The following is a 68,846-nucleotide window of genomic DNA, read 5'->3' as shown; positions in this document are numbered from 1 at the left end:
TTATACTCCCTTACCTCTCCTTGACTCACAATACGCACACACACACTCCTTGGTTACATCCCAACCGAAGGACTTTTTTAATAACATGTACCTATTAGATTATTATATACTGAGAATAGGTTTAGTGGTCAGGGTAGTCGTTTGTCATTCATGTTACGTGTTGGAATGTTTAAGCATAGCGTGTGTATGTTGCTCAACTTGTATTTTTATTAGAACGAGGCCCTCGAGTTCCATCTTCCTTAAACAACCAACATACTTTATATTATCACCGTAATAAAAATGAAAAATAGGGATTTGATTGCTCTACATTGACGATTTATAAAAAAATATAAATAATTTTTAGAGAATTAATGTAATAAAATAATTATAGGAGACATAAAAACAAGGTAGAAGGATTTTTCTCAGAATGCAAAAACTTTGTCCATGTATATTTACAAAGTATTATTATTAGCACTTTGAGTGTGCTGCAAATGACACTCAAAGTAGCCAAAGTGATTGTCACACACGACGTTACCTTTATTGTATCACGCAATCTTTTCTCCAAAAAGAAACATAAGAAAGCCTCGAAATCATCTCGACGTTTGCCAAATAAGTCAATCATACCAACTCCCATTTATGTCGTATACGATCTCAGATTATCACTCTCATATTTATTTTTGTGTCAGCAAGGTAACGCCATGTACAATAAAAAATTAAGAAATTGACAGATTATGAATGTTTCTGATTCAATGGAAGACTCTGCATTGCCAGCACTTATATAGATTAAGAAATTAAATCTACCTGGAAATTGGATGCTTAGGATTATCTCATCAATTTTCCCAATAGCTGATGGAAGAAAATTCAAAGGTAAATTTTAAATAGCCACAGGAATTAGGGGTTTCACCACTCCGTGTGAAAATTGTGGTAATTATTATAGAATATTAGAGAAGTTTTTTTTTTTGGGGGGGATGTCCTCAGTTACAAATTCTCAGTGTTCATTTACTACTTTAAGCCTGAGGGGTCTATAGAACGATAATGTTCGGCGTGTCATCAAAAAATAAAGATCATATTCCTCAGACTGAGATTGTTTTATTAAATGTTAAGGGTTGCCTAGCAAAGAATATAACTATATGAGTTCCGAAGGATGTTCGTGAAAGTTTAATTTCGGCTGTTGCAAGATACGGGGCTTTGGAATGGAAGATTCCTATGACAATCGAAGGTGCTTGAGACTAAAAGTTTGATACTAAATATTATATATTATCAATGAAACGCATCTAAACATTTTTGGGCGTTGATATGTCGTAATTTTATATTTTTGGTAGAAATTGATGTTTCTTTTGAATTTTTAAATCTAAATATGCAATATTTATTACCATAAAATTAATTAAATGTGTGTTTTCTTTTTTCTAGGATGAGTAATCCATCATATCTTATGATAATTACTAATGGAAAAGTGATTAGCCATTCTTCGTATAGAATTGTTGCAGTGTTTTTTACTTTTGTTTTCCTTATTTGATTAATTTTATAACTTACTTTATCCCTGGTTCAAATTCATTACACAGGGAGTGTTTATTGGCGTATGCATTAGAATTTTGAGGCATCATTTCCCAAACAGAAAACAACCATTTAATGCATTTTATAGTAATAGCATATTTTGATTAAAAAAATCATTGGGAACATCAATTTGAACCAAAATTAACAAACCATGACCTATAAACAAGGTTGTGCCCGGTTCAGGTTCAGTGGTTCTATCGGTCCCGGTTCTTTCATTTTAAAGGCTTCATTTTTTTATGCAGGCTAAGTTTGGCAAAAAGGATTTCAAAGAAGGTGCGCTCGCTAGAAAATTCGGATCTAGGAAATGATATTAGATACAAACAAGGCTGCAGCTACCTTATACGCAGAGTGAGTTGTATTCCAAGTTCCAGCAGGGGCATTGAAAATTAAGGTTGCTTAAGACAATAGTTTTCAAAAAGGGGGCCGTAAGGGGAGGGGGGGCTGAATTCATTTTCAAAATTGAGAAGAAATAATACGACAATAATAGTCAAGTCGTACTTAAGTATGGTTGACTTATTTGGCTAACTACCAGATGTTTTTTGTTTTTTTTGGAGGAAAGGTTGCGTTGACGTGTTTCATTTACATAAAATTATGTAGATGGACTATTAAAAGGATATAAATATTCCAAAATTTACAACAAACGAAAATAAGCTCAAGAACCGAGACAGATAAACAATATATTCCAGTCTCGGTTCGACTTTGACAGTTCCTGTTCCAGTGGTTCTAGAAACGGAAACGCTAGACCCATAAGGGCACACCATTGACTATGAATCTCATTTATTTATATATTAAGTCGAAATAGTGTTGAGGCAAAATAGTTTAAGACAAAATTACCTTCTGCTATTTTATACATATTTTGTTGTTGAGATGCAAATGTTTTTAAAATGGATTTATTAATATTTATATATGTAAGCCTTAATCTGGTGAAGGAATTTTAAACTATCATGTATAATTATATTTCTTTAATTACATCTTCACCAGAAAATTTTGGATAATTCTTTTATATTATATCCTATCCATTTTAATTATTATTTTTCACCAATCTGGGTGTGTTGCATATGTCAACTAAAATACCCAGAGTCACAATAAAAGTATAAGAAATTAATAGGTTCTATTTAAAAAATGAGCCATATCGGGGCTATTATAAGTTTCTTAAATTAAATAAAGGTATCAAACTATAGTTAAGACCTTGGCTATCCTAACTCATCCCAGTAATTGGAATAATGAGCTTATAACTGACTCAAATATGTCTATAAATATTGGGCTGTATTTAATCGTATATACGAAGTGGAAAAAAAAATTGATTTTTGTTCAAAATTGTTTTTATGTTGATGCACAACATATCTATACTTTGACGTATTATCCTCAATATCTATCAACAAGTTAAACTTATTAATCCTTTGTATATGGCTTAAATTGCACTTTTTCTTTTCTTCATTATAAACAAATCGGCATAGTTTTATTTTTAAATTATAAAAAAATACCAGGGACGTCCGCAGGATTATATATATGAGGATTGGCTTTTGGAATTTTTTTGAAAAAAATCCAATAAGTAAAATTTTTTGGGAAAAAAAATTAAAGTTTAAGGTTGTTTAGTTGTTTTCCTTCTGTTGAATTCCAATAGTTCACAATTTTCCTAAATATAAATGAAGAAAAAAGGTTTAATTATTATAAAATAGTTCATTATGACCCGCAAATCTTGTGTGGCTGATATGATGTCCTTTTTTTTTTTTTTTTTTTTGATCAATAGCACCACAAGATTTGAGGGTCATAATTAACCATATGGGATAAATACGAGGCTTGTCCGGTAATTAGTGGTAATTTTCTAAGTAATACATTTAAAAGACTATTTGCATCTCACATCACATAACAAAAGGAAACGATGATCCTAACTTAAGGTGTTTCTGGTAAATGGAAGAATGCGGAGTGAAGTCAAAGGATATACAAACCATTAATGAAAAAATAGCTGAAGCTATTTTTGAGAAAAGAGTTAGAAGGCTTGTTGATGGAAGAATAAAGGCTTCCTTACTTCTGAAAGAAAACATTGGTTTATTTGCGATTCAAGACGCAAGGCAATAAGAAGATATAATTTGTTTATGTATAGATTTAGAAAAAAATAAAAGATTGAGTGAAAAATATCATATGTTATCAAAAGTCAAAGGATCTTGGTTGCGTGGAGAAGGTTCCTTATGATGAATTAATGAATAAAAATTATATTTTTTACCTCCCACATCCTGCTGCAATGAAGGGGTCATCTGCAACGACTAAACTTAGAATAGTTTGTGACGGTTCAATTAAATCTGATTCAGAACTTTCACTGAAGGGCTGCTTATTAGTAGGTCCAAAAAGGTAATTAGATCTAGGTCTTTTCATAAAATTGCTCTAGTGTCAGAGATTACAAAATTGTTTAGCCAGGTATCAATTAGCAAAGGAGATTGTGATTTAAATTATAATAGGCCAATAAAATAATTTAGACATACATGTTATGCGCTGCCAATTTTGAAATTTCGGAAGTTAAGGGGAATGTAATTAAATATAAAACAGAATTTAAGGATGCTTCTAAGATAATTTTAGAGAATATGTATGTTGATGACGCTTTAACCGGAGCAAATAATATTAAAGAAGCCCAGAAGTTGGTTGCTGATCTCATGGAATTGAATCAAAGCGGTAAGTCTCTACTTAGAAAATGGCAGAGTAACTCGAAAGATGGTTTGAGTTTTCTGAGATTAAAAGTTAAGCGTTAATTAAGACCGCGGTGTTTGATGGATATTTCTAAAACATTAGGATATGTTTGGGATTTGAAAGGAAATACATATTTTTATAGCCCAGTATTATTTTTGGCAAAGGTTATACTTCAAGATCTATGGAAAGCGAATGCCAATGTTCATATGTACTTTATTGTTAGTCGTACAAGACTAAGGCCTGTCAAGGAAGTTACTATTCCTTGGCTCAAACTCGAAGTGGCATTTTTATCTGCAAAAATATTGATTACTTTTTACCATTAATTACATATAAGGTTGATAAAGTTAATGCTTGGACTGACTCTACTATTGTCTGCCTTTAATCGAAGTCGAATTTGTGATACATAGTAGACCTATTTCAGCACTATCTGTCTGTGTATATATATATCAGCACTGGGTTGGTATTGGAGGAACATTAAAAAGTATTATCTTCACTCCTCTTGCATTTGCAAATATATTTATCAATGTGCAACTTGATTCCCTTGTGCAAAACAATGGAATAAATAAATAGTTAAAGAAAATATTACAGTCCACATATTATTAACTAATCAACGTTCCGCCCAAACGATAAAGCAGTCAAAGGTACTCATAGCACTTTTTTAACAAAAAGCCTGAGATATTTTGTTCATTTTATACAGTGCTCCTTGTATATTATACTCCTTTTTTTCCCTCTATACTGTGTTGCTATATAAATCAGGGAGCACTATATAGAATGCACCCAGTGACGTTTTTCATACATTTATAACTTATTTTTTACTCTCTAAATGGCTCTTAAGTTGAATCAATGTTTATTTTTTACGAAAAATTAAAAATATTTTTTGCAAAAAAACCCCGTAATTTTACGAGGAAGGTCTAAAAACTTTCCATCCTCAACATGAAGATGGCATTGCTCGTAAATAAAACTAGTCATATCTATCTAATCTAACAACTGTTGTCACTTACTCACCAAAGTTTAAGCTAGTTTGGTATTAATGTGAGTGTTTTTGTGAAAAAAAATCTATTTTTTTTATTTTCAAAATAGTTTCCTTGTAATTCTACAAACTTCTCCTCGCGATGCTCCCATCTCTGAAACCCGTTCCGCCTGTAACTTCACTGGGAAAAGTGTTAAGTGTTAATTGGTGACTTTGATGAAGAGAAAAAATCCTTTTTTTTTTAAAAAGAAGAATCACATCAACTCACTCAACTGACTGTAACATAATAACTGCACCTCCAAAATGGCTGAAACTTTGGTAAGTAACTCTCAGCAGATGCTGAATTGATGCCACTAGCTTTTATTTACGAGTGCTGCCATAGGTCGGAAACATAGAGAGGTCGGAAACTTTTCAAACTACCATCGTAAATACCCGGGAGTATATTTTTATATAATTAATAGAGAAATAAAAATTTTTATACTTTCTAAATATCCTCTGTTGCTCTTAAAACATTTTTTACTATTTATATTCTATTAGTGTCATGTTCCATTGTTTCACTTGTGGTCCAGCAAATGTATGTTTGTATGTAAGTACGTACCAATGGCTTCAACACCTCAGGTGTTTTTTATCTTATGATTGCAAGACCACTTGACTTATATTTCTAATAGAAAGTTCTATAAAATCAAAAATACATTTTGACATCCTTATAATAGCTGTGGAATACATAAATGAAGAAAAAGGTCAATTAACATGATTCTCAGAGAAAAAATCTATCATGCATCAAATGTCATTATTACTTTTAAAACAAAAAAAAATGTTTATTTTAGTGATGGAATGATTAATCGGAATCTTAAAATCGTGATGGTGCATTGGGAAAATAAATGTTTGATTTGCGATTGCAAATAAAACATTTATTACTGGTATTTAAGTATTAATTACTTTTGTAAGTTATGAAAAATAATAAATATATAAATATATATATATATCGCCACCTCCCCCCACACACACAAAAAAAATTAAGGAGTTTTTACTTTTACTAAAAATTTAATATTTGAAATTTCATTTAATTTTTCAATTTTTTTATCAAAAAATGTAATTTTCTATGAATAATTTGATATTTTTGAAAAATTTAATATTTGATTTTTTTTTTTTTTCCAACAAATTCTATAATAGAAATTTCATTTTCGATTTTTTTCGAGAATAACTGGAGATTGTGTAATTTTGTTGAAAATAGCACTTGGTTTTTGAAATTTTTGATAAATATTTAATTCTTATGAATAGTTGGGGATTAAAAAAAAATTAATATCAAATTGTATATTTGATATTTTTTTTCAAAAATTTTAAAAACCAAGCCCCCACCGAAAATATAATCTTCTTGACGCCCCTGATAACAAAATTGTATTTTCGAACAATTATTTAAAATATTACAGAATGTGAATTTAGAAGTAAGAATTTTTACAAAAATATCAAAGGAATGGACATCCGGTTTTTTTTTTGTGTAATTGTCCCATCACTAGTAGGATGATGCAGTCAGTTTCAGCATACCTAATTTTGAAACTGCAACTAGGTAAGTAGAGCATAAATACACAATTTTAGCAAATTTGTTTAAGGTTTACCTCCAGTACAATTGCAATTCCTAACCTGTATGAAGCAAAACTTTTTATTATGGGTTTTATAAAAAAAACATGTTGATAAGTAACACATTTCTATAATAAGATATGGATGATCTTATTTGCGATTTTTTTTTGTCACTTAACTTTTTCCTAAATTGTATCAAGCAATAAGTGACCGTTTATTAAATAAAGAAGACATTATTAAGCTATAATCAAAAAAAGAAGGAAATAAATCATAATTGTTTTTCTTTTTTAGATATTTGCTTCCTTACTAATTATTATCTTTAAATAATAATTAGTAAGTTTTATAGATCTTCATTTGAGAAGCTATTCCTTTAATACAATTCAATTGAAGGTATTTAAAAATATCAACTTTTGTAAAATACAATAATATTTTCTGTTGTTCATGAAAATTTCATTCAATTCTCTTGATGTTTAAGAAAGTTGTGCTGTTCTAATGAAATTTCATATTTTATTAGATCACAAATTTCGGTATAGGTTATAATCTAAGCACTACGAAAAAAAGGTGTCAAATTTTGATGATAAATTAGTCATAACTTCCTTAGTATTGAAGCTAGAGACATGATTTTATTATCAAAATGTTTTTTTTTAACATTATCTATTAGATAAAACAGATTTTGAAATTTTACTGTAATATACCTTTAAGCTTCTCTCCTCCTAAACATTTTTCATATTGTCAGAATTAAGATGTTGACCCTAAAACGACGGTGGTATTGGTGCCCTCACGGACTGTTGATATATAAAAAGGATCCCACCTGTTTTGAAGCAATGTAAATTAGTAAAATTTGCCTATAACATCATTTTGAAATTTAAAAAAGAAGATTTTATGAATATTCTTAATTTCTTTTGAACAAATAAAAGTAAAATATTCAGGAGAACGACGATGCCCAATCATTTTCCAGTGTCAAATCATACTGGTACGTATATCAAAAATGATCCCATTTTTTTTTTCAATCATGATTAATTCTGTTTTCCATAAGAATAAGTTTGGAAGAAAGTAATTTCGTATTTCTAAATTTATTTCATTGCTTTATAAGAAGTATTCAAATCATCCAATTTAAGTATGCCTTGATCTGTTTGTCAACGAGAATCCAACATCATGATGCCCTTTTTGTAGAAGCCCATGCCCCTATTGGCAAAAAACTTGGAATAACTATTTTTTTAGGCCTCTATGAATGCCAAACTTGTACCCCCAAGTGCTTTGGTCATAGAAAAGAACAGGTGGTAGTCAATTGATGCCAGGTAAGGACTGTAGGGGTCTGCAGTGGTAGGTTAGAGGGGGTGTAGCCCCCCCCCCAAATTAGGGAGTTTTTGCTTTTTTACAATGAAATTCTATATTTGAAGTAAAGAAAATAAAATGAAAATATTTAAATTTGAACACCTGCAGATCTTTGAAATTTTTTTCCCAAAAATTTGATCTTTGAAATATAATTTTTGGAAATTGTTTTCGTATACGTCCCTCGTATGCATGTAAAGAGTTTGAACAAATTATAAATAATTAATTATAAGTCCTGCTCATTAACTTTGTACATGGACTGTATAATGTACGTACATCCATTTTTAATTTTATCATTATCATCTGCTGCTGTTAAACGATTAAATCCTTTTCTCATATCCTCCTGCTGATGCTTATTCTGAGTTAATTAGACGTCATATTTTACTGGTAACTACACATATACATACATGAGTCCTTCAACATAAATATATAATATAATATTAAACAAAGCAAGTAACGATACTTACTTACTGCCTACTCCAAACTACTTAAATGTATTTCGACATAATCCATCATGGAAAGATCAATTATGAAGAGAGAGAGAGAAAAAATAACAATAATAATAAATTTCAGTGATTTCAAAACCTCTCTCCTTTTTACGCCTTGAAAAAGGCATCATCTAATCATATGAAGCCTACCATTGATTGTAGTAGGGGAGACAGGGAAATGTTGACACATAGAAAAGTTGAATACTTGTTTCAATACCTCATTTTTTCATTAACCAAAAGTCCTTCTTATTGAAATGATTTGTGTTGTGTTTGATTGAATGACTTTTAATAAAAAATAATGGTTTTTTATTTATTGACTTTTTTGGTAAAAAAGTCATAATTTGGAGGGACTACAGTGCCCCCAGCCCACCCCTGAGTTTGTAGATTTTTGTATAATATTCTTTCAAAATCACAACTACCCCTTTACCTGAAACTATGTTGAAATTTAGTTGAATTACTTTTAAAAAAATATTTTTCTCCAATTACGATAATGTATGGTAGGGTTTCTCAAAAAACAAGAGAGCTACATTTTTTTTTATCAAATGACGATTTTTTTCATTTGAACTTTTTGGATATCCTTTCCTAGGCGTTGTCGAAATTAAATTGAATGAAGTTTATTTATGTTTCAATTTGATATTCTTCCAACTTTGAAATTCAATGGGGGAGGGGGTGTCAGAATACCTCCCCCTTTGTGACACAGTCCTTTAACTGTTTTTTTAACTAATTTTTATTATAATTAGGAACTTTGGGAAAAATTGTTTTCAAAATAGTCCTATGACCAATAATGAAAATTCAGTATAAAATGGGTATGTTAAAAAAAGAATCCAAAAATCAATATAGGTAACCCTGGAAATTTCATTTGCTAGAACCAGCTGTGACAAGCGAGGAGGAGGAAATAAACAAGAACATTGGAAAGAATTATTCCGAAGTCGATACTCAACCCTACTCTGAGTTCAACAAAGATATGGATTTATAAATTTTTTCTAAGAAATTTAATATTTATATTTGTGATTATTATTAAAAAATTTATCAATTGAAATTTTTTGTTTCACTATATGATTGTTTTGTTACCAGCTGTAGATTTTGAATTTTTCGTTTTTTGAGACTAAATAAGCATTTTTATAATTTTTTAAAGAAAAGCTATGGATTTATGAAGTTTTTTTCTAAAAGATTTTTTTTTTTTGGATAATAATTGTAGATTTTTGCATTTTTTATTTGGAAAAATTTAAAATTTTGAATTATTTTTTCCAAAAATTTCATTTTTCAAGTTTTTTTCCCACAAAATTAAATATTTTGATTAAAAAAAAATATCCCCCCCCCTTAGAAGCCCTGTTACTGAACCTAAAAATTATTTGTGCTGATAAGGGTGTATTTGGAATAAATAAATATGTTACAAATGGTACATCACTACAAAAAGGTTGAGAACCACTGATTTACATCATGTAACTGTTGTAGTTTTGAGAAGTCCTGATTGGAAGAAGTTTTTTTCAGCATCGCTGGCAACAATTGGGGCATCACCATGCACAGAAGTTTTGTTCGGACTACCTTCTCTAATGACTTCACTGTAATCTCGAAGGATTCAGGAGAATTCTTGGATTTTTTCAAAGCCAGGACTATTTTCCCAAAAAATATTGAGTTTTTTTTCGCATCAAAATCCTAGTCATAAACGTAATTCAACCATTATATAATCAATACGTCAATCTTTTACTATAGGATATGATTGTCGCGTGTCTGAATGTAGGCTTGTGAACAAGAACCAAAATTGAACGGCGTTCCATGTAGCGTGTGTTCAATGAATGAAATACAATAAAAATTTGAACATTGAACACTAAAAATGAGATTTTAGCGTTACGTTCCAATAGTTCCTTGAAAATATTCAAGAAATCAAAGTTTTATATATTTTTTTACTTTTTACAAATATAATTTGATAGGGCAAAAACGAACGATTGTGAGCCCTATTTTGTGGCAGTGGGGCAGGGGGTCTTTAGCAAGTCGGTTCTTGGATGGGAGACGGCATATGCCCTACTTTTGACATAGTCCCAGATACCATAGTCTAGAGGATTCATGTCAGTTGAGGAAGGATGCCACAAATCGGAAACATTCTCCTCGAGCCATTGCTGCATGGAGTCCTCCTCGAACATATATTTTCTCTCTGGGTGGTTGGACTTCGCCAAGGGCAAGACTACCTCCTTGAGGACGTCCTGGAACTCCTTGATGCTGATCTTCAGGCCTTTTGGGAATCAATATGGGGCTATCCTCTTCCCGTCTGACCGTGTAAGCGAGACAGCGGTCGTTCCTGGAGTTTCTCAATTAGTCCACGGTCCAGTTTATCTTGTGCTGTTTCTGTGCTGGGTGCAAATATAATTGGCTAAACTATAAATGAACGAACTAATTTCAATCAATTGTAGCTCATTTGAATGCTAATATTAACTGATTTATCGTGTTAAAAAAATATTGAAACCTTCTTCTCAAATGAGACCTATCCAATACTATCAAATTATGAGTTGCAATTTGCTGTCGTACAGTGTATATGGTACTACCTTAGGATTGGAACACGGACCAGAACGGAAATAGTGGCGAAATCTTGAACGAAAAAAATAAAATAATAATAGGCACAGGATGCATTGTATATCGTACTCCATGATGTATGAGATATGTGTACAAATATAGTATAAAGAAAAAAAGAGATTATAATGTTCAAAAAGCACTTTATAATATAATTAAATCTTGCATTCTATGTTTCAATACATATCAAATATATAAAAAAGTAAAACAAAGGAAGTACTTTATATACAATATAAAAAAGGAAGTATACTTTAAATAATGTTGAGCAACGAGCTAAAATACTCCCTCGCTCATCAAATCTGATTATTTTCCCCAAGGTGTTGTTTATTTATACTTGAGGAGAGAACGAGTAGCTACTTGTAAGCGTGTTCATGAAAAAAAGAGGAAAACAGCAAGGATTTGTTTGGGAAAGATCTTTTATGTTATGAAAGCAAAATTTTTATGTTCGTTGATCTCTTATATCTTGGGACAATCCGGGCCCTTTAGTAAGTATTTATAAGTATTTTCAGTAGATGTATCAAAATTCTTAACTGGGTCAGATTAAGCAGATTTATTATTCCTGTGGACATAAAACATTTTAGACAACCAAATAAAGAAGTGTTTTAAAAACGTTGACATGTGGACAAAAATTAATATAATTCTATATTGCAGGGACTTCCACAGGGAGTGGGCTGGAGGTGATTTAGTGTTGAGTTTTCATAGAGTATACCCTTTAAATAGATTCAAACAATAGTAAATAAATGTATGTATGTTGTGTTAAAATTTAACGAGTCTGGGTCAAACAAGCTTAGATTATTTGTTGCATAAACTCAAAGGGATGAAACTCTCACCGGGCATCCTTACGTACTACAAAATATATTCGTCAAAATAATATGTTGTTATATATTTATATAACAAGAAATAAGTGAATAAAAATTCATCAAAATATAAATACATAAAGGTCCCAAATATGGGGAAGGACTTCAATTACAAAAAAAAAATATCGTAATTGATGAAAACTCGTCAAGTAAATTGACAACAGCCGGAAGATGACCTTTTACATATTTTGTGTTTTTTTCTGTTTCAATTTTGTCATTGTTATCATAATAAAATGTCAATTAAAAAAGTAGTTAGTGTTCCTCAGAAGGAGGAAGAGTACACTGCAAAGAACATTGCCTTAAAAAAAAGAAAAATAATCAAGGACCAAAACAAGGGTTGTATTTTGTTGGTGAATCTAATCACTTGTTACATAATACGAATTTATCATGTCTTGATGATAAATGAAATGAATAATACTGTATATAGGTGTATTAAAAATGTAGAGGGCGCCACGGCAAAAAAATTCCGGGTAGGATTGCTTATAATTTTCGATTTCCGAGTCTCTCTGGTTGATTTGAGAAATATTTGAATATATTTGAGGTTAAATATAGTCTTTTATTTATTATGTGGCCAATATCATACTATACGGGGTCGTCCGCACGATTATCTTCACTTTTAAGAGGATATCTTGTTTTTTTTTTATTTAAAGAAAAAAAAAATCCAAATAATAAAAATTTTTGGGGATAAATTTCAAAAATTAAATATTCTGTAAAAAAGAAACTACAAAATTCACAGTTATTCACAAAAAAATTAAATTTTTTTGGAAAAAAAAGTTCAAAAATTACATTTCAATTATTTAGTTTTTTGAAAAAAATTCCACAGCTATTCACATAAAATCAAATTTTTAGGAACAAAATTTCAAGAATTCACTGCTATTCACAAAAAATAAAAAATTTAGGAAAAAAATTTATTCACTAAAATTTTTTTAATTTAAAAAAAAAATATTAATTTAAAAAAAAAAACATTCCTTAATTTGTGGAAGGTTACAGCTCCTTTATCCCACCCCTGCTATACTTAATTGTAAAAGATATTATGTCCACTGCAAGATCAGTTTTCACATTCTTGTCTGGATATGCTATATTTTTTCCGACTTCCGAGTCTCTCCGGTTGATCTGAGGAAGATTTGAATATATCTGAGGTAAACTGTAATCTTTTTATCAATTAAGTTGCAAAATTTTGTAATGCTGATATGTTATTTACTATTGATAAGTAAGAGTTTTGATATTCGATGCGCCTTCTAGTGGTCAAAAAGACTAAACAAACTTCTACTTATAGAAATTGTAATGATTGTGGGTGATAAAAGGTTTTTATTTTTTGCCAAGAAAAATTGCAATTACTCAGTCTATATCCTACCAGTAAAGGTAATTTTGCATCATTGCATTTTTCAGGTAAAATTTGATAATTGTTATGAAATAATAAAGAATAGATAATTATGATATTTTGATTTTTTGTTAACATACCTACTGTATACAACGTTTTACGAACGTCATAAATTGCATCATAATTAAATGAGACGTCATCTTAAGGCACACCGTTGATATTCATACTGGATAAAATAAAAACATTTCCAATAATCTACATGATAATTCATTAATTGACTTTAAAAAATTAAAAAAAAATAAGTGCAGGGAATACTCCTTAAAGCCAATAATAAACGCTCATATTTGAATGATATCAAAGAAATATACAGGTAGGTCAGCAAAACGTGGACTCGAGAGATGGATTTAGACATGAATTAATAATTTTATATTTCCAATAATAGGCAAAAACAAAAAAAAAATATTAAACAAATATTTGAAAAGTTGCTTGCAAAACTTGTTTCACACAATATAGTCACCTTCATTGTCAATCGCAGCCTTTACACGTCGCCTGAAGGGCATACATGATTTTATGACAAACTCCTCTGACATGTTGTCCCATGCAGCCACTAAAGGTCACATGAGTGAGTGCACATTTGGGTATGAGGTCCTGTTGGTTTCCCTCTCCAAAGTGCCGATATAGAAAAGTCATGTGGGTTCAAATCTCTCTGTATCAGAATCGAGCCATAATATCTGCACTGAACTTTTGGTACTTGGCTGACGTGTGAGGGGGAAACCCGTCTTGAATTCACACATAGTTACCCTCCGGAGAGTTGACGTCAGTCATAAAGTGATTGTGTACGGAAGCACCTTATATTAGGCCTCATAGCTGATTTTCTGTCCAGCCTTTTCAAAGAATGGAGGTATCTTCTTTCCATCAGAGCCCACAATGCTGAGGACCATTGTTTCGGTCGGATATTTGGTGTGGTAACCCCCTAGCACGAATATTTTGCCCAAAATATTCCAAAACCCAATCCTGCCTTAAATATAATCCTATGGACCCCTCTTGTTACCAGGAGTAGCTATATGTGGCCTTCCTTAACTGTTACTGTTAGAGTACTGCTGTTATACTTTATGACGTCATATATGTCTGACTTGCCCACTAACCTGTACTGAACACCAAATTGAAAATTCCGGTATGTGCGATAAAATGATGGGATAACTTTGTATTTCTATTAACCCTTATTCACACTTTATTTTGAGTAAAATAATTCTAGCTTGCTTTTGTGTTGACGGGCTACATTTTTATTTATACAGAAGCCTGATGGACCGTTTAACATAAATATTTGCAAAATTGACTTTATTCAAAAAAAAAAAAAAAAATCCAACAAAAGGAATGACGGAAAAGTAAGACTGTGGGTTGTAGATTAGGGTAAGTCGATTTTGGAATTAGGTCATTGGACAGACCTAGAAAGTAGGATATCGATGTATGGAACATGGATATCTACTTTTCTCGTTTCATTATGGACTCACCATTTCAGGAATATCAAAAGATTATGACAAAAGTAATCTTCTATCCTTCGAATAATTTAACCTCTCGGAACTTTAAAAATAATTATAGTTAATTTTCTCATTAATATAGGAAGGTTTAGTGATTTAGTGATATTCTAGTTCAGCCATCCTTTGTGTATAAACAAACTATAATAATCATTTTGTCATCTCGTCATCATGAATGAGCAAATAGCCAAAAGGCAGCGCATGTTAGATCTCTTAAATACTTAAGTTGAGGGGCAAGGATTATTGACATTGTGAAGTTCTCCAGGAGCCTGGTTTTCAAGGTGACCAAGATAAAGAATGATGAAAGAGACCTCTCCAAAAAAGTAAGAAGTGGAATGCGAAATTTTAAAGGGACCCCGAGTTCTTGTCGAACTCGGAGAAGAAGATCATGGAGGATCCACCAAAAATTGATGAATTGCCTCACCAACGATTTATCCGTAGCTTCTAGGACAATTAAGAGGACTGCGAAGGGGAACTTGGAATTGTTCTCATACACGCAGATCGCATTCCACCTTCTGTTGGAGGTAATGAAGGTCAGGTGGCTCAAGAGTCCACGTTTTGCACGCCCAACCCTGTATATTTTTTTTCTTTGGAATTTTTATTTTAATTTTTGATCCTGAGTATGATTTGATCGAATGACGTTTGCTTAGAAAATAATTTCTAAACGGAGAGGGTTACAGCCCTCCAGCCCCCCTCTTGCGCACGTCCCTGAGAAGAGGACATTTTTTGAGAATTTACAGTCATTATATAAGAGGAAAAATAGGACTTCATTTCATTATAGTTATTGACACGTTAATCTGATTTAAAAATGTGAGAGATTAATTGATACACGTTATTATCAAACGTTAATTTTTCAACTTCAAATAGTTTTAATCATATTTTCTTTCTCTTCCATCAGTTGTATGATTTAGTTTCCTGCTTATATATCAGAATAGATTTAAAAAGGATAATTACGAGTGGGACTCTGTGATCGTAATTTTGGGAGAGTTCGATCTATGAATGACTTTAGGTATATCTTCTCTGAATACTGTTGTTTCCTTTATTACAACTTTTAATCCTAAATGAAATAGAAATAAAGAATCAAAATCAGTTGATAGTTAGCCAATTTTGGACAAATTCTTCAAACTATGGAATTATTATTCAATAATTGTTGAGAATTGTTCACAGTACCTTAACAAGAGCTAATTATAATTCAATCAATCAACATTCGGAACACTGATTAGAAGAAAAAAATCAGCTAATAATAAAATGTTGAGTGTATTTTTGTGTTTTATACATGATAAGCATTTATTCAACTTACTATATTAAATAATAGGTTTAACACATCGTTATTTGTATTTCATCACTCAACTTTTCAAACTAAAATGAACAGAAAATAAGCCTTAAATCGGTTGGTATTTATGCAAATTTGGCCGTTTCTCCCAAAACAATGCCATTATTATGGTGAACTGTTCACAGTACCTTAACCAGAGCAAATTCTAAATCAACCAACCAACTTTCAGAACACCCATAAGGTTCAATGAAGTAAAAACATCAAAAGTTGAGCACCAAACTGTCTTTATATTTTTGTGTGAGTTGAGTAACTCCTTAGGATGTTGTTAGGTTTGCCAACCATCCCTTGTAAAACGGAATCGTCTTGTATTTAGAAAAAAAAGCACAAACACTGTGAGTTAACAAAAATGCTCTGTAAAATGCTGCTGGAAAATGAATATCAATGTGCTTTATATGAAAAATTACTCTAAACGTATTCCCCAGGCTGTTTCGTTCTCCATGACCAATGAGCTAACAGTATACGATGACACAGAATACACTCATCCCATTGGCGCAGAAGATAGGGAAATAAGAACAATAAAGGAGCATGGGTGACAATAACTCAGATCCCGCCACTGCTCTACCCGTGGATCCAGCACCAAACGGCACCAAACTGTACACATTACTATGTTCTAGAACACTCGCTCTCACATTGTCAAATTATTCTTAACAGCAAATTTCTAAATTTTGAAATTCACTTATACCTTTTCCACATATCTGCATTTTTATATCATGTTCGATATACCACTAGTACACATTATTCATAATTTTAAATAATATATTGTATATATCTACGTAGAGTATGTGATAATATTTTTTCCAACACTTTCCTTCAAACCGCAGGAAATTAATTAGTTTATTTTCACTTTATATTTTTCATCACATTCTGCATTTTGAACACCCCAATTCGTTTAAATGTAGCAAAAGGTTATACTTATAGAAAGTTTTCACGCACATGATAAATTGCTTTAATATTGAGGGTGACTACATTTTAGGGGCTCATAATTAATAGTTTTAATACATAATTTACAATAAATCCTTATGTAACTTTATGAAATGACTTTAAAAATAAATAAAGACTTATAAATAAAGATTGAAAACTAGTTGAAATCCATGATGAACAGTGATACTGGAATATAATCAACGTAATAGGTATTGTAAGTACCTATAAAATGTCTAATTTTGTACAGTTGCTATTATTTTTGAATTGATTCAGGATGTGAAAAGTAGGACACATTATAACAAAATACTTTATTTATTCCGATGTAATAGTTAATTTTGTTCTACAACAAGGAAATACTGAGTGGTCCATTGGGATATGAACATTTTGAATTGTAAAATTCTAAAAGATATAATTTATTTGTTAAGAATAGAATTTCAACCAAATTAAGACTATAAATAGATATATGCCTGAGCTCTCTGAATCATAATTAAAGACAATCTTAGCGGTAATGTTGGCTTCCAGGTGGCGACAGAAGACCTGGGACTTGCTGCGGAGGTACTCCTCTGTAATTGTGTCCCAGTGCTGGCTGACAGTGGCTTTGAGGGCCTTGGTGTTTGGACGACGGACACTGCAAGCCTTCGCTTTTACATGCGGCCAAAAGGTGGAGTTGAAGGCGTTGGCATCAAGGCTGTAAGGATGAGGGCCAAAAGAGTCAGAAAATAGTTTAAAAGAATAATTCAAAATTTATTCAACAGAGTCTTGCTGGTATCAAAAGTGGCTTCTCTACCCTCACAAGGCTCTTTCCACATACTTTTTTGATGTCTCTCTGGACAGTCTGCTGTGAAAGCCCTAGATATCTTGCATGGCGCCTCATTGAATTAAGGGGATTGGCCTGGGCTGTTTTTTTTAACGCCTTCGGTCCCAGTTTGCCTTTTTCGACAGACCCCTTATTCCTCCCTAACGTTTTGGACTTACTGAGAGTGGCCCTGGAGACCCCAAACTACTTGGAGTGCACGAATAGACATTCATAGATCACTTTCAAGATTCATTTTCTCGACTTGTTACTAACTAGAGATCTCAGGTTAGTTTTTGTACTCTAACTAATTGTTTAAGCTCGAAATTATAGAAATATGAACTTATTTAAATCACTCAACCTCCATTAATTATTGAATTAGTAAGTGTTCAGATTTCAATTGACTACCCGATTGATTGTTCAACGATTAAATAACATATTATAAATAAACACTAGGGTTAGATATATAATAAAACCAGGTATTCAAAGTTGAATATATTGTATTAGGCAGTAAGCTTTATGTCCTTTTATTTGTTAATTCCATTTAAATATCCAAAAGCAGACTATTTATCTTAATAGTAATTGAAAAAAGGTTTTCCTTGTTAACCTAAGACATGATTGTGAGTCCCCCAAATCCTCCACATCAACAATAGTGACGTCACATGAAAACACTTAGTTCAGTGTCTTTTTTGTACATAAATAAAAAAAATCGTAAATATCAGCAATAAATTCGAAACCCAATAGAACATTTGTATTTCCTCATAAAAACAGAGAGTAACATTGAAGATTTAGCGGAGAGTTATAATTTTATGTCCTTGTTGGAATCCGAGTAGAATTGAGAATGAAGATCCGAGTTATTTTTACCAAGGGTGTCCGCAGGATTATAAATGTATATAAATATATTTTTTTTAAGGGGGTGGGGGGAGGATTGCTAAATTTTTTTGACAAAATCTATAGTTATTCTCAAAAATTCCAAATGCACAGCTATTTACAAAAATTAATTTTTTTCAAAGAAAAAATTGAAAAATAAAATTTTTCGATGAAAATTATATATATTTAATCTTCAAAAATCTACAGCTTTTAACACAAAAATATTTTATTTTTGAAAAAATTGACTAAAAATTAATTTATTCGGAAAAAATTTCAAAAATTCACAACTGTTGACAAACAAATTTCAAATGGTTAGCTATCAAAAAAAAAAATTAAATTTTTTGGAAAAAATAATGCAAAAATCTACAGCTATTAACAAAACTTAACTTTTTTTTTAATTTTCTTAAATCCCCAGCTGTTCTGAAAAAGTTAATTTTTTTCAAAATGTTTTTTTGAAGAATTAATTTTTGTTTGAAAATTGGATATGGGAGGTGGCTGTAGCCTTGCTATCCCACCCGCTGCGGTAGCCTCTAATTAGTTGACCAAAATATTCAAACTGCAGTATTAAGAAATAGGTATGTTAACAAAATTAAGGGGCTTCAAATATTTTTATGTTCGATGCTCACTATAATTAAAATTTGATTATATTTTTCTTTATGGAACTCTCCCCTTTTAATCAAGATATTAACGAATGATTCCCCAAACAAGATTGGAGTAATTAATCTAAAAACAACTATATTTTTCATTGTTTTCTAAACCTACTTTTGGCTTTTTAACATTTACATTACTTTTGCTCAGCGTAAGCAATCTTTGTACTTTACCTTTATGGTTGTTTGCGTGAGAGAACGATAACAATAATTAATTATCAGACGTAGGTACTTTATGAAAATTTATGTTTGTTCCATCTCCGTAATCACTTCATTGTCTGGAGTTTGTCGAAGGAAAAGGAAAATGCTTCTTTATGTCGGATTATTTGTGTATTTCATCTTGAGTTTTCTTGATGATTAAAGTATAAGGAAAAAAATGTATAACTCCATTGGTTCATAAATCATAATTAATTTAAGTCTTTTTACTTGTTATCCTACAATCAGAGGTGTGACGAAGGTCACTAGCTAATTTTCAAGTCACTAATCAAGGCTCAAAGGATTAAATACCAGCTCAAGACAGAAGCCAATCTTATGCTTCCGCCAAATGAAGAAAAAAAATTATAATTTCATTTGAGCAACAAAGTCACATGTCGTTAGAATTTTGATGTCTATTTTCCTAATTGCCAGTAACATATATACAAGGAACCGGGATCAAATTGTCGCCAAAATATTTTTTTCTACAAAAACAACACAAAATATACATTTTTAACTTTTTTATTGAAAATCAAAACTATGACGAGCATATAGGGATAGAGTAGTCATTCATTCGATATAATCACCGTTGACATCAATAACGGCCTTACCGGCCTCTGAACCAGCCACAGGCTCTTCTGACTATCTCATTGTCCATGTTGCCGAATACCTCCTTGATGGAGTCCATCAGGCTGGCCTTGGTGCTATGGGGATGTCTGTTGGTATGTCTCTCGACATATCCCCAGACAAAATAGTCCAAAGGATTAAGGTTGGGAGAGTTAGGAGGCCACAAATCCTAGGTTACGACGTCATAACAGTTCTCGGTCAACCACTGCATAGATATTTTGGACACATAGCCCTTATTGTTTTCTCATGGCAGCCCAGATCCCTCACCATGGCCTTCATGGACCTGGTAGGGTTATTCTCAACCATCTTCTTCACCTTGTCGACAAACTCGGTGTCCCTGACCTTCCTGTCGTCGCCCTCCTCCTTGGGTGCCCTCTTTATGGTGGCATCAACATCCCAGGTGTCCTTTAGCTTCTTACGGATACGCTGAACAGTCCGTAAATTCACTCCTAAGGTTGAAGCAATCGTTGAATTGGAGATTTCACCTCCATTATTAACCGATGGCATGACTACGGCGGACCTCGAAAGCTCCTCGTTCCACTTATAGCTCTTTATCTCCTCATATGATGACTGCATGATGCTAACTGAACTACGTATCGTCAGCTGACGAGAATAGCTTTCCTATTTGGTAACCGGTTTTTATTTGATAATGTCGTCTTCAGGTTATCAAGGTTTAAAGTAGGCAACAATCTGATCCCTGCTCCCTGTGTATATATATAACCAAAAGAACAATGTGGGCAGTTCAGATGATTTGCCAGCCGTGTTGGGTAGTGTGTTAAACAGCTAAAAGTAAGCTCAACTACTGATTATGAAGTATTAATAAATATCAAAAAATTATCCACTTTAATAAAGATAATTTATTCTTATTTTCTATTACTTGCTCCTTTGATTCAGCTGACGCATTGTTAGTTTTTTTTTGTAATGTTTTCTCTGTTCTAGACTTAATATTGATTACGTCAGTAGTGTTTACAAAAAGTGTACATCGACTTATAATGACGTAATATGAAGTTAAATGAGTTGTATAAATCATGTTTGTACAACAGGATAGGTGAAATAGTATAGTCATAGATTGAGACTGAAAAAATCGATATACAATTTAAAAATAATTCAATTTTGGTCTACAGTGGGTTATCATGGTGTGAATCGAAACACCAACCACGCAAGACTAAGTCTCCACACTAATTATATGTATATAGATAAATAGAATGTATGTGTCCTTTATGGGTGCCACCACTGATGGGCTGAGGAGGCAGAAACTTTGCATGTGTACCTCGAGGTATTAATCAAAAAGTAATGGGCGTCTGAAAAACAACTACAATACGAATACGGAGGTTTTATGCAATTATTCAAAATCAAAAAAAGTTATTATCAAAAAAAAAAAAAAAAAAATTGTTGAGTAATGCATTCAAGGTTAGACCAACATGTAATCGGGATTGCTCGAATTTTCAATCTGATGTATTGTACGGACTGCTGGGAAAGATAGGCAGATTTTGACAAAACACGTAACCAATCATAGTCTATGATGTCACTATTACAAGAATTTTCAATTTAAGGTATCCTACCTACTCCTCAGCAAGAAAAACAGACTTTTATCAAACACGCAACTACTCATCTACTATGACGTCAATATTTAAAGCGTGGTGGAAGTCAAACATATGTCGTACACGCGTTCTTGTATAACATTGTATTTCTACTTACCTTGATTGCACTGCAGTTTTTTTTAAGGTTCAGAAAAATGGAAGAAGACGATAGAATATTGAATTTGCAGATAAAATAAAGCTTGTAGAAAATTGTTTGGAGATTTCTTTCCATATAACTTTGACTCATAAAAATCCATGTTTAAGTGTAATAACTGTTTTCAATTTTTATGAAGATGACGTATTTTGGACAGTATATTTGAAACCTTAAAATTATAGAACATTTTTGTCAATTCCTGGATATTTAATTACATAATTTTGCAAAATGATTACAAAATAGTTTTTTTGCAAATTTGGATTTGTTCATTTTTGACAAAAATAAAAAATGCACATCTCATTTACATAAACTTTTACATGCATATATGTTGATCTATAACTTGAAGCTTATAACACATTTAAAAAAAAAATTCATAATCATTAATTTAATATAATGTACCCTATACAGGTGCTTTACCATAATACTCGCCCCCGCACCAAAGGGGTCTAAATATTAAAAAGAAATAGGATTAACCTTTGTAACTATGATTTACTTCCACCTTTCTTTGCTTGAGCAACGGCAGTTAACCCTTTATTAGTAATTACATATAATTTTTACGATAAAGATGGGTTTTCATTAAAACCACTTCATAATTTACATCCAATATATTAATAGAAAATGTAGATTTAACATACAAAGTTTAAAATGGCAATTGGATTGGGAAAAGGGATTTTCTATGTACGACAGCTGCTACTGGCCACATCTCAAGAACGAATCAGGCGCAGATTGAATTCTTATTATTACAAAAAGAATCTCTGAGTTAATGAATTGATAATTTATTCAACGCGTCTTTATTTGAAACATGTTAAAATAATCAAAATATTAATTTTATATTATTATTTACATACATGATTTATAAAGAGATCTGTGATGATGACGTAAGCGACAAACAAAATCATGACCACAAACTCCTCATGCAAAAAATAAAACGAACAAACAACCATATGGTTTTAAACCGACTCTGATGGTGAAGTGAATATCCAGTTTGGAGTAAGTATGTAATGATAATTATTCTTTGATGAAATATATAATAATATCCCCTCTTTTGTTTCTAAATATGTCATTGCTGTACAGTCAGATGTTTCCATGGAATAAAAAACATTTTTGCGACATTTAAATAAAATAATAAATATATTTCTACCGGGTTTCCAAAAGCCTTGGAATGTTATTGAAATGAAAATTAAGATGCTTCGTAGGATTTTTTTTTTTGTAAACGTCCGGTTTGGGTTGTTGCGACAGTTTTAGAAGTGAGGTTAGCCTTTTAGGTGAGATCAAGTACATTTAAGCAGAAGATAGGAGCGAAAATAAAGGAGGTTGTCGTTCTTTTCATTGCCTGTCACATCAATACATAAAACATACTTTTAATCAGAAAATAGGTGGTCTGGAGGTTCAGGAAACAACTTGCAGCTGGAAATAGTATTGTATGTAGACAAACCTTGAAGTGATCAACCAACCAAACTAACTCTTGAAACTGCTAAGAGGTCTTTAAAGCCAGTCTATGAAGGAAAAAGATTGAGCTGGCCAAGATGAAAAAAACAAACAAACAACATTGTCAAGTCCACAGTGTCAAAAGTCGCAACAGTTCCTGATGGTAAGTGCTTAAGGCTTCAAAAACAAAGTTTACTTAGTCAGGTTACAAAAAGGCACTCGTTTCTAGTCCTGCCAACGCATTTTGAATAATCTTTGCCATAATAGGTCATTTTCTTCAGTGATAAAAAAACATTCACTCTTGATCCCGTTATTAACAGGCAAAATGAAAGATATAGAACCCTTGATAAATCCCGAGAAAACGGGATTATGGGAGAAAACCCCGTTTTCTGACCCTCCACATCGTCTGGCTGGGGGGGTCCGCCCCTCATTCCACAGATTATTTAAATAATGAATTTATTTAAATTAATTATATTAACGATGCCGGCTTAGTTTAAGGTTAATACAGGGCCTGACCTTAAGTTAATAAGTACTCGGCCCTTCTTAATTATGGGGCCTGGGTAAGTTAAGCCCGGGCAGAGTGGGTTAGAATTGGGGGCTGCTTTTTTCTTACAGGGGAGAGTATAAGCCCCCGATTAAACTAGCCTCTATTCAGGCATAAAATAAAAGTTAGGGTTGTTTAAATAGAGAGTGTTTCCAAAAATTAGCGTAACTTTGAATTGATGTTATAGCACAGGCTAAGTCGAAGTTATCTTAGAGAATCAAACTAAAATTAGGTTCAATTCCCCTTTAAATATTTATTAAAAGATTAAAATAAGTCAAGTGGATAATAGCTTCTGGGTTAAGGTTGTATTTGGCTTTAAGAGTAACTTCACCAATGCATAAACCACTCTGCCCGGGCTTAACTTACCCAGGCCCCATAATTAAGAAGGGCCGAGTACTTATTAACTTAAGCTCACTGAGATTTTAATTTTATTCACTTGTATAATTAATCAATTATTACAGTATATTACCTTTCATAAAATGACTTTTTATATATATATAAATTACGTTATAAAATGACTAATGAGATACTTATCTTCCTCGCTCTCAATGTACTCGGTAATAATAAAGGAGACTAATAAGAGATAGTATAAGATCGAACTCCTTAAGCCCTTCTTGCCAAAATAGTTAAAAATATACAACTTAAAACGCCCCTAATTTTTTAAATTATATATTTATAAAATCATCGAGGCCAGGCGTTCTAAAGACTTTGCCTATCGTTCAGTTGAAATATATTTCATTGTGACAAAGTCTGCTTTTAAGTGAGTCATTATTATGGGGGGCATACCCAAAAACCAATCTTCTTTCTTAATTTCTATGCAACACTCCTCTTTTGTTTCCACAATTGTCCTCACAAGTTCAATTTTACTACATTTGTAGAAATAATGGAAGAAGGTTTCTATATTATTCTTAGAGAAAGAGCAGAGTTTCTTAGCTTCATTTTCTCTAAATTTGTTAGTGAAGATTGGTGAGGTTACTAGCTAAATATCTCATCCATTTTTCTTTGGAATTGCTGAATGGATTCCCTAACACAGATTTCCATCCCAATTTTCCTATGTCTGAATTAGACGTTTTGAAGACTAAAAGGACCGGAGGGTTAACCCTCTTCTCTGAGAGATTGCTCATAATGTTGACGCGGGTGTAACCGACACCCCCCTTTTTTTTTGGCCTCCATTTTCCTCTTAATCTGACCTTAAAGGGTCACCTCGCTTCTAAAACTATTGCTCTAAAATATTCGAATGAGATGTTTACAAAACAGCCCTACGAAACCTCATATATTTTTCATTTCAATAACATTCTATGACTTTACATACCCCCAGTACTTTGTACATTTGCTATAAATTCCATATTATCAAATTTGATCTCTTTCTTTGGCTAATAACCTTAACTAAGTTTCATTGCTTACATTGGATAGCATGTAATTATTTATTTTTTTACATTTATGAATAATGAGTTATTTACATGACTCATGAGTTGATAATTATATTCCTAAATTACATAATATAAACATGGTTTTATCATTAACCTATGCATAATTTAATGGCTGGCTTGATTCAACAAATTGTCTAAAAATATGTAAAGAAGTATTAAAGATAATTAGTTATGAATTTGTTTGTGAACAGTCTTTAAAAAAAAAATTTACATGATTACAGTGATAAATAGTTGAAATACAATAATAATTATGTCATCTAAATTTTGAATATTTTTTTACCTAATCCATAAAACGCTAAAAATACTTGCATTAAAATAAAATGAAATATAATGACACTCGGTAGAGCACAAAACCTCCGCTTAAAATCAAATTGAGTCATGTATCTGAATTTGTTCTAAAGAAGTGGTCGATTATGCATTTTGTACGTTTTTCTGTTATCTTGATCTCTCTTACTGTGAACATATATAATCTTCGTAAAAATCCTCAATTGTTGAAAATAAATTAAATTTTTTGGAAAAAAATTTGAAAAATTAAATTTCATAGTTTTGGAAAAAAAATTGAAAAGCTATTCACTGACATTAAAATATGAAATGTTAAATTTTCTAGTAAAGAACCAAAATTCCTTAATTTAAGGGCGAGGCTACAACCCTTCCAGCCCATCCCCTGCGACCTATCTTCAGTCTATAAAACTGCTCTACAACTACCACGTATAATTCAATTGATATAGTACATTTTTAATTTGAAAATGAAAATATCATACAGTATAGATACCTGCTCCATTAAAAAAGGAAGACAACCCTGGAGGAATTTACAAGACTCACACAGCATATATGTGTATGTACTATATTATGTAGGTCATCATATGGAAGAGGAATTCACGAATATACTAGTATTCATAGTCAACTTAGATACAGTCAACATAGTATCAGGAAATTTGACTTTAACCTTTTTAGGATCTTCGTTTTGTGTTTGTTTTTTATGATGATCAGGGTTTCATTGTTTTAACTTAAAACAATAAGGATCTCTTCATCATACATATTTTCAAAGAGTGTGATTCGATTTTTGTATTTGTGTAACATGTACAGGCAACAGATTAATCAGAGTTGTAAATCCTAGACATTTTAAGCATGGCAAAAAATGATAATGTTAAAAATCCTTCAGAGATAGAGAGTATCTTAGCTGTAGTGATGTTTCATTATATTAGTTGTCCGATGAAGACCCACTTCGTATCAAGCAAGGATTTGATTGCTGATCTTCAAAGCTGAATGCCTGCTGCATCAACATTCAAACATTCTGGAACAAAAAATATGAATGGAAGAAAATCCCAATATATTTTATTGACATCAATGGTGATGTTGTTAATTACAATTTATGGATATTAAGTGGGTTTTTTAAGTAATAAGAATTTGGCTGACCCAATTCTGTATCAAAAAACACAGTTTATATTTTCCTATTTCAAGACTTTCAAGTTTATCTGTCCTTTGTTTTTTTTCCACGCATGGAGCAAATTATTCAAAAAATATTATTACACGGTAAATTGCTCTAAGAGGAAAATTGCCTGCGTGGATTGTTACCCCTCATTTACGTCAAATTTCAGCTAGCAAATTAATTAATACTTAATTATTAGTATCAAAAGGACCCACATTGAATTTGCTTTTGTGGTGAATTTGCAAATGCCAAAATGATTTAAATATTTTGTTTCTTTGTTAAATACCAACTCAAAGGAAATATAGTTTAATATACTTTCGGATTCAATTTGAATAAGTGATGCCTTAGGTTAAAAACAAACTTAAAGAAAATGATGAAATTCCAATATTTTATAAGAATTCATATACGAGGGTTGTCTGAAAAGTTATGGACTTCACAAAAATACAAGACATTATTTCTGATATATTTTTTTCAACATAGTCTCCCTGTTACTTGAACACTTCTCCCCATGAAGGGTCCAATCACTGTAACCCGTCCAAATACTAGTACTCGCCGTTTCTTTCTGCAAAATAATTGCTCAAGATACTTTTTTGTTTTCGGAGTTGGATTGACTTACACTCGTAAATTTTAAAAGAACAAGCCTTTATTTGTCTTCTATTCTATAAATCTATATAAGCCATTAGAACTTTAGTGTAGATTTTCAACATACAGTTAAATTGCTCGTTAAGTTTTTTTTGTAATTATTTATTAGTTAATTACTAATGTGTTTATAACTATTTTTTTATTTTTTGAATCACTACAAAGTTCAAAATTGTTATATCTATGTATTTGGTTGTTTTTTTATATAAAATATTTATGCAAATTATAAATAAGATTCGTCCAAACTTTTTATGTTGAAATTTCTACATTTCAGTGTAATATAATTATAAATATTTTGGAAAATCAAGTTAACAGGGCCAACAAACGTTTTCTAAGCTATCAGAAGTGGTGTCTAGATTATATGGTAAAGACCATTTGATATGATGGAAATAACTTTTAATTTTTGGATTTATTTTCAAAAAAACAAAAATTCCAAAAGCCAACCAAGGCCCCCCACACCCAAATATTATCATGCAGACTCCCCCATCACTCAAGCTAAAAATAAATTCTTCAAGGGTTAAAAAATGTGGTACTTCACTCAAAAATGATTTAGAATCATTATACTACAGGATTAAATAATTATGATAACAACTTTTGAAAAAAAAGAAGAAAACTGTTCAAATTGCCAAAATAGAAAATAATTTCACACGCAAAAATATGTTTAGGAATTTATTTACTCTAAGAATAACACTTATTATATGCTTATATTGATAAAATGGAGAGATATTATGTACCTTTGCACATCTTTGCATTTTGTAAAGAACCTATTACACTCCATCTAAATCACATACAAGAATGAATGAGTAAATATCTTTTAAATACCATTAATACAGGGTGCACAATCAGAAATTGCGGGTGGTACGAAGTTTGTCGCTTAAATTCTTATTTTAAGTCATAGATGATTAAGAGGGAAATTTATTCACGTAGAAAAAGTTTCTTTTGGATATTGTTTGAAGAAAATTGTTTAAAAAATGTCACCACAAGAAGACTAACGAATAGAAGAAGTTGATGCTTATTTTTGAAGCCCAAAGGCCTCAAAAGAAAGTTACACCCAACATCGACTCATTTAAAGGAGCCATCACAAAGGCTGAAAAAATTCTCAATGCTTTCCTAGTTTGAAGATGTACTTGAGGTAGGGGGCTCTTTTATTGAATTCGGAAAGTGCATTCGTATATTTGGCCCGTCAACACAAAAACAACCCATAATTATTTTCCCCAAATTAACTGTAATTGACTCAAATATATTATTAAAATATTTGGGTGTTTGTATATATACCAGTTGCAACTTGTATACAAAAATTGTACAAGATGCTATTCATTTGTCTAATAATGCACTCTTTCATAAGAAAATTTGAGATTCTAGTGATCCCCTATTAATTGATATTGTTATTTCATTTTAATCATTTCAAAAAACACATATATTTTAGTAATTTTATACATGATTACCTTTTCAATTTTTTTTTCAAAACTTTTAATATATTTGACGATTTCCCTTACTCCAAGGTCTATAGAAACTAAATATAATAGTAATTTAGACTTTAGACTGTGGGTATGCCTGCCACATGGGCCTTGAAAATTTATTGTTGGTGGCTCTAAAAAAAGGCAAACCACACCTGATTGTTTGTATTCTCTTAACTATAGCTTCACAATGGCTTTCATATAACATTGATATGGGTATCAAATCAAAGGCAATAAACTATTGTTAAATTTGTATAAATATGTTATTAACCCTTTATTTGTGCCCATGGGCAAATTGGTATAATAAAAAATTCTTATTTTTTACATTTTTTCCCCCTGTCTTTTTAGGTATTCTCCTGAGTTATTATCATCTTGAAGTATATATATACAAAAATAAATTACAATAGAATAGAATACAAAAATAATTTTTTTTCTGAACATAGCTAATACCTCTATTATAAAAACAATACAATATAAGATACTTTTCTTGAAACTACTAATATATTTATTTCTGTGGTAGTCCACAACTTGCAGTAAACAGTTTCTTTGCTCTTGGTTGGAGGTAATCCTAGTTGCAAAGTCATTCTTGAGTTTTAAGCCTCTTTCAGTAACATAAAACAGTATTAACTATTTTCAGTTTGATCTTATCTCGTCTTGTCTTCGTCAAAGTTTTGTATTCTGACATGCTTTTATTAGATTTATTATACCAGCCACAAGTAATAGACAAGCCGCTCAGATTTTTTGGTACTTGTATAATGAGGAGGACTTCATGACGAGTTTTACTTGTTGCATATCACTAATTTCAATACTTCTTTGTCTAATCCCAATGTATTGGGGCATCCAATTAGCGTTTATTATTCGGTAATGTGTGTAGGACTGTAATTAAAGCTGAATCCAATAATTTCTAAATTTGTTGAATTAATTCAACTTTTCCTTATAGTTTATATACATGTCAAATCAGAAAAGTAACCTTGTGTCTGAGCCTGATTAAGCTTCTTGTATAAACTTGATGTTTATCATTTATTGATATTCCGTTCATATTAAAAATCGTTTGTTTTTCTATAATTTGTTAATTATTTAAAATTGAGTTCATTACTATCTTTTAAGATGTAATTAATTATCTTCGTCTCATCTTCTTTTTCTTCATGATTTTTGACATATTTTTGTCTTTGTCATCAAAAAAAGTTCTGTTGACGAAATGATTGTCGTAGTTAACAGTGATATAAAGTATAATATATTTTGAAATTTTTTCTTTTTCTTGATTGTTTTTATGTTGACGCTCTGCATATGCACAACTGTGCTAATTTTCGTAAATATAAATAATTTGATTTAAATTGAAATAATTATGAAGGGTGCACCATTTTATATATTACACCCTGTACGTAACAATTAAGTAGAGAGACACGTAAACCCATTAAGTCAAAAACAGATATTAGAGAAATTTCCAAGTATAAAGTGCTTTGACGACTACTCACTGCATAAGTAAGTCTGCTCAACGTTTAAAGACACCATAAAATATATTCAAAGTAAATTGCCCTGAATATAACAGGACAAAATGAGAATACTTATAGTTACAAAACAGATGACAATCCCATGTTGGTCAATTTCAAAAATAAAAACTCTATCTCTATAATTAATCACACAAATAATCTTTAGAATTATTTAAGTAGCAAAGTTAGTATTACAATGCAAAGTAAAAGTCAGATCATGTAAAAATTGCATTGTTGTGGAAGTGTTTTTTAGTGATCCTACATAGAGAGTGACTGTATTGTATCTCATATCCATTTCTCAAAAAAGAAACAGAAAAAAAGAAAGGACCGAATTCAGTTGCTAATGTTAGCCAATTTTTACCAACAGTACATAATCATTATTCAATAGTTGTTGTGATTTTTTGGAAGACATTTTACAAATGCACAGCTATTAAAAAAAAAAAAAAAAAAAAAAATCAACGGCTGTTCACAAAAATAGAAATTTTTGTGAAAATTTTTTCAAAAATCCACATCCGTTGAAAAAAAAAATTACTAGAGCGTATCACAGCTATTTTTAGTTAGTAGCTTTTCTTGGAAGAACAAACATCAACTTTCAGACAGATCGCTCTGTAGATCAGATCAGTAGTGTGATTTTCAAAAAATAGACGGAAAATAATTTTGTGTATTGATTAAACATTACTTTACATATAACAGAGAAAACCCCTCAAGAGACTAAAAAGAAGGTTTCTAAACATTATGGGGACTCTGCAACTTCGATTGGACAGTAAATAAGTGGTTTATTTGCGAATCCAGAGGACAGTCTTCATAATTTTTTCGGCAGATTCCTTGATTGAAACAAATACCAAACCGAAATAAATAGACGGATCTGGCTCAAAGTTGATGCTATTAACTAACCATAACTTCGATACGCGCCATTAGTGCCATCTCTCGGACTTTGCCCGGACTTTTCAAAGGATCCTCGAAAGTGTACATATATATATATACGTATATTAATCATCATTTGATACAAAGTGTTTCATCAAAATTTGTTAGGGATCCATCATTCAGAGCAGCACATCATCTATGTATGTAATTATAAAAGGTAATGTAATCGTTACAAGTGCCTCATTTTGAGTAGTTGTTGTCGTTCTTTTTAAAGGATATGTGTAGGATAGAGAGTGGAGTACTTATACGTATATAATAAGTAATCAGACAATGTACGCACATCGGCATTTGAACTCCTTACAACTTATAAGAATATGAAAAGAAAGAGAAAGAAAAAAAAACATGGTGGAAAAATACTTCCTGGAATAATAATACATATATTATTTTATTTTTATGTTATGTACATTGTAGTAATAATATGTAAATTGACATGTTCATTCAATGGAAATCCGTTAGTTACGTACCTAGTAGTAGTGTTGGGCTCCAGTCCGAAAATACAAGACCGGTCTGAGACCCTTATGAATTGAGGAGGACTCAATTTCAGTATTGAGACTATAAACCTGCACACATATTACTAAATAATGTGTTTTCATCATTAAATAAAGCACTTGAGGACGTATTAAGGTGTTTGAGCAAACAAATACTGCATTTGACGCTTTTTTCGAGGAGGAATTATACCAAAACTGCCTTAAAAAGAGCATTTTTTTCTTCTTTAAAAAGTCCAAAATCCTTGTTTCTAGTCGGAAAATCCTGTTTAAATCATTAAATATAGCACTTTTAAGAAGTATAAAGGGTTTTAATTGCAAAAATAAAGCATTTGAAGCTTTTTTCGAGGAATTATACCGACAAAGGGGTTAAAAAATGCTTTTTTCCAAAAAAAATCCTAAATCCCTGTTTATAGTCGGAAATTCGTATTTTAAACAATTAAATATAGAACTTTGAGGAAGTGTTTGATTGCAGAAATACAATATTTGAAGCTTTTTCCCGGGAATTAGAGCAAAAAACAGCTGAAATAGAGCATATTTTTTTTCAAAAATCCCAAGTCCATAAGACTTAAACATGGTGAACAAGGCGGCCAAATTCCATTAGGCCTAAATAGTATGTATATTCGATGCTAAGCAATGTTCTGTTGCCATAGAGGGATGACTGAGGGTAGAACTTTGTAAAAAAAACGAACTTTTTAATTTCTTATTGTATTTACTACGAACCAAGGCTTCACTACAGGCTCTGGTATTGCGTCTTTGTAGGTTCAGCAATTGATTTGGACTCTTTGATAGAGATAAATCAGGGGAAGTATTTCCCCTTTGGATGCAATTGCTACCCAGACAATGGCCGATGGTTATTATCTTCTAGAACCTTAGTTATATCTTTTGATAGGGTTCTATGTTCTGGATTATTTCTAATAGCTTTCTGTCACAGAAAACAAAATGCCCACCTTTAGAAACTTTTTCTTTTATTTTCCTTCTGGAATTATCAGAAAGTTAAGGTCAGTATCCGGGTATGTAGTAATTCATCTTCAGATCCTTTTTGATAATTCTCCTCATTGTTTTAAGAGTAATTCGTATTGAATGAGCCATTCTATTCATTGACTGAACACAGTTTAGATAGATTCTCACACTTACAGATTTTACAACTTCAGATGAATTTAGACCTAATTGAAGTATAAATAAAAATAATGGAAGATTAATTAATTATGATGCCTCTGGTAGATGATGACGTCATTTAATAGTTCCTTTGGCCCGACTTTTCCTCCCATTCGGAGACTTCCTTAAAATTTAGAACGACATCAAAAAATTTCGACAGAAAAATCCCATATAAATACAAAGGAACATATCTTTTCTCCTAATAAGTGCCCTTAACGTTGATTGGTTGAGTTAGAATAAACTATTTTTAAGCTCCGAATTTTTAGACTCATACACTCCTAGCACAAAGGAACACACGGTGTTACATAATTAACACACTTAGTTATCATTTGTCAATGCTTCTGCTTCTTTTCTTCTAATCATTGTTCTAAACGTTGATTGGTTGATTAGCATTATCTATTGATAAGGACGTGACATCCATTTTAAGAAACCAAAATTTGTCTGGATCGGTCTATACCGATCCTATAAATGAAATATTGATCACGTCATGTATGTTTAAAAGCTGTGAAGTTCGTTAAAATGACGTCATATGAAGTTAAATCTGTTCCATAAATCATATTTGTATCTGTCCGTAGATTGAGGCAGAAAAATTCGTTTCAAGATAAGAAAAAATTAAACATGGGTTCACGGGTTTTGTGATCGCGTTTTGAACTGAAATATGGGCCCAAATCGCTCTAGAAAAAATGACTTAAGACCGACTCGAAGTTTGATCTTGAACCAAGTCTCAACACGAATATATACCTTCCTTAATGAAGACATTTTCACAGACATTATGACGTTTCTAGATACATCATGCAATCTTAAGCAGCCTCTTCCTCCTCTTTGTAATCGATTAGAGGAGAAACTTCACTATGCAATATAGAGAAGCAATTAAGAAGAAACATGCCAACGAGCTTAATTAAGTCAATAAATAATGCCTCATTTGTTGTATCAAGTAGTGTTACTACTTGGTCCAAGACGGCATTTTTTTCCGATTTGACCTTGTGGGATTTTTTAAAGGCCGATATTTCATTCTGGACCGCGATCTCAGACCATAAACTAAAGTTACATCTTTTTCAAATCGCGAACCGATTTTATCAATCTCAATCTATTTAGATTATTTTCGTCCCATCCTTTTTATGAGTTTTAAAAGGATTTACTCAACATCTTATAATCCCTTGATTGGTTGGAATTCATTTTGTACAAAGTAAGTGTTTCCTTGTATTTTTTAAGAAGAAAATCCAGCACTTCCTTACTAAAATGCCTTTTCCGTATATTTGGGACAGCAAATTTTGTAAATTGATTCTTTTTTTTCTTCAACTTGGGCAGTACTGAACAAACATTTTAACAACAAAAAAATTTTAAAAAAATCAGCCGTCTAAGAATATGCGTTTGTCCCAGAGTACCCCCCAGTGGCGGTATAAATAGCTTGTGCACCCTGTATATACAGCTTAATATTTGTTAGGCTCATTTGAGTAAATTTTAACCTTATTATTAAAATTTCCGAGATACATTATGAAACCCAAAAATTAAGGTTATAGCTTAGAAACTTTATATGAAATAATGAGTGATAAATTTAACATGTGTGGGATAGATCTGGACCAGTTGTGTGGAACAGGGGTAAATTACCCTAAGTTGGGTAATTTAGAAAATTTTGGGGCTAATTGGAGTATTACTTCGTGGTGTTAAATGATATATACAAATAAACAACATGCTATTAGAGGGGCGTCTGCAAAGGGTGAGCTGGAGGGGCTGTTCCCCCCAAAATAAATTGTTACTTTCAATTATAATTTTTTTGGTCAGGATGAAAAAATTATAGGCAAAAGTAATTCTCGTGAATAGCAATGAATTTTTGATTTTTTTTTCCAAAATATTAATTTTTGTGAAAAAATGTGGATTTTTGATACTTTTTCCAAAACAGTATAATATATGAAATTTTTTCAAATTTTGTTCAAAAAAATTTAATTTTCTATGAATAGCTTCTTGAAAAAAAATTTCAAAAAAATTAATTTTTGAAATTTTTTATCATAAAATTTAGTATATGAGATCAAATTTTTATTTTTGTGAAAAAAAAAAAGTTATTTCTTGATGTTTTTTCAAAAAAAAATTCAAAAACTATACCCCTCCCCAAAAAATATAATCCTGATTTCGCCTATGCACTACTTTGGGTAAAATAATTTTACTAGAAGCTCTTTTGGTGTTATGCTAAAAAAAGTTACTCGACCTCTCATCTACAACAAATTTCTTTAAAAATCAATACGGTCCAAGTTTTTGAGACATAACCACATCACTATTACGTATACATGATTGTTGTATAATGTAGTTGTCGTTAATTCTTTAAACTCATGTTCTTATTTTATTTTATGCAAAGGCCATGAATATTAGTATTACTATTATTATTGTTTACGAGACGAAGAAGAGCCTACGAGTAAGAAACCAAAAAATAAAAAAAATAAAATAGAAAGTTGTAAAAGATAGAGAGAAACTCTATACAGCTAATGTAACCAATGAATAATAAATAATCCCTGCCTTGTAAGGGGAAGAAATAATTATTACCATTGTTGTTGAGGGAGGTCGAAGGAAGAAAAGGGCAAAATGTCATTACCATTATTATTTCTTGAGAATAAAATGCACTTTTTTCCCCCATTATTTGCAAAAAAAATAAATACATGTATGTTCTATATATAGGAAATAACAAAGTCTGTTAGGCCGGTTTGTTTTTCAACTTTTATCGTATTTCCATTCAACGGCCATTTTGGAAAAGTTGGCTCAATAGAAATCCAAAGTTATACTATAGAGCGTATACGACTCATGTTTGACTTCCACCAGGCTTTTTAATAGTCATAGAATACGATTGCTTGCGTGTTTTGTCAAAATATGTCTGTCTTGCGGAGCAGTTGGTACGATACATCCAATTGAAAATTCTAGCAAGCCCCATTATATCATGGTCTAACTTTGTATTTCTACTAACCTGCGGATATGGTAAGAGAACCACCTATACAAAATTTCATTTTTCTACAATGCCCACTTTAGGTAGCACATATCTAAATAAGTTTGCAACGCTACAAATGTTATTCACTTACAAGCAACCTGTACCTTTTTGATTTATAAATCAACCCCCTTATCTAGTGTCCTTGAGGTCCATTTTTATAAAATATAGAATAAGCCGCTCTGATATGCCCCCCCCAAAAAAACCATCCCTGTTGTTTCCTGACCAATTTCAAAAAAGACACAAGTAAAAAGCTTCAGCCTCCTATCCCCAACGGTGTAGGTACCCAAAAAGGACACTCACACACAAATTATATTATATTAGGTTAAGGAAAAATTAATTTCCTATTTTTGCCTTTACTTCAATGCCTTATAAGAAGTGTCATCATCTGATTTAACTCAAGTATACCCCGTTCTGTTTGATAACTTGTTCCCAAGGAAAATCTTACTTTATAATGACTTCTTTCGAAGTGTTTGTGCCTATTGGCTACAAAATAGGACACTCAATATTCATTGTGCTTTATTGAGGCCAAATTTGTACACCTAAGGCCGTAGGTGATATACAGGAACAAGTGTTATTCATTAGATGTCAGGTCTGGACTTAAGGTTGAATGCATTAAAACTTCCCATTCGAGCTCCGCCTGTATCATCATAGATGTATGCGGCGTGTTTTTGTCTTGAAGAAACACAACTTCTCTCCTATTCGAGAATTTTTTTTGTATTCAGCCTTCTGCAAATGGTTCAAAAGGGTTTTATGATCAATGTTCAGCTTCTGGGCGATGCTAAGACTCCTAACATAACGGTCTATCTCGATATTCTCCATGATTTTATCGACATTTTCGATGACATGCCTGGCAGTGCGTGTTACATCATTCAACTTCACTACATCAGAACGAAATCGCTTGAACCACACTTGTAAAACACGAATCGAAAGAAAATCGGCCCTTTGTACGACCTTAGACCTCAATATCTATGTGTATGAAAGTGTGCCCATCAAATTTAACTGACAAAACTGTATAAGAAAACATAAAAAATCCTTGAGATATCTTCCAAATACAAACAGCCATTTGTGTGTACCTCCGTGTTTGCACACGCCCAAGGAGTCTGATGGGTCGGAAACATCTGAAAAGACGACTCATGATCATTCTGGTGTAATAACTGATGATAAATAAATAGAATACACGATTAAAAATGAATGGATATATGGTCTCCTAGATTACTGCATCGCAACCTCTTGGACGACTATGTGTGGGTCGTCCTTGAGATAGTGTCCAATAAACATGCGTTTCACACAAGACTGTCCAAAGAGATATCACAAAAGTGGGTGGAAAGGGTTTGTCAGAGTGGAGAGACCATTTTTGACACCAGTAACGAAAGAAACTCATCTCTTCCGTCGCAAGACACTTTATATGAGTATTTTGAGTTCTTTATGACACTTTTGGCCTCGCTACAGCCCTAATGCCAACATCCTCGACTACCCCTTTAGGGTACATGTTGAAGAGCAATTTCCGCCATCCAAACGCCAAGGCCCTCAAAACTAATTTCACCCAGTAGTGGGGCACCATGGCAGAGTACTACATCTGCAGTGGGTACCATGCCTTCTGTCGCAGCCTGAAAGTCATCATTAACGCAAAGGATTGCTAGATTTATGATTAAGAGAGCTCAGGTACACATCTATTTATTGTACTAATTTTGTTGAAATTCTATTGTTAATTCATAAATGATATCTTGTTGAAGTTTGAAATTCAAAGTGATCAGATTTTAAAGGAACACTCGGTAGATTGCCAGATCTGAACCCCTAGTACAACTATTTGTGGTTTGTCTTGGAAAGAGTGTCCAATACACATGCCACCATTGACTTCGTAGGGCTTCCATTTTCGAGGAAGATGTCAACATGTACAATTAGGTTTTTATCAATGCCTGTGCAAGGCTCAGAGCCCGATTGGAGGCTGCAATTGAAGCTCCAGGGGGTTAGTTTGAGATTTCAAAATAATTGACCATGTAATGTATGAGGTGACTAAATTTTTGGAGTTTTAATATACATCATCCTTACATTTTCAGGATATAAAATACTCCCCCAGTACTCGGGTTTTATTAATATCCAACACGAAGCATTGATATAGCACGTCAAATACATAATTGATATGATATAACCTTATGTAAATAACGGTCATCATTCATCAAGTATGGATAGGGCAAAATCTGTGTATGTTTGATGTCTCAATAATAGCCCTTGGTGTGGTTTTGAAACGGTATAATATTTTCAAACTGAAATTAAAGTTTATTTTTCTAATAATAATATAAATGTATATTAAAAAAATAGAGAAATTGAAAAGTAATTTTACCTTGGGACATGTTTTTTTTATATATTATTTTTTAAAGGAGAAATTAATAATAAATAAATAATAGAGCTTATAACAACCAACTTAAACTTGGTTGAAAACATGTTTCAACCAACACAACTCCCATCATATTTATAACTTATGAAGAGTGTTAGGTATTAACGTGTTAGTAAGTAATGTAGAAGTCTAATAGTATTACTTTTATAGTAACTAACGAAGTTACTTGACAGAAGAAGTAATATGTAATACAACGAAATTACTTTTTAATTGAGTAATATACATATAATAACTATATATATAGGTTTTTCCTAAAGTCAATAAAACTAGTTTCTAAAATCCTAAAGTGAGATTTTTGTTTCATTTAAATTTCATTTTCATAACGCATTTAAAGTTTTTTTTCGGCAGTTTTAAAAATCTTATCCCCCATTGTCTAGAGACCAAAATCCGGTAATTTAATACCCAGCTAAATAACTTTCATTGAGGTGTTTAAGTGAGATACTTATTAATACAAAAGAATGTCAAATTCAATTGAGGGGGTCTGCAGGGTTATAAATACGTAAATATATTTTGGAGGGGGCGGCTAGGTTTTTGGAATTTTGGAAAAAAAAAACTCAAAATAAAAATGTTGTCAAAAATAATTTGAAAAATTACATTTTTTAATGAAATATTTTTCAATTTAAATAATAGCTTGTTTCATTCACAAAAACAACAAAAAAAAATGTAAAATATGAAACTTTTTTAGAAAAAAGTTTCAAAAATTCATAGCCACTCTCAAAAAAATGATTATTTTTGAAAAAAATTTCAAAAATTTTATTTCATATAAAATTTCAAAATTAAATTATTTGTAGAAAAATTCCAAAAATATATTGCTATTCAGAGAAATTTAATTTTTTTTTGGAAAAAAAAATTCAAAATTATAAAAATTTTATTTATTGAATTCCTGTTGGATATTTAATTTTCTAGTAAAAAGCCTAAATTCCTTTTTTTGGGGGAGGGTTTACAGTCCCACCAGCCAACCCCCTCTGGACATCCCTGCAATTGGCAATACAACTTAACTGTGGGTAATTGGTCGATAAGGTAATTAGTAATTGGTGGATTTAAAAATGTTGGCTTTTGCAGAATTAGTCTGGTTCAAATTACTCCATTTCAACACACTAAAATAATTTATAACTCTTGCATAGTACTGAATCTGATGACTTCATTTTTATCACTCTAGGTCGATCATTCGATTTATTTGCTTAAAAGAATTTTACAAATCTCAAATTATGAAAATGAATTAAAAAAACCGTTTAATGTATTATAAAAATTAAAGAAATTAATTGATTTTCATAAATTGCACCAATAGACCTTATCAATTAGTTTAATTTTATAAGATACTAGGTCGTATCCGTAATATATATTTCATTTCAAATTATTTTATTAATGGTTTAAATACCTCTGGAATTTAATAAAACTTGTCGATAGACAACATAACAATATGTTCCCCCTTTTTTAACCATTGTGAAGATACATACTAAGTCTAACTCGCTAAGCCTCTTCTTCTTTTACTTACCTAACTCCCTTTTTTAATTCATATTCAATATGCGTTCTCCCTATTTCCGTTTATACATTTATTCCTTTTATGGATTATTAATTTTTTGGTTGCATTTTCGAATTTAGAATTCTTTTGTATTATGAAAAAAAAAAGGTTATAAGCGAAAAAATAATTTTGCCATCTAGAGCCCAGGAATTCAGTTTGTCTCTAGGTACGTAGCTCAGAATTCGGAATTATTTTTAATTGTAATGGCCAAAGGGATGTAAGAACTTCAAATGTTGTCCATTTACAAAATTAACTAAACTCTGGAGTTATTTAAAAGTATTAATAACTTAATTTGAAATAAAATTTATAACACATGTAGGTCAAAGAACAACAATTATATTATATTAAAGTAGATTCTGTCAAACTTTTTTTTGGGAATATTTATTTTCAACGGCTAACTTCCATTCCTCACTACTCTAACGTTTGATAACTACTGACTGTATTTCAAAGAACACTTTAGAATCTCACCTCCAGAATTAAACCAGGTTCAATCCGCTTCTACAGCCTGATTGTACAATTACGTTGCTGCAACCTGTACACTATCTCATTGAATCTGCCATTACTTATAAAATGTCTTAATCCGATCAAAAGACGAGCAACAAAAATAATGTATCTTTCTTATTTTTAGGGTGTTCCCATAAGTTTATGTTTGATATAATGTGAATGTTTTGAGTCCTTCTTTATAATAAAAAAATATGACTTCAATAATGAAAGAGACTAGTGATATGTTAACTTATTTATTCAAAACTGTATTATCAGGGGCGTCCGTAGGTGGTGGACTAGCGGGGCTGTACCCCCTCCCCCAAATTGAAGAATTTTTCTTCTTTAAATATATTGAAATCTTTGGCAAAAAATTCAATTTTTCCAAAAAAAAATTCTAAATATTTAATTTTTCAATTTGTTTTTACAAAAAAATTAACTTTCGGGGCGAATAGCAAAGGATTTTTAAAATTTGTTAACACAAAATTATAGTTTTTTTTATAAAGAACAGTGGATTTTTGAAATTTTATTCTCAAAAAATTAATTTTTGAGAATAACTTTGGATTTACAAATTTTTTTTTGAGTAAATTTAATATTTCTTGGGTTTTTTTCCAAAAAATTATTTTTTTCGTGAACACCTGTGGAGTTTTGATTTTTTTTCAAAAAATTTAATATTTCAATTAAATTTTTCAATTTTTTTTCCCTACAATTTCAATTTTTCAATGTTTTATCTACAAAATTCCAAAAACCAAGCAATCCACAAAATATTATCCAGCGGAAGTCCTACATTTTAAAGTGTCTGTGAACCAGAGAATTCCCAGTTTTGCTAGTATTTATGAAGAATAAATTCAGAATATAAATTCAATGATTCAAAGTTAGAAACTGCTCCTTTATTTTTGTTTATGTGTAAAAATATATTTTCTATTTGTATTCAATACACTAAAGGTAGTAGAAATTAGTTTTTGACTGTGCAATACAGGGTCTTAAGATCAAATCGGTGCATTTTTAAAAAAAAATTTAAATTTTCACTTAGGCCATATTTTTCGGTGGATTTACTTGAAAATTGGCTTGAATTATGCATATAAATTTTGAAAAAGAGCTCATTTGAGGTATATGACTCCAGTATCAATCACGACCTGGATCCCGGCCCAGAAAGAGGAGTAGGCTTTGCCGAAGTAGTTCCTTGGTATGTTGGTCATTGTCTCCTTGTTGGAAGAAGTCAAAGAGTCCATGATGGCATAACACGTTCGATTTTTTTTAGACTCAACGTATCCTCAAACAAAACAATCAATCAATTAATATCTATAGTACTGGGATCAGTATTTCCTTCCCCATGAAGTCATAACTGTGCTCAATTAGCCTCTTCAGGTACTTTCTGAGACATGACAAGTTTTTGAGTCTTATAGGCAGATCCAATGCCTTTCTCCAGCGATTAGCTATTAGAAATCTCCATATTTTTGATGACAAATGGTCCCCTTTTCTTTATGTAAATTCCATATTCAATATATCTCTATATTCAATATTGATCCTCTCCTACAAGGATATCAAAAAATAAGTAATTTAGATTTGAAGTTCTATTATTATTCCTGATTTTATATAAGGAGTAATGCAACTATATTACTTTTCCACGGAGTAATATATAATACGAGGGTCGTTTGAAAAGTAGGCGCGAAGTCCAAGTGATTACACTACTGGTGCGTATGGAGTTATGTTTAGATAATAGCCTCTCTTGGAAGAGCACACACTAACTTTTAGTCTGATTAGTCTAATCCTTTCTGTTTGGCATTTGTTTGGATCGAGGAAGTGGTACGATTTAAAAGATATATTGACGAAAAATAATTTCGCAAGTTGATTACTTTCTGAAAGGCAAAACACCTTAGGAGACTAAAAATAATCTTGGTAAACATTATGGAAACTATTCGCCTTCGGTTAAAACAGTTTGTTACGGTAGTTTCAAAATTTTCAGAATGGCCAAATGAGCACAAGTGACGCTGAACGTTCTGAACGCCATGTTGAGGTTACTACTCCAGAAATCATTCATAAAATCCATAATATGGCGATGGATTACAGGAGAGTAAAAATGTGTGAGATAGCTAGTGCTCTGGGCATCTCGAGTTGGTACCCTATTTCCATTAATTTTACGACTACAATTGCTAAGTGTGAGCTGGTGCGTTGTCGTAATTGAAATGTACTTTTTTGTGTGCGTTTTTCTTACAGCTCGGGTTTCAAACAGTCCAATAATGAATAATAATATGCAGGTCTAATAGTTTTACCCTTTTCAAGATAGTAGATGACGCTTATTCCTTGCAAATCCAAGAAATAGTCGCCAAAAGCTATCCTGCCAATTCTTCGATTCAAACAAAAGCCAAATCGAAAGAAATAGATCGAGCTGGCTGAAAATGTTTGCCTGTTCTAAAAAGTGATGTTACTGACTAAACATAACCCCTTTACGCTACCCTCCCCCTCCTCCTTTCTATACCTATAAATAATGACCTGCCCTGTGGAATGTTCATATTATTACAATGCTCATTAGCAATGATGTCTTACTATGGACCATCTTTGTATGGATTGAACATCATAATTGTTTTTAATTAGTCTTTGTTTCTGCAAAAAACCAATCCAACTTAGATACAGCTAATGGATACCCACTACAACTAACATAATTTGCAGTTAACCTGCATATAAATATTACATAACATTAAATAATAAAAGATGTTCTACAGCTTTGTCATCAATAAATGCTTTAAAGAATGACAAAGAGGAATAAAAAATTTAACAGATGTCATAGATTGCATCATAATTGAATGAGACAACATCTTTGGGGCTCAAAGTTGATATTTTTACCACATAAAATAAACAAATATCCTATAATACCTCTATTGAATTCCACTTGATGTACATGATATTTGAATATAATCAAAGTAACAATATGTTCTGAAAATGCCTATGAAGCGTTGAGATGTATATATTTTTTTATCAATGAAAGACGATAAAATGGATAATTAATTGGAAGAAAATATCATATTTTTACCTATGAAACGAAGTTATACAGGGATTATATTTTCCTCTCTGATTGTTCGTTAGTCACCAGAATTACAATAAAAGTGAGAAATTGATTAGATCAAACTTGGTAACAAGATTATATATAGTCACAGTAAGAGGCCATTAAATTTTAAACGTTCAAAGGTAACACAGAAGGTAAAGAATTACAAAATCGACCATAACTTGTCAGCAAATTGAGATACACAACTCAATTTTATTTTAGACTGAGGTTTTGCCTTCTACCAAGCGTCCATTCTAGTTTCCATAGTAATCCTAGTATGTTTATTGTCTGTACATTGGGAATAATATTGTATAACGATTTTATATCACGTTTTAGAGTTAACACATCCTTACGTTTATTCTATTTCAAAAAATAGATAGTTGAACAATTCTTTGAAACTCTGGAATCATTATACAATCATTGTTCAGAAGTGTTATTGGCTGAACAAGAGTCAATTTTAATTCAATCAATCAATGTTGTTCAGAACGCTGATTAGGCTACAAGAAGGAGAAAAATCGAGAGCTGACAACAAAATACACTGTATATTTTTAGTGAGTGAGGTATCGTCATAGAGAATATATGAATCTATTCAGGTTTTTCTTTGATGAGATTTTGATGAACTTAATGGACGTCAGCTGCTGTTGGAGGATTTAGGCTTTATATAGATACTCAGGCCCAGGAGTTCACCTGCACAACCCATTGGCTGGAGTGTATTATAACATATTAGAAAGGACCCTTGCTGTCTAGAAACGTGACGGTGGTAGATTTTAAACTGCATTTTGGCCCTATACTTCACCTGTATAACCTGAGAGACGCGGTGTATTTTGGGATATTAGAAGGTTTCCTGGATGCTCAGAGAAGCGGCTGCAAGACTGCGAGTTCGGCGTCTGACCCTCTATTAAGCAACTACTGGCTTATCACGTGAAATAAGAGGCCCTATATATTAGTATACTCATAAAACCAGCATGAGAATCATTCTTAAAATTTTAAGGTCTTTGCGTTATGTTTTTTATTAAGGAGCAGAATTCTTACTTATTTTTAATTTCTTAATACCCCGGACTAACCCAATATAGTTATATCCTATATGTATAATAATTTTTTGCAATATCATCAAAACACGTAGAACACTCATTGTACGTACAGACATTGAAAAATATTTTACGGTATCTCGTATTTTCTGAGACTCTAATAGGGCTACTAGCTTAGCTTTTTTTAAGCAGTTTGGCCTTGAAAAATTAATTGCTATTATTTTCTTAATTTCAAAATTAAAATTTTCTAGAAATTTTTTTCAGATATTAAAATGTGTGAAAAAGAAATTACAAATATTAACTTTATAAAATAAATATTTTTAATTTATAATTTTAAAATCCTAAAAGTTTCAATAATTACATTTTTTTTTCCAAAAAAAGTTGCTTAAATTTAAAAAAAAATTAAATTTTAAATTTTTGATTTTTTTTTTTTCAAAAATTTATAGGACTTTAGAAAAAATTTCAAGAATGCAAATATCAATTTATTTGCAAAAAAAGTTCAAAAATTAAATTTTTTTGGAAAAAAATTCCAAATAGAAAAATTAAAAACATAGCAACGCACTGAAAATTAAATTTTTTGGAATTTAAAAAAGAAAAACTATTTTAAACTTCAAATATTAAATTAAAAAAAAATTTTTTTGATATTAAATTTCCTAGTCAAAAAAAATTATTATATTTTTTGGGGGGTAGGGGCTACATCCCTTCTAGGTCACCCCTGCATACGCTCCATCATATTTATTATACGAAAATGCGATGAAATTAACTTGCTCAAATGAGAGGACCCACCAGAAAATTCAAGGAACAATATAATGCTACTAAAGTAAATAAAAGATTCGTGATATATTTCTATAAAATGTAGTGAATTATATAAAAATAATAAAATATTACGTAAATAATGATAATAAAAAAATAATAATAATTAACACTGAATGTCACACAATCACTTAATACGTCACTCATAATATGTTATGTTATGGTTTTATGTTTTTAAGCAAAGGAACTAGTTGTTGCTGCTGCTGTAAAAGGTGTATTTGGAACGTTTCCATCCATGTCTCCCACTGATTCGTTGTCATTCTCGTCAGTATTAAATATAGAACATATCACACTTCCTGTTTCATTGTCCCTGGATATCTTTGTCGTATTGTGCTGCTGATGGCATAAGAAAGAGGGTGGCGTCAATGGAGCATTTGACAAGTCAGATGATTTCTTAAGATGACTTTTATTTTTAAGGTCTCTAGGTTTTGTTACTCTTTTGTTGGGTGAGGAGAGGAGTTGCTTTGTGTGCAGAAGGGAGTCAAGACTCCCTTCTAGAAGATGCAACTCTTCTTCATCTTCATTATCCCCCTCTTCTTCTTTGGTAACAACGACATCAGACACACTTCGCGATATCCGTTTGGCAGAGGACGGGGATCCCGAAGAGTCATCTAGAATGATGGCAGAATCGCTATCATGCTCACTACCCGTCTCGATTATGCAAGATAACTTCTTTGAACTATGGCAGCTGTCATTCTCTTCCTCATCCTCCCGTCCACTCCTCCGTCTCCTCTCCTCTTGCCGCCCTTCTTCGTGAAGAACGGGTATTTTCGAAAGAGCCTCATTCCGTAGCTCTTGAATATTCCCACTTGCCCCCTCAAGCCCGGATTTCCCTGCCAGGAAGCGTATGATATGACTCTGCTCCCGTATAACTCGATCTCTCTGTGAAATGGCTAGGCATAATTCCCGTTGTTTCCTCCTTAGTCCAGACTCAAAGGAAAGGAGTTGACCTACAACACTCTTGAATTGTTGTTCCTTGATGTAATGTAGGGACTCCAAGTCTTTTTGAGTTTTGAGGAGACAGGATCGGCAGTCTACGAGCTGCTCTGTGAGAAATACGACTTTTTCAGAGAGGTACTCATTCTGATGAATAATCTTTGATGAAGACCCTAGAATACCACCTCCTGGAGGTTCTTCAGATTCCTCCTGGTGGTTGTTGTTCGTATCGATGGAAATGGAGTCGCGACTAAGGCGTTCGTTGAGGGTTTTCTGAAAAAAGAAAAGAAAAAAAACCATTATTATTTAGAATAATTGAAATATCAATCAAAAAGGTAACAAATATTATGCACCTAGGGATAATATCTATACTAATAAAGCAAAATTTTTTGTATGCTCTAAATTACTCATTTGTGAGTGTGTAAATTCTTTAAATTACGAGACTACTTTACCTAAGAAATCATGAGTAACGAACGTGATAACTAAAGCTCAATGCATCATATTTATACAAAAATCATGGACAGTTATACATTATTTGCAAATTAATGGATAGAAAAATACTTAATATATCTTAAAACAAGTCCAAAGTACTCAAAATATTCTTAAAAAAAGAAGTTCCTTACTTCTTTTTAATTCAAAACAAATTTGTAGAGTTTATGGTAAATATATACTTTTTTGAATTTATTTTCAATAATCATAACTTTAAACTAAATATTTATAATATTTTCAATCTGATGTATTGTACCAACTGCTGAGCAAGACGGGCAGATTTTGACAAAACATGCAACCCATCATAGTCTATGACGTCACTATTGACAGAATTTGCAATATAGGTTATCAAGCCGACTGCTGGGCAGATTGAGACAAAATACGTAACCACTCATTTACAATAACGTCAATATTAAAAGCGTTGGGGAAGTCAAAGATATGTCGTACACGCGTTATGGTATTGTATTTCCATTAACCATGGTAACCCTGACAATTTGAAAAATAAAATTAGCTGTCACAACGTTTCGTTATGTGAGCTGCTAGAAGCCATGAAATGAATAAAATAAACATAAAACTCCACAAAGTATGAAACAAGGAAATTGACAGGAATTACTCAATTTTTGATCCTCAATTCTACTCTGATTCCAACAGGAACTTAAACTGATAACCAGGACTGGAGAGTTGATAAATAAAACACCCAACTCCGACTCAAAATACAACACACAATTTTTTAATAATATATCTTATAGCCTATATATACTCAAGTTCCCTAGAGTCATTTGAGTCTAGAAACTATAAATTTATAGCTATGGGTAGTTATTAGTTAACTGTTGTAAATAATTGAGGGAGGAATAAAGTTGTTTAATATTTAGAATATTTAACAACATTCATAAGATTCTGAACATCAATGATCTACTCTTACCCGAGGAATATTAATACAAGTGACCTCTCAATGCAACGTTACTCTTTACTCTGATATCATTGACTATTCACAAGACCAAGTAATCAACTAGGAGGGTCTGTTTCAATGCTCTACACAACATAATAATTTAGGCTCTCGAGATGCTCGGGAATTGTGATTGTATAGACTATAAAGCAAGTTGACTAATAAATAAGTCTACTTTCAAGTTTTATAAATGAATATTACTGAATACCTATAATTTATAACGATGGAAGAAAAAAAGTTTACAAACACTCAATTTAAGACTTAGATTATAGATAAGTTTTATTTGCCTAAATTATAACATTTTTTGTAGTCGGAGTCGAAGGTGGTACAAATTTTTCAACTCCCGACTCCAGCAAAAAAAGGACCAACTCTATAGCCCTGCTTATAGCTAATCAAAAAGGCTTTAACTTTAATTTCTAGTAATGGGACGATTCATAAAAAAAGAATCCCAATACCGATTCGTATTCTTTAATATATTCAAATATACATACAATTTGATATTTAATTTTTCTCAAAAATCTACAACGATTAACAAAAATTCCAAAAAAAACAATGGTTATTCTAAAAAAAATCCAAAAAATATATAGTTATTCACAGAAAGTTAAATTTTTGGAAAAAAAATTTGAAAAATTTCATTAAATTTCAAATACTAAATTTTCTTGAAAACACCCGAAATTCCTTAATTTTGGAGGAGCTATTTTCGTTTTATAATCCAGAAAAGTAATAAATAGTAAAATATGAGTAATAAAAGAGAATCGGAATCACTAATTAAATATCATTTTTCCGATGGCGAAGCCGATTTCGATTAATCGTCCCATTATTATTAATTTCTATCATTCATGACCAAAAACATTCACGGTTACACATTATTCTTTGATCTTCTCTCTTCATGAATCAAAGAATAAGGCCGGCGTTACCTCACTAACCAGGGGAGTCCGCAGGATCATATTTTGTTGGGTCCTTGGTTTTTAGATATACATAAAATAACATCCATAGCTATTCACAAAAATTGAAAACCATAATGTTATGGGGAAAAAATTTGAATAGTAAAATTTCAAATTAGATGGGATTTTTTTTCAAAAAATAATACATTTAGAGACGAATAAATTGTAAATTATTCAATGTCCTTATAAAAGCTACAACTTGTACAGTACAGATATCGCAACTTGTACAGCACAACATATATACATATATGTATATAAATCATCTAGATACCAGCTAGACAGTTCTTGAAATTATCATATCTATGAAGAAAAAGAAAGATTCTCATGTAACCTCCCTGGATTTAAGTCGTCGATGGGAATCAACGTTTCACTTTTGCTTCTATGAACATATTAATAATAACAAGAGAATTAGATCTGATAACATGAATTTAGGTATGTATGTAAAATGTATTATTTCTTTTTAAAAATGACACACCTTAGTCGTCCCTTATCAATGCATAAAATAATGCTTTATATCTTCGTACAACAGAGATATGAAAGTTTTTCTAATCCCACTATAATATATATATATTAGACTGTTCAGTTTTTGTGTTTAATAGTTTTCAACTCCACCTGCAGAAAGACCTTAAAAACCACAGTCCTCTTGGAATGTTATTACGTCGTGGCAAATGTCTTGTAACGTTTTAAGTTGGTCCAATAGCTTCTCTTCAGTCACATTTATCATTGGTTACTGCACGCCAGACAGAACCTCTTCAGGGCATTCAAAAGTGACCTCGCGGAGTATATGTTTAATCAACTCGAACAGAAAACGGTCATTAATGGCTAGGTTGGGGGCTTGCATAACGCTCCAGACGCCTCTACTGGTCCTGAAATTTTAGATGTTTGTGAGGTATCCAGATATTAGTACCAGGGATCATCTGTGAGGATCCAATAAATGTTTTTTTTTTGCAGTACAAACGTATCTTGCAACTTGTCAAGAGCTCAGCCGAGGGTTGTACTGCTCAGATCACGAACATGGCTAATATTGTAGAGGCTCTGTCTCTCCCAGAGATGTCCTGGACAACCCTTCTTCTCCAGAATGAAAGTGCTATCCTCTATTGATATAGTCCAGTTTAAAGCAGTCTGTCCAGTAAGTGATCGGTTTCAGATATATAAATATTAGTAAATTTTGGGTACCTGAACGCTCGGATCCATGATCCGAAACCAAAATTATACAGATATTTGCCATAAATTTTATGAGCATTTTGCGGGACTTTTGGAAAATTAAAAGCAATTTTAGTTTTAAAAAAACTGTATTTTTGTATCAGAATTGCCTATTGTTGTTACAAAAGGCCAAAATTTTTACCTACAAAATGCTTTAATTTTTTCAAACAAACATGGCCTGAACCATGCCAAAAATGGTTTGAGAGACTTGTAAATTTGACAATGTGAGTTTTTGATTGTCCTAAGTAGAAAAGGTATTTGTGGACCGGAAGAAAAATATTAAGCCGAATACGGGACAATCTAACATAGATCCATTAAATTAAATGAAAAACTGTCTAAAGACATACATTTCTTATTCCATTTTTTATTTTATCTTATATAAACATACAGCCCAATACTTCATAAAACATATTTGAGTGTATTTTTAGGCTTGTTTTTCAAATTCGTGGGATGAGTTATGATAGGCAATAATAGTAACCGTGACCGGAAGCTTCGCCATGTGGAGGTTTAACCCTCATACATATAATATAGTATAAATATATCTTCCACATATAATTTAAGGTCTTCCTTTACTTCAACTTGAAGTCCTTTGTAATTAATTACGAAATCATTGTTGTTGCTTATTATAATGAATTTGAACCGTTTGATATATTCTATTTTAAAATATATTAAAATTTAATTAAATGCACTCATTTTACATTACTAAATGCAAAAGTACATTAGAAATTACTTCAATAGGGGGGGGGGAGACTAATTTTAAATCTTAAATTGTAAGATTCATTTTTGCTGTAATATATATTTGAGGGCGAAATTGCCCGGGGCGTAACATCCTAGAACCAATTTTAACGATTGTATAGCGCCTTTATATGATTTAAGATACTAAATTGGATCCCCATACAGCCCTTTTCAAATTACATCTATCAACTTCTATTCTTTTACAGTGACAATCAAATTTAACTACTTTAAATGCAATTAGTAACATGTCCATATTGTTTATAAGAATAATTTATTCATAGAAATTGGCAAATATTCGTCAAAGAATACAAATGTAATCCATTCTTTATTTTGAGAAATAATTCTATCTTGGGGTTGTGTAACGACGGTCCAAAATGTCCTTCAGAGTCCAACATCAGTTATAGGAACAATGAATGATCAAATAAAGGTCTGAGGAAAGTTTATTCGAATGGCACGTAGATACATTGTTATATTTTTGTTATTTTCAAAACAAAGGCACTTATTGATTATTCCTTAATTACTCGAAACCAAATCATTAATATTAATGACAGCACGCTTCTTCCCCCTTGAAGATTTGCACACCGTGTCAAGATTGGAAAAACAAATAAATAAATAAAAATATATAAGGAGGAAGTGTTTTCCCAAGACATCTTTTTAAGCAGGTGAAGAGGATTATCTTGTCTTTTCACCTGACCGATCATGAAGTACTATATTATAGGTTGAGGGCCACATAAAATATTTTCTTTCTGATCAACGAATGTAAGGTGGCGGATTGAAGGGCCATTTCTAGTAATGAAAATTGCTTGTATAACGGGCATGTTCAAAAAACAAAACAATATTAACATGGTAACCCTGACAATTTGAGGAATGTTTCGGAGGAGATACGCTACAAACAGCTGTGACAAGGGAGTAGAAGGATAAAACGCTAAAAAGAAGCTCACCCTTATAAATACTTGCTCAAATGAATGTTGCTAAGATGACGATTGACGAAATTTATATTGCTCAAATGAATGCACGCCACTCAAAATGTAAATGGATTATGTTATACTTAAGGGATAGTAAGTATGATAAAAATCCAGTGTAGAATGGGCATGTTAAAAAAAGAAACTGAAAATCAACATGGTACCCCTGACAATTTGAAGAATTTGTAGGAGGAGGGAAAGAATAATACTCATGACATTTAATTAAATCAGCTACAGCTGTGAATAAGGAGGAAGGTGATATAAACCAGGAGATTTGCTATAACTAATCCAATTTCGATCCCCGATTCAACTCTGAGTCCAACAAGGACTTACAATTATATCTCCATAAGAAATCCTGAGGGTTACTCTCCGTTTTTTATGGAAAATAATTGAGTCTATTTAGGGAAGAAAAGTTCACTACTTTGAAATTCAATAATAATAACAACAGCTAAGGAAAAGAAATTTCCTTTTTCAGACTAAAAAAACCAACAAAAAAAACGGGCGAGCTAAAAAAGGCACAGTATTTTCATTGTTAGAGTGCAATCACAAGCAGAACCAGTGCTCTATATTCGATGCTATATGCACACGCCTGCAATTAGTAGTACTAAATTGTTATTTCTTCGATCTCAACATGTTCATGATATACTTAAGTCACTGCATCATACAATGACCCCCTGACTGCTCTTCAATCATATTTCAAACATATTATTTGGCTTAGTAAACCATTGACATTCTTAGACAAAATTCCAAGGACCGGTTCTAAGACTGGATTGGACCGAATAAATAAAAAATGACACAACACTATGTGAAAATCGTGCCACTTCCTTACTGGTCTACAGTGAAGAACACACAGTACACGACGACCAATATGATCCATGATGTCCCAAGATCAGTTTTACTCCATAATTGAATGTACATATGTTTTGGAAATATATTTTTTGCTCACGTTTTAATGTCTTGTACGTAGGAGTTGATCTGAGGAGCATGATGCCTTTGTATTTATAAAAACAACACGCATAGGAATGGTTGTAAATATTATATATATTGTAGTCGTATATTGCTATTTAACTTCATTTGAAGCAAATGCAATGCTCATAAAAAAATTACAAAGGTTTACTCTCTATGCATGAGATGAGTGAGGCATTGTAATCAAAATTTGCTTCAAACAGACAAACGTAGAAGGTGTTGATTTTAAATCCGTAAAATTTAAGGATTTTGTACAGGATGAGGACTCAAAATCTAGAATCCTCTTCGAGGACGGCCTGCCTCAGTTCTAAAAGTTTGATAATTTTGTACTTGACACTATTCGAAAGAGCTGGCAAAAAGCTACAATTTGATGTTGTTGTTTTTTTTGTGCGATCAAAATCAACTACCTATAACTCCTCAGGGTTAATCTCAGTTATTCATGAACAAACCAACTCGTGATTATACTGTATACTTAGATGTTCTCTCCTTAGGAATGAATGAATAAAAAAACAGCTTTGGAAAGATAAAAAAAAATACTCTTCAGATACTTAGATAAAAATGCTTAGGATTTACAAATCTATCGACGTACCTACATACAAACGACTTTTCTCTATCTAAAAAAATAAATTACGCTCCAAAATGAATATTTATTTACATTGATACTCTTTTCCATACCCTATGTTTGTTATGTTTAAGTTTCAAGTTATATTTTATACCGATCTGGGCCAATATTTCATTTCAGACATAATTAAAGATCAGAAATTGAAATAATGGACTGAAAACTTAAAATTTTGATTTTATGTTTTTTTCTAAAATAAAATAGAACAAACACAAATAGTGTTGAATCGGTCCTAGGACTGTCTTCTTAATCAGTCACTCAGCCCCGCCCCTTTTCAGTCTCCCCCAATTCTTTTACAGCATTTAACAGTCCTAAGGATGATTATTGAGGCTTAAAGTGTTCCAGATGAATAATAGTACATATTGGCAATATAGCATGAATTAAAAATTATTAATGAAATTGATGTCAGTGTGATAGAGACTATTTAGTAGTAATTCGTCTTTTATAGATCTAGTTGGTGATCTTAAAGGAGTTCGCCCGGTTTGCTGGAGGGGCTGTAGCCCCCCAATGAAGAAAATTTTGCTTTTTACATGTATTTTTTCCAGTCATTCGGCCAAATTATCCAGCAGAGCAAATAATTTAATATTTGAAACTTTTTTCCCCCAAAAAATTTAACTTTTTGTGAATAGTTTTGGATTTTTGTAATTTCTTTCTAAAAAGTTTAATATGTGGAATTTTAGTCAAATAAGTGCAACTATTTAGTAAAAGCTCTTAACTTTAGAAATATTTTCCAAAAATTTAATTTTTTGATTTTTTTTTTCTCCAAAAAAGATAGTTTTCTGTGAGAAGCTATGAATTTAACTTTTTATGACTAACTATGAATTTTGGAAACATTTGAATTTTTTTTTAAATTTAATTTTTTAACTATTTTTCCAAAAAAAAAAAATTTAGTCAATAACAATGGTTTTTGGATTTTTTTTTTCGAAAAAATATCCAAAAACCAAGCCCCTCCCAAAATGTAATCCCGTGGACGCCCCTGAATCTTATTTTTTTATTTTCCAAAGCTGTTACCATTGTAGTTTAATTCTTGAAGACAAAACATCTAAGTATAAAGTAATAACGAGTGTGTGTCCTTATGAAAGACAAAAAGTGTAATAAAGAGGGTTTGCTCAGCTGTTTTAAGTTTTTCTTTGACTCTGAGTAGAATTGAGGATCAACATCAGAGTAGTTGCTATGGATGTTATTGCTATACACGTAGTGTAATTTCTGTTCTCTCCCTTCCTCTCACAGCTGCTTGCTGCTGGGTTAAAAAATCATTATGACAACAAAGTGGCTCTACTCCCAATCATTTTTAGTATTCTCAGGGTGACCGCGTTCATTTTCTGTTTCATTTATTTTCAAATGCAGGTGGAGCATTCAGAGGTGTTTGAATTGTTTACACAGACTTTTTTCAAACCTACATTTGTGTTTTCTTGTCAGCCAAGGCATTTATTCTTAACATTTATTATAGAACTTTTGCTCTCTGTCTTCCGAATGAAGGTGTAAGAGCACCCACAAAAATAACTTCGGGATTTGTACTCGGGCGGAAACGTTTTGAAGGATATAATCCGCGTCACAAAGTACAACAGAAATACCGTGTATAACGTTGCAAAACGGCTACAAGGTAGCAGAAGCATCCCGTATTCTCCGCCTTCCTTTGTCCCCTTGACTCTCTAATTAAAGATAACGAAGATAATATCGAGTAAAAAGTGTTCAAAAGTGGTCCTTGTAAATTTTTATTCTTGCAATATCAATGTTCAATTATGGAAAAAATAAAATTATGGAGCTTTAATATTTTGTTTAAATACTTATACTCACCTCTATATATGATGCATCACTGGCCATAGTATTGTTAAAAAAAATACAGATTACCTTTTAGATTCAAAGATATATACATATAATCAACACATTAATGACATTACGGTAATAGATTTATCAAATTTTCGACCAGACAAATTTCTGCCCTATATTTGGACTTGTTGGATTTGACACCGTCCAAAAAGTATTTTTGGCAATCCAAAGTTCTAGCATATATAGCGTTCGGCTGTTTAACAATGTGCTATGAGCGTATGCACAGAGTGAATGTTTTTTTTTTAATGTTACTTTAATTGTTCAGATGTAGATACAGTGATTAAGTATTAGGGTAAGTAAAAAGGTTTCCGCTAGATGTCTTTAGTGAGCTACATCTGATGATTAATACATTGCATGAAAAAAATTTTATAGTATGCTTAAAGGTTTAGCATACTCTTAAAAAAGTCCAGTTAGAGCTTCATGTTTGGTGAAGCCTTTTGTTTGTTAAAGCGTTCCCAAAGGGACGTAAAAAAAGAGATAATTTTTCAATATGACTAGGACCAAGGTGAAAAGGCGGAGCATGTCGGCAAAAATAATTGTGCTGTTTATGGACCTAATACAGTATGTATACAGTATACAGAATGCAAGATCAAAGCCGTGGTTCCAATGACTCCGTTCTGGTACTATAGACGTCGAAGATGAGGACCGCAATGGTAGGCCAATCATCGTAAATGTCGATAAAATAATGGATTTTCTCGAGTTGACCGGCATGTGATAACTTATTTCATATACCAGGAACTGAAAATTGGCCAAAAACCCATTTGGAACCATCTAATCCTAAACTATGCTCATTTTATTGTCAAAATAAAGCAAAAAAAAACCGCTCAGATCTTTCTGTTTCGCCTATTATCAGTAAACATTTTAGTAATAAAATTTTCCACATGACCTAGGAATTCTATATTTCTTTCTCTAATGTTCAAAACATTGATGATAGGAAAAGAAGTAGACATATCAACAGCTGACAACAAAATACACGTCATATTTTTGTGTTAGTTAGTTAACACCGTATTTCTCTAGACCAGACAAAAGTAACACGACACAATGAATGATGAAGAGAGATCATATTAACCTCTTATATTGAGAGCAATGTTCGTGTAGGAGATTTTACCTATGAGAAATATGTAATAATAAAGTAGTTAGACAGAATATGAATATTAATCATAATGAATTGCTAACCACGAGAAGAGCATTTGTCGGCTAGCCAATCCTTTCAGACATAATAAAACTTTCATTAGTGATTAAGAAACAGAAATAAGATGAAATATTGTTCTCTTGATTATATGTTTATGTACAACCTGCAAAAAAATAACTTCCTTTTTACAAAAGACAAGTTTTATTAATCCAAAAAGTTCAAAATGATGGTTTGTGATGAAAAACGCGAGTATTTTGGGCATGTTTAAAAAAACAACACTGAAAATAAACATAGTAACGCCGACAATTTGAAGAATAGTTTGAAGGAGAGCAGTATGATTAAATTAGCCAAGAGCAGTTATGATAAGATGACAAATGACAAACCCAACTCTGCTTCTACGTATGATATATGTTGGAATCAATAGTTATGGAAATCGTGTGTTTTTTTATTTTCGACAGAAAACGTACGTTCCTCACTATTCTAACGTATGAAAGCGACTGACTGTATATAACTGTGGAGGGGGATTCGAATATAGGTCCGATCTCGAAAGTCTACCGAAAGTAGAATTTTGCCAATCCCGTGGCTCCAACCTTCTATCCCCACATTTATTTCTAATATAAAATAATTCCTTTACAACTAATCGAAGAAATCATTCTCGATATGACACCTTATTAAATATAAGCTGATGGTAACATTCTTCATTAATTGGTAGTGTTACACTTACAAAATGAGTGATACTGTTCTCCAGAAATGACGAAAAATTATGAGGACATAAAACGGTAGAGCGGTATTTTCATTTTTAAAATCATAGTATAAGGGTAAGGAAAAAGCTATGAGTGTTTTTTGCTAGAAGAAACTATATCTCATAATTAATACATTACATCTAAAAATAGATTCAAGTATGCTTATAGTTTAAGCGTACACTAAAAAAAAGTTCATTTATAGTTTTGTGTTTGGTGAGGCCAGTTGTTTTTTACAGTGTTTATAAGTTGAAGGAAAAAAGAGAGAATTATTTACATTCTTCAGTATCACACCGACCAAGGTGTAAAGACAAAGTAGGTGGCCAAAAAAATCATGCTGTTTATATACCCAATACAGTTTCAAATGCAACAGCAAAGCAGTTGTTCCAACAATTCACTTCTGGTTATATGTAAGTCGACGATGTATGTAAAATAAAGGAAATCATCGAGTTTGACCATCATATAAGCACTTATTCCATTACCCAGGAACTGAAAATTAACCTAAAAACCGTTCGGATATTAATGAGTTTTGCGTGTTTTTTTTGTTTTTTTACTTCATAAAACTCGAGTACCAATGTACGAGTTTTGCTTGTGGCACACCACTAATAATAATTGAGATACCGCTGATTCGTTCCTTCTTCATTAAGAAATTAATAATAATATATATATCTATTAAGATTGTACATATATTAAATTAGCTACATGAATTAGAAGAGGTGTGGGATGATGAGAAAATAAAGCTAAATGACTTTTTGCAAATTCATGCATAGGCAAATGATTAGGCCTTAAGGAATTAATTAACAGATCTTACATTTTTGTATGTATATTTGTAATGTACAAGTTGTAACTTGTACACCTTTTTGTATAAATGGAAGATCAACATTTGGTAGTTAGGCGCAAAAGTATTTCTCATTTGCTCCAAGATTGAATGGGGATTATTCAACAGTCAATTTCGTGGCTAATGTTTCCTTCCTTTAAGTGACTATTGTCAAAATCTACCTCCCTCAAATATCCAATGCTGTAATCATAAACCCGAAATCATTATATACATAATTTGCCTCCAAAAAGTGAGCCTAATGAAAGAGGGTTATAGGGAGTTGATTATAATAAAAAATATCATCAAAAGCTGTTGTGTAATCTAACTAGAATACAAATTTTGTTATATTAATTTTATAGCAGTTTCGAAAATGAGCCTTTTTCATACAAAAATTAGCAAAATGAACAGTTTTTACAAAAATAAATAAAAAAAGAAGGTCAAAGGAACAGTTTTTGAGTGATAGAGCAATCAGTCATTAATCCTGAGTTTACTAATTACATATTAATTCATGACTAACATTGTAGTTTATTATGGGCCACAGTACGTAAATTAATTAAGTAGTAAGGCTCATCGAAATAGTCAAACCATTAAATAATATATCAATCATCCAAGAAATAGCTAAATATTCCATTATCCTCATCATCAGTAGAGATGGGACGTGTCTTGGACCCGGATTCGAAGTGCCCAGGTAGGGTAGATGTAAAATGGTACTTTCTAAAAAGATCCAAGATCCGAACCAGCTCCAAGTACTCGAACTTTTACGTCTCACAAAAATATCTAAGGGATTTTTTGGATCTTAAAAAGTATTATAGTAAGGCTTAATCCTAGTTATACCTAAAAATATTATCTAAACCAAACGTACAGTTTATTTATCATGACTAGTACTTGGAGCGATATTAATACAAACAGTTGTATTGCATGGTTATTCTAGACAACGTCACCTAGCACAAAAATGTGCTGTAAGTCGCTATTTGTTATTGACGTGTCTTCCTATTTCTTCTAATCCGCGTTCTTAACATTGATTGGTTGGATATGAATTATTTCTTGTCAATCTCTTGGAAGAATTGATAAATTATCCATTAATTTTGGGCCTTTTTCAGTCTCTTGTAGGAGAATAGGTTACGAGACACAATAAAGGTAACAAGGTGTCTAGTGATATTTTAGTGATAATTCTAATAATTACTAATAGTAGGTGTGTACCGATGCATCGGAATCGGGAGTAATGGACCTTATTCAAAGTATGGGAATCGGCTTAATAATACCAACTCCACTTTTTGGAGGTCATTTTTAGGGAGAAAATTACTGTTACAAATCAATTTAATAGTTAGACTTAGACCAGTAACTTAACTTGTAACATTGAAAGATTCTTTGTCAGCAAAATTTCTCATGAAAAAGTTTATTTGAGCTTCTAAAGCACATTTCATGAACTCCAATTTCTCAAAGCAAAAATTTCCAGAAAAGTTTAAATATGTACATAGATATTTTGTTTCATAGAGATAACGAAAATTGTACTCTTTCAAAACTGCAACATTTCCCCTAAATATCAAGCAACTAGCTTTCTTGTCCTTTTCTTTCCACAAAAAAAATACTTTACCCACTATTCTTAATTGAAAACGTCACACTCGGTGTCCAACTTATCCTTTTTAGTAGGCATAATGAAGGTGAAGAAAACAGAATCCAAAAATGAAAGTACGGGATAGGTGCGTAATTGTGAGATACCCAAACGAAGATGGAAAAATGAATGTTTCTCCTGCTGGTGCTAGATTTACACTTGAAAGGGATGGAAGTGCGCAAAAGTACTCCATAGTTATTTACAAGATAATAGCCTTAAAATATACTACAACAATAGTAAATTCATGGTAATCAGCAATTTGAATCTTTTAGTATTCTTAACATAATACTCAAATTTACATTTTATCACAAAGTTTCGTATTCCATACGGTTTATCAAGCAAATTCAAGTACCATCGACGGGCCAGAAGAACTCATGTTGCGTGACGGATCGGGCTCAGGGGCCTTAGTTTGGTGACCCCTGGACTAGATCACGTATTTTAGGCAAATTCAAAAAACAAAACAAAAAGGGCAAGTTTATTGAGAGATAGGTTTGTACAGGAAATTTTCTTGAAGTAACAATTTAGAAATATCCACATTTCTAGTGCCTCATACATATGAATTGTATCATAAGTCGTTCAAAAAGTCCATAACGGTAAGAGTTGGGTTGAGCGGTTTAGTCTGAAACTATGAAGTAACTTTCTCGCTAAATATTTATTTTTATATACTTGTTGAATAATATTGTTTATAAGAGAACTGACGTCATATTTTATGAGTCAAGTTTGAGTCATAGTAATAAAAAGACATCATTTCGGACTCGAACACTGGCTTATACCTACATACTTCAATTCCTAGGGCAAGCATATAAAACTCAGTTCGGAACTCGAGACACTCGAAGATGACATAACAACGGAGCGTCCAAAATAGATGAAACTGTGGTCTGTAGCCCTCAAGAGAAGCTTGAGGATGAGAATAGCTTCTATTGACGAGTGCTACCATCTCCACGAGAAGAACGGAATTTTTTTCAGACCACACTTAAAGGCTTAAATAACTCCAATGTCAATCCTCAATTCCATCCCGCGTCCAACAAATACTTACACTTATAACTATCCAGCAAGTCCTTATTTTAACTTTCCCTCTTTTATGAACACAGGCAACCATTTCGTCCGACCTTCGAGGTATCAAAGTATCTTTGAGGTTGACTTAGATCTTGGGGGCGCCTCAGAAGTCCCTTTGGCTATCACGCTGTAGACAGGGGTGCAAGCTGCAGTTCAGAACCTTGGCAATTTTAGTAGGAGTTTTTCCCCACGCGGAAAGTTCCAAAATTGCGACTAGACGTCTCTCCATATTATCGGCTTTTGTTTCACTGTTGCTATTTAGATTTTGCTGGAGTTTTGTATATAAATAGTCAAGACCCTTGCCTCGAAGTAATAACCAGTTTCAACTCAATAAAATCACAAATATGTGCATGGTGTAAAATTTAAAGGAGTGTTCAGTTTTAGACGCGCACACCTGTATACAGATCAAATGTATATTGACATATACAAGGGTGGACTGAAAAGTTTCCTACCTCAACGTGAATATGGCACATCCTTAAATGAAAGCTAGTCTCTTGACAGTTACTCACACAAGTTTAAGCCATTTTGGACGTGCAAGTGTTAAAGTTTAGTCGTTTGATGTGAATGTTTTTCTGAAAAAAAGACACAGTTCAGTATTGAGCTGTCATTAAGTAATTTTTGTTTTTGATAGTGTAACCTTTAGATTCAAATAACAGCAAACATACTGAGGCGTGTTGTGTTAAAAATTGATGCGTCTAAGTCAATCTAAATCTGAGGAATTGAGCCAAAAATAAAAAGATTCCCGTCAACAATTATTTTGCAGAGAAAAACGCCAAAAACTATTTGGACGGGTTACAGAAATGGGAACATTTCGGGGGGAAGTGCGTAGAGTTACAGGGAGACTATGTAGAAAAAAAAAATTGTGACAAAATGTCTTGTAAATCTTAGGTTGAAATCTTTTCAGATCACCCGTGTATATCATCGAATGTCTATCATGAATTCCCTACTTTTAATTGATATATAGGTATATAAAAAAGGCATTCAAAAGGAAGGATTCACACAAGAGAAGAAGAAGGCCTTGAAAGTTTCCTCATTCTATCATTATTATCAGATCTATGTAAGAACAATATGATATTAATTAACTGTCATGAAATTAAAAATATTAAAGTAAGCGGGTCTTTGTGCCTTATTATAGAAGAAGTAGTTATAAGAATGCCCTGATGTTCTCAGGTGATAGAATAGGGTACATTATTATTACACAATACTAATTATGACGATATATCCAGACTGTAATGATGAGTCTGAGCATTTTCACTCATGTCATAAATAGTATTATAATTGAAGTAAACGCCATCTTGGAGGCTCAAAGGTAATATTTATACTATATTAATTGGACAAATGTCCAACTAATCATGATGAAACTCCCTCAAACGTCTTTAAGAATTAAAAAAGAGTTAGCAGTTGGTTTTTGGGGTGTTTTTTTTCCAAAAATTAAATTTCAAATTTACAATTTGATATTTATATTTTTTCAAAAATAGTATATTTTCAATATAATTTTTTTGGAAAAAAAATCAAATATTAAATTTTCAATATAAATTTTTTTGAAAAATTACATTTTCAATAGAAATATTTTTGAAAATAATTCAAATATTAATATTTTGGTGAAAAACTCCAAAAATACATAGCTATTATCCAGAAATTTTTTGGAAAATTAAATTAAATTTCAAATATAAAATTAAAAGAAAAAAAAATTCTATTAAAAAAAAAAAAATCTTTATTTATTTATTCTTTTTTTTTTTTTTTTTGGGGGCGAAGAAAATAAATAGAGCTGTAATAAATAAGAATCAGAATTGTAAATTAAGCATTATTTTCCCGATTCTCGAAAAAAATACCCCTATTCTCCGATTCCGATTAATCGTCCCCTCACTAATTCAAAGGAATAATGAGGATGAATCTTTGGTTAAATGGTGTTTTTTTTTGTCAAAATTATAAATGAAGGTATGGATTAAAAAAAAAATTAAATATGTCTATGAAATATGGATCTGTATTTATATCTGAAATAGAAAAATTAATTTGGGTTTTCCATTTATAAATCAAAGTTGCACTCTTGGTATTTACAATAACATCAACTCTTACTTCCTTCAATCTAAAAGGAGGTTCCATTAAGGAAAATATAGCATTTCATTATGTGGCCATGATATACATACAATTTAAGTATTCAGTGAGTTGATAGAACTTAACTAAATTCTGTGAAATATATGTTCTTTTGCAAAAAACAACAACAACAACATGTTTATTATATTTGAAAGTCTTAAAAAAAGTAAGATTGATTCACCGTAAGAGACATCTAACCAGTAAAAATAATCTATGTATTTTTCAAAAGTCGTCACCAGGTGCACTGTATATAGTACTTCCTGATTCATAGCCCTATACACTATAAATAAAAAAAAGAGTAGTCTATAAAATGAAAATGTCGCAGGCGTTGGGTTTAACTCACATTAAAAAAGAAGAAAAAGCCGGAAGTACTTTATATATATAAAAAAAATAAATGAATATGACTTTAAATGAGGTTGAGCAACGAGCATAATTACTCCCTGGCACATCATAATTATGATTTTATTTTTTAATTTTTGAGGAGCTAATGTCTAAGTATTGTGTGAGTAGCCACATGAGAGTGTGCTTATGAAAAACCAAGGATTTGTTGGGGGGTATCATCTTCTATACAATTAAAGCAAAAAATTGGATGTTTGCAAACTTCTAATAGCTCCGGCCAATGCCAGGCACTAACACTAGTATATAATGAAACTAGATTTTAGAGAGGACACATTTATGATTGATAGTACGAACTAAGTCCTTTTATTTGTTGGTCCCATTTTGATATACCATTAAGTCCCTATTTACCTTAATACTGATAAAACGGGCTGTCAGTATTATAAAGTTAATATTTTAGGGCCCCAAAATTGGCCAACATTCACAATACTAACGTCACGTGAAAACGCTCCATTCAAGTGACAGGTGGGGATGTTGTTTTGTGTGTCAATAGGGATGTGTTATTGTCGTTATATTAGTAAATTGATTCTCTCTCTCTCTGGGATACACCTGTCCCATGTCCCTAATTAATCCATGGGATTATTGGATACGTATTGTATGAACCGCAAAAACAACTCTAAGGATCCACACATAATCATTCAAAGATTTCCTAGCACCTAATTATGTAGTAACGCGTTAGCTGGTAATATTATATTACTTTAATAATTTAACTTTTCTAGTAACTAATGAAATTACTTTTTAATTAAGTAATAAATATTTAATAACTTGTCTTATATTATTTCATTGAATCTGTCATTACTTAAGTGAATAATGGAATGCCTTTATACGATCAGAGTACGAGCAACAAAAAAGTCCAATACTATTATTGTCACTATGTATTTTTTTAGAGGCAATAACTTTATGTATGATGTAATGTGAATTCTTTCAAATAAAAAACTATTAGTTGAATCATTATTAAAGACACTGTTCATATGTTTTATTATTTCTACAATACTAAATTATAAAGTGTCTGTGAAGCAGAAAATAATTAGTTTTGAAAGTATTTGTGAAGAATAAGTTCAGATTGTAAATTGTACGATGCAAACTTAGAAACTGTTGCTTCATATTTACAATCTTCACTATTGTTTGTGTAAGAAAAAACGATTTCTTTTAAAGTTGTATTCCGAAGATCCAGGACCAAAAATAATAAAAGATTTAAAAAAAAGAAAAATGTTGAAGTAAATTATTTTTATATATTTTATTTAATATTCAACTTATCATTATTCAATCTAAGAAACTCGCCGAGTTGATTATAGAAAAAGAAGTAATATAAAGTAATGTAATATTATCACTCTTGATTCTAAGTAATAAATGTAACTAAATAACTTTTTCACTGAGTAATACAAAATAAGTAACTACTAGTTATTGCTAACAACATATAATTAAAGGGCACTCAAATATTTTGCCTATTAAAGTAGAGGAAAGTTTTGTCTATAAATTTCAAGCTTGAAGTAATACTTGGTGTAAATTTCCATCATTTTTTTAAATTTCCTCACATACTTAAATGATTCCACAATCATTTGACAAAATTTGACATGAACCACCCATGTGATATTCACATCATTGAAGTAAGAAGAAAAGGCACCATCATATAAAGTTTATTATTGCCTTCAAATCATTTTTTAAAAATTGGTTTCGTATATCTAGTGCATATATAACCCTGCAGACGACCCTGTAGGGATGTGTCAGTCCTTGTTTTTTCGGTTCAGTTCATTTCATTCTTAGGATCAGTCCCAGGATCATCTGCAAGATTATATGGGGGCTTAAATCCCTACATTCCACTCCCTGAGTCATATCAGTCCTTGGGACCGGTCCTTAAGGACTGTCAATTATTTATAATATCAATAACGTTGAGTAACGTCATCAAGGACCAACCTTTAATAGTTTTAGGACTGATATGCAGAATTGAACCCGACCAGCCCGATTCTGAAGTGGAGGGCGACTGCAATTCTAAATAAGAACCGACACAACATGAGTAATAAGTCGCTTATAACTCAAAACTGCGTATGACTCGCCAAAAGTTAGTAGATCCCTAAAATTCACAACATATCCACAAAACCTCTCCACTATTATAAATATTAAATTATGTATGACATGTAGTTCTAATTCTTACCACAATTCCGAAGCGCTTTACCATTATGATTATTTTATTTTACAAATTGCTCTTTCTAACAAATAGATATTTGTTTTATTTATTTCTCCTTGAACGACACACTTAAAAAAAAAAAGGATGAATCCTTGAGTGAGCACAAAACTTTATTTAATTAAAAATAAAATCGTCAAAATACAGCAAACACTTTTTTCATAATAGATAAAATGGACTATATTTCATATTATTATAAATTTTCATCACTTAGTTATTTACATCACAGAAAGGAGAGAGAGAATCAAAAATAACAAGAGGGATGGGACTATAAGCCCCGAACACGGCAGTGCGTACACTAAACAACAGTTTCATTAACTTAATAATTTTACTATATTAAAAGTATTCCGTAGTTTTCAGAAAAGAAAAGAGCGCGCTCCCATTACACGCCTGGAATGATCTTCCTATTCACGTCTTTGGAGACGAGGTTCTTTATATAAAAAAACGCAGGGTATCTAGATTTAATATACAGAATGAATAGAAATAGAAAAATGGTATTGTTTTATTAATCTACCGTACGTGAATGAGAGTTTGGGATGTTGTAATCTATCTGTATAACTCATGGATTGGACCACACATGAATGGGTTAATCCATGGCTTATAAGGGATCAAATGAGGAGTGGGGCAAATTGCAGAAAGGAAGGCTACAAATATATATATATATTGTACGGATAGGCATCTGTGCAGAAGGGAGAAAATTAGACAGATTTTCACAAAGTATTTCTCACGATTCAAAACCTTTTTATTGTTGGAATTATTATTACGATTTGTTTCGAATTTATGGAACCAAAATATTTTTGATAGTAAATTTTATTATTATTAATTAAAAGAACAAATATTTTATACTTAATATCTAGAGAGAAAGTTAAAACAAATATTTAAATACAAATTATGAAAAAAGTCGTTTTAACACAATGGACAAATAACAAAAATGAAGGTAATTTATTAGTGTTGAGACTCGGTTCGAGATCGTTTTTTTCGAGTTCGGTGCTACATGATTTTTTATAGAACGATTTGGAGGATATGGTAGGGGTGTCTGCAGATTGTGGGATAGAAGGGCTATACCCCCCCAAAAAAAATAAGGAATTTCTTTTTTTTACTTAAAAATTTGCAATTTAATTTAATTTTTCAAAAAAAAAAAAATTTAATTTTTGTGAATTACTATGGATTTTGAAAGTTTTCTCTCAATAATTGAATATTGGATTTTTTTCGTCAGTAGCTGATGATCTTTTTTTCTTTCCAAAAAATTTATAGAATTATTTTTTTTTTAAAGAAAAGACACCTTAAAAAAATAAAATTCTCCTGGTTTATTAATAAATATTTTTTCTTTCAAGACGGTAATATAAAAAAAAATCCTTACGGGACACTTCCTATGGAAAATTATACATTTTTAATATGTGAATATATAGACAATGTATGAACCAACTCATCGACATCTACAAAAATTCTTGTTTGTAGATGTTGACAATATATATAATTTATTATCATAATAAAAAAAAATTACGATTTGAATATACAGCACCGTACGGGGAGTCAAAATAATTATAAACACTGCGTTATGATATATTTGCGGTGTATAAAAGCGATTTATGCGGGGCTTTCTGTACTTGCAGATTTATTAAACGAATTCAAGTGGTAAAATAAGATACTTTACTATACTATTAGTGACAATAATTCCTTGACTAGGACGCTTGGAAGGACCCATATCTTGAGCTGATTTTAATTACTATATGAACGACTTATACAATTATAGTACTTTGATTTAGTATTGGGACATTTCAATGACTGATATAGGAACATGATATATTTTAAGTCCTATATCAAAATCTGATAAAATCCCACTAATATGTTTAGTGATTAGAAATGGAAAAATTGGTGGTTGGTTAGTGCCTGTGATCCTTTTTTCTTTTTATTATTTAATAGATCTTTTTCGTGTTAATATCTCCTTCTGAAAGAAGAATTCTCGCTTATTTTAGGTATACATTGTTTTTGCTTTATAAAATAAATATTTATGTATTTTAATATAATTAAAATATTTTCCCTTTATAATTATTTTGGCACAGTGAATAATTAGATTTTAACTGGTGCTTGCATACTGGCTAACTACAAGGGGTCCATACCCCCAACAAAAAATATTTTAAAGGATAAATAAGTTAGAGTGGGCAGGAAAGTATATAAATAATTTTTGAAAAATCAAAAAAGTTTATTTAAAACGGTAAATTAAGATTGATGGATGTTCCACTTTTTAGAAAAAGGGGCATTATTGAATGTCTTAATCATATCATTTATTAAAAAAGTATGTTTTAGAAAATGAACAGCAAAAAAAGTTAATTATGTTCGTTAGAGATTAAAAAAATTATTTTTAAAAGTCATATATGCTGTGTAAACGAACAAATTGCTATGAATGCGACTTTTGGAAGGAGTAAATTAACCTCCTACGCATAATGTGATCTTCCGTGTACTTTTTTGAGGCTCCAAAGTGCTAATTGTCCAAATATTTCGGAAGAGTCAATATTTCACACTTCCATCTCCAATAACACATGGTCTGCAAAATACCTATGCCGCCACTTTGGTACACTCTCTTGGGCAAACGTAGGCACATAGTTAGATGTTTGTTTTGGTTTTTTGTTAGATAGCTTTTTCAAACCTGCACAACTTGGAAAAAATGGAATCAATTGACGAATTATTTGTCTCAAATATTTAGGAAAGGCATGGAGCCCTCCGGTTGATCTTGCGCCGGGAGCAACAACATAACAATTGTTCAAACTCTGGGACTCAGTGGTAGCTTCGTTCACAAGGTTAGGAGGGAATTTGAGGCTTATAAAGGTGATTTTGAGGCAACAACAACGCAGGCTGAGTTGAAATGACTCAAAGACACTTTTGAATACTTCATCTTGCTAGACTTTTGACCTCCAAACTCGCTAGATCTGATCCCGATGGATTTTTTTTTGTGTGTGGGTCATGATTAAACAATAAACCAACCCCTACAATAAACCTTTGCAACTCTGAAGACATACTTATCAGTCGGGACAAGAAGTAATTGCAGGATTTGACAAGAGTCCAAGTGGCGAAGGCCTGCTCAAGCTTTCAGAATCTGGTTTATTTTTTTAATATGATAAGTGTTTGGAGAGAAAATTGCGTCGGAGAAAAAATCTTTTTTTTTTCGCCAGAGATAGCCTGTACACCCTATATATTATTCGCTTATTGTAGTTATTTTTTTATTATTAAAAGTTGGGCACACTTGAATGTCAACATTCCCCTCTCACTATCTCCAATTTCGAGGTTGAAAGAAAATATATGAGTTACGGGCCATCTTACACAGTCATCCCCGTTGTTATAATATGAGTAAATAATATAAGAAACATATTTTTGGCTTAAAAGCATCTCCTTTTAATTAATAAAAATCAATTATAATTATAGTGACTTAATTTAACAAACCCTCAAGGTTGAAAATGTAATTAATTCTTCCGGAGATAGTGCGTCTTTTTTTAAAGATGTTGTTGTCGTCGTTGAATCGAAATAATAATATGTCTTATCTTTCAAAAGTAGTAAATATGGAAGTAGTAGATAAAGACGATGAAGAGGCGAGCCTTCAATAAGGAAGTGTGACAAAATAGAGAAAAGCAAAGCTCGCTCTTTGCTGAAATGTTTGTACTTTATAACGAACATCGTGTGTATTTTGGGGATGTTAAAGAAAAAAGAAACGGAAAATCAACATGGTAACCCGGACTATATAAAAAAATGTTTTCAAGGAGAGGAGCTTAGCTGTCATGAAGCTTTATTAGATCATCTAGAATCAGCTGTAATTAGGGAGGAGGGAGATATTGAAATAAAAAAAGATATTGCCCAGAATAACTCCGATATGGATCCCCCATACCCCCAACAAGGACTTAGAATTTTAACTCCGCAAAAATTTATCAGAGTAGCTCCTCCTCTATTGTGAGAGGCCACGCGAATAGGTTTCGATTATAAG

General features: G+C 31.7%; 1 protein-coding gene across 1 annotated transcript; it reads right to left on the bottom strand.

The window, feature by feature from the left end:
• Positions 1-45,222: 45,222 nt before the first annotated feature.
• Positions 45,223-65,173, bottom strand: LOC121124469 (uncharacterized). Its single transcript, XM_040719624.2, has 2 exons — positions 64,844-65,173; positions 45,223-46,423 (listed from the first exon to the last, which is right to left on the bottom strand). Exons 1-2 carry the CDS (start codon positions 64,865-64,867, stop codon positions 45,389-45,391), a joined length of 1,059 nt encoding a protein of 352 aa, XP_040575558.1. The 5' UTR covers positions 64,868-65,173; the 3' UTR covers positions 45,223-45,388.
• Positions 65,174-68,846: the final 3,673 nt, after the last annotated feature.

This window comes from Lepeophtheirus salmonis, chromosome 9 (assembly GCF_016086655.4).
Source record: "Lepeophtheirus salmonis chromosome 9, UVic_Lsal_1.4, whole genome shotgun sequence".
NCBI classification, from domain to species: domain Eukaryota; kingdom Metazoa; phylum Arthropoda; class Copepoda; order Siphonostomatoida; family Caligidae; genus Lepeophtheirus; species Lepeophtheirus salmonis.
This window is presented reverse-complemented; position numbering and strand designations above follow the sequence as displayed.

Excerpts from the sequence above, each read along its gene's own strand:
- LOC121124469 (XM_040719624.2), bottom strand. The coding sequence starts at position 64,867 with ATGGTAAAGCGCTTCGGAATTGTG. Across the intron at positions 46,424-64,843 it reads TAAAGCGCTTCGGAATTGTG|AAAACCCTCAACGAACGCCT; the intron begins GTAAGAATTAGA and ends TTCTTTTTTCAG.